General features: G+C 51.1%; 2 protein-coding genes across 2 annotated transcripts in view; one reads left to right on the top strand and one right to left on the bottom strand.

The window, feature by feature from the left end:
- Nucleotides 1-46,438: 46,438 nt before the first annotated feature.
- LOC132383701 (maestro heat-like repeat-containing protein family member 1) lies at nucleotides 46,439-51,379 on the top strand. Its single transcript, XM_059954892.1, has one exon. It carries the CDS (start codon nucleotides 46,439-46,441, stop codon nucleotides 51,377-51,379), a length of 4,941 nt encoding a protein of 1,646 aa, XP_059810875.1.
- Nucleotides 51,380-60,317: 8,938 nt separating this feature from the next.
- Nucleotides 60,318-72,089, bottom strand: part of LOC132383700 (glycogen phosphorylase, muscle form-like) — a 111,054-nt gene continuing 99,282 nt past the window's right edge. Inside the window, exons 16-20 of the mRNA XM_059954890.1 lie at nucleotides 68,878-69,019; nucleotides 66,508-66,715; nucleotides 63,440-63,574; nucleotides 60,989-61,055; nucleotides 60,318-60,611 (exon numbers count right to left, since the gene is read on the bottom strand). Coding sequence (XP_059810873.1) covers nucleotides 60,459-60,611; nucleotides 60,989-61,055; nucleotides 63,440-63,574; nucleotides 66,508-66,715; nucleotides 68,878-69,019 — 705 coding nt within the window. The 3' untranslated portion in view covers nucleotides 60,318-60,458. The remainder of the gene's footprint in view (nucleotides 60,612-60,988; nucleotides 61,056-63,439; nucleotides 63,575-66,507; nucleotides 66,716-68,877; nucleotides 69,020-72,089) is intronic.

Raw genomic sequence — 72,089 nt, 5'->3', positions numbered from 1 at the left:
AGTATATTGACAGTGATGTTGAATGTCAGGGGTGATAATCGACTCCCCCTGTATATTGACAGTGATGGTGAATGTCAGGGGTGCTAATTGACTCCCCCAGTGTATTGACAGTGACGGTGAATGTCAGGGGTGATAAACCTATCCCCAGTATATTGTCAGTGACAGTGAATGTCAGTTGTGATAATCCCCCGCCCCCCCCCAGTTTCTTGACGGTGATGGTGAATGTCTGGGGTGATAATCCCCCCCCAGTATATTGACACTGATGGTGAATGTCAGGGGTGCTAATACCCCCCCCCCAGTATATTGACAGTGACTGTGAATATCAGGGGTGATAATCCCCCCCCACAGTATATTGACACTGATGGTGAATGTCAGGGGTGATATTCCCCCCCCCCAGTATATTGACACTGATGGTGAATGTCAGGGGTGCTAATCCCCCCCCCCCCAGTATATTGACATTGACGGTGAATGTCAGCGGTGATAATCCCCCCCAGTATACTGTCAGTGACGGTGAATGTCATTGGTGATAAACCTCACCCCCAGTATATTGTCAGTGACAGTGAATGTCAGGGGTGATAATTCCCCCCCTCAGTAAATTGACGGTGATGGTGAATGTCTGGGGTGATAATTCACTCCCCCAGTATATTGACAGTGACGGTGAATGACCGGGGTGATAATTGACTCCCCCTGTATATTGACAGTGACGGTGAATGTCAGGGGTGATAATTGACTCCCCCAGTATATGGACAGTGACGGTGAATGTCAGGGGTGATAATTGACTCCCCCTGTATATTGACAGTGATGGTGAATGTCAGGGGTGATAATTGACTCCCCCAGTATATGGACAGTGACGGTGAATGTCAGTGGTGATTATCCCTCCCCCAGTATATTGACAGTGACGGTGAATGTCAGGGGTGATAATTGACTCCCCCTGTATATTGACAGTGAAGCTGAATGTCAGGTGTGATAATTCAGTCCCGCAGTATATTGACAGTGACAGTCAATGTCAAGGGTGATAATTGACTCCCCCAGTATTTTGATAGTGACGGTGAATGTCAGGGGTGATAATCCCCCCCCACAGTACATTGACAGTGACTGTGAATGTCAGGGGTGATAATTGACTCCCCCTGTAAATTGACAGTGAAGCTGAATGTCAGGGGTGATAATCTCCCCCTCAGTATATTGACAGTGATGTTGAATGTCAGGGGTGATAATTGACTCCCCCAGTATATTGACAGTGATGGTGAATGTCAGGGGTGATACCCCTCCCCCCAGTATATTGACAGTGATGGTGAATGTTAGGGGTGATAATCCCCCCCCCACAGTATATTGACAGTGACGGTGAATGTCAGGGGTGATAATCCCCCCCCCCCGATTATATTGACACTGTCCGTGAATGTCAGTGTTGATAACCCCCCCCCTCCCACAGTGTATTGACAGTAACAGTGAATGTCAGGTGTGATAATTGACTGCCCCAGTACATTGACAGTGACGGTGAATGTCAGGGGTGATAGTCCCCCTAGTATATTGACAGTGACGGTGAATGTCAGGTGTGATAATCCCCCCAGTATATTGACAGTGACGGTGAATCTCAGGGGTGATAATTCCACCCACCCCCACAGTACATTGACAGTGACGGTGAATGTCAGGGGTGATAATTGACTCCCCCAGTATATTGACAGTGATGGTGAATGTCAGGGGTAACAATTGACTCACCCAGTATATTGACAGTGATGGTGAATGTCAGGGGTGCTAATTGACTCCCCCTGTATATTGACAGTGACGGTGAATGTCAGGGGTGATAAACCTATCCCCAGTATATTGTCAGTGACAGTGAATGTCAGTTGTGATAATCCCCCGCCCCCCCCCCAGTTTCTTGACGGTGATGGTGAATGTCTGGGGTGACAATCCTCCCCCCAGTATATTGACAGTGACGGTGAATGTCATGGGAGATAATCCCTCCCCCCAGTATATTGACACATGGTGAATGTCAGGGGTGATAACCCCGCCCCAGTATATTGACAGTGATGGTGAATGTTGGGGTGATAATCCCACCCCCAGTATATTGACAGTGACGGTGAATGTCATGGGTGATAATTCCGCCCCCCCCAGTATACTGATAGTGACGGTGAATGTCACGGTTGATAATCCCACCCCCAGTATATTGACAGTGATGGTGAATGTTGGGGTGATAATCCCACCCCCAGTATATTGACAGTGAAGGTGAATGTCAGGTGTGAGAATCCCCCCCAGTATACTGACAGTGACGTTGAATGTCATCGGTGATAAACCTCCCCCCCAGTATATTGTCAGTGACAGTGAATGTCAGTTGTGATAAATCCCCCTCAGTATATTGACGGTGATGGTGAATGTCTGGGGTGATAATCCCCCCCCAGTATACTGACAGTGACTGTGAATGTCATTGGTGATAAACCTCACCCCCAGTATATTGTCAGTGACAGTGAATGTCAGGGGTGATAATTCCCCCCCTCAGTAAATTGACGGTGATGGTGAATGTCTGGGGTGATAATTCACTCCCCCAGTATATTGACAGTGACGGTGAATGACCGGGGTGATAATTGACTCCCCCTGTATATTGACAGTGACGGTGAATGTCAGGGGTGATAAACCTATCCCCAGTATATTGTCAGTGACAGTGAATGTCAGTTGTGATAATCCCCCGCCCCCCCCAGTTTCTTGACGGTGATGGTGAATGTCTGGGGTGATAATCCCCCCCCAGTATATTGACACTGATGGTGAATGTCAGGGGTGCTAATACCCCCCCCCCCCCAGTATATTGACATTGACGGTGAATGTCAGCGGTGATAATCCCCCCCAGTATACTGTCAGTGACGGTGAATGTCATTGGTGATAAACCTCACCCCCAGTATATTGTCAGTGACAGTGAATGTCAGGGGTGATAATTCCCCCCCTCAGTAAATTGACGGTGATGGTGAATGTCTGGGGTGATAATTCACTCCCCCAGTATATTGACAGTGACGGTGAATGACCGGGGTGATAATTGACTCCCCCTGTATATTGACAGTGACGGTGAATGTCAGGGGTGATAATTGACTCCCCCAGTATATGGACAGTGACGGTGAATGTCAGGGGTGATAATTGACTCCCCCTGTATATTGACAGTGATGGTGAATGTCAGGGGTGATAATTGACTCCCCCAGTATATGGACAGTGACGGTGAATGTCAGTGGTGATTATCCCTCCCCCAGTATATTGACAGTGACGGTGAATGTCAGGGGTGATAATTGACTCCCCCTGTATATTGACAGTGAAGCTGAATGTCAGGTGTGATAATTCAGTCCCGCAGTATATTGACAGTGACGGTCAATGTCAAGGGTGATAATTGACTCCCCCAGTATTTTGATAGTGACGGTGAATGTCAGGGGTGATAATCCCCCCCCACAGTACATTGACAGTGACTGTGAATGTCAGGGGTGATAATTGACTCCCCCTGTAAATTGACAGTGAAGCTGAATGTCAGGGGTGATAATCTCCCCCTCAGTATATTGACAGTGATGTTGAATGTCAGGGGTGATAATTGACTCCCCCAGTATATTGACAGTGATGGTGAATGTCAGGGGTGATACCCCTCCCCCCAGTATATTGACAGTGATGGTGAATGTTAGGGGTGATAATCCCCCCCCACAGTATATTGACAGTAATGTTGAATGTCAGGGGTGATAATTGACTCCCCCAGTATATTGACAGTGACGGTGAATGTCAGGTGTGATAATCCCCCCCCCAGTATATTGACAGTGACGGTGAATGTCAGGGGTGATAATCCCCCCCCCCACAGTATATTGACAGTGACGGTGAATGTCAGGGGTGATAATCCCCCCCCCCCCGATTATATTGACACTGTCCGTGAATGTCAGTGGTGATAACCCCCCCCCCCCACAGTGTATTGACAGTAACAGTGAATGTCAGGTGTGATAATTGACTGCCCCAGTACATTGACAGTGACGGTGAATGTCAGGGGTGATAGTCCCCCTAGTATATTGACAGTGATGGTGAATGTCAGGTGTGATAATCCCCCCAGTATATTGACAGTGAGGGTGAATCTCAGGGGTGATAATTCCCCCCACCCCCACAGTACATTGACAATGACGGGGAATGTCAGTGGTGATAATTGACTCCGCCAGTAGATTGACAGTGATGGTGAATGTCAGGGGTAGCAATTGAATCACCCAGTATATTGACAGTGATGGTGAATGTCAGGGGTGATACCCCCCCCCCCCAGTATATTGACAGTGATGTTGAATGTCAGGGGTGATAATCCCCCCCCCACAGTATATTGACAGTGATGGTGAATGTCAGGGGTGATAATCCCCCCACCACAGTATATTGACAGTGACGGTGAATGTCAGGGGTGATAATCCCCCCCCCCCGATTATATTGACACTGTCCGTGAATGTCAGTGGTGATAACCCCCCCCCCTCCCACAGTGTATTGACAGTAACAGTGAATGTCAGGTGTGATAATTGACTGCCCCAGTACATTGACAGTGACGGTGAATGTCAGGGGTGATAGTCCCCCTAGTATATTGACAGTGACGGTGAATGTCAGGTGTGATAATCCCCCCAGTATATTGACAGTGACGGTGAATCTCAGGGGTGATAATTCCCCCCACCCCCACAGTACATTGACAGTGACGGTGAATGTCAGGGGTGATAATTGACTCCCCCAGTATATTGACAGTGATGGTGAATGTCAGGGGTAACAATTGACTCACCCAGTATATTGACAGTGATGGTGAATGTCAGGGGTGCTAATTGACTCCCCGTGTATATTGACAGTGACGGTGAATGTCAGGGGTGATAAACCTATCCCCAGTATATTGTCAGTGACAGTGAATGTCAGTTGTGTTAATCCCCCGCCCCCCCCCCAGTTTCTTGACGGTGATGGTGAATGTCTGGGGTGACAATCCTCCCCCCAGTATATTGACAGTGACGGTGAATGTTATGGGTGATAATCCCTCCCCCCAGTATATTGACAGTGATGGTGAATGTTGGGGTGATAATCCCACCCCCAGTATATTGACAGTGAAGGTGAATGTCAGGTGTGAGAATCCCCCCCAGTATACTGACAGTGACGGTGAATGTCATCGGTGATAAACCTCCCCCCCCAGTATATTGTCAGTGACAGTGAATGTCAGTTGTGATAAATCCCCCTCAGTATATTGATGGTGATGGTGAATGTCTGGGGTGATAATCCCCCCCCAGTATACTGACAGTGACTGTGAATGTCATCGGTGATAATCTCCCCCCGAGTATATTGTCAGTGACGATGAATGTCAGGGGTTGTAATCCCCCTGCAGTATATTTACAATGATGGTGAATGTCATGGGTGATAATCCCCCCCCCCACAGTATATTGACAGTAATGTTGAATGTCAGGGGTGATAATTGACTCCCTCAGTATATTGACAGTGATGGTGAATGTCGGGGGTGATACCCCTCCCCCCAGTATATTGACAGTGACGGTGAATGTCAGGGGTGATAAACCTATCCCCAGTATATTGTCAGTGACAGTGAATGTCAGTTGTGATAATCCCCCGCCCCCCCCAGTTTCTTGACGGTGATGGTGAATGTCTGGGGTGATAATCCCCCCCCAGTATATTGACAGTGACTGTGAATATCAGGGGTGATAATCCCCCCCCACAGTATATTGACACTGATGGTGAATGTCAGGGGTGATATTCCCCCCCCCCAGTATATTGACACTGATGGTGAATGTCAGGGGTGCTAATCCCCCCCCCAGTATATTGACATTGACGGTGAATGTCGGGGGTGATAATCCCCCCCAGTACACTGTCAGTGACGGTGAATGTCATTGGTGATAAACCTCACCCCCAGTATATTGTCAGTGACAGTGAATGTCAGGGGTGATAATTCCCCCCCTCAGTAAATTGACGGTGATGGTGAATGTCTGGGGTGATAATTCACTCCCCCAGTATATTGACAGTGACGGTGAATGTCAGGGGTGATAATTGACTCCCCCAGTATATGGACAGTGACGGTGAATGTCAGGGGTGATAATTGACTCCCCCAGTATATGGACAGTGACGGTGAATGTCAGGGGTGATAATTGACTCCCCCTGTATATTGACAGTGACGGTGAATGACCGGGGTGATAATTGACTCCCCCTGTATATTGACAGTGACGGTGAATGTCAGGGGTGATAATTGACTCCCCCAGTATATGGACAGTGACGGTGAATGTCAGGGGTGATAATTGACTCCCCCTGTATATTGACAGTGATGGTGAATGTCAGGGGTGATAATTGACTCCCCCAGTATATGGACAGTGACGGTGAATGTCAGTGGTGATTATCCCTCCCCCAGTATATTGACAGTGACGGTGAATGTCAGGGGTGATAATTGACTCCCCCTGTATATTGACAGTGAAGCTGAATGTCAGGTGTGATAATTCAGTCCCGCAGTATATTGACAGTGACGGTCAATGTCAAGGGTGATAATCCCCCCACCACAGTATATTGACACTGATGGTGAATGTCAGTGGTGCTAATACCCCCCCCCCAGTATATTGACAGTGACTGTGAATATCAGGGGTGATAATCCCCGCCCAGTATATTTACAATGATGGTGAATGTCATGGGTGATAATCCCCGCCCCAGTATATTGACAGTGATGGTGAATGTCATGGGTGATATTCCCCCCCCCCCAAGTATATTGACAGTAATGGTGAATGTCAGAGGTGATAATCCCCACCCAGTATATTGACGGTGGCGATGAATGTCGGGGGTGATAATCCCCCCCAGTATATTGTCAGTGACAGTGAACGTCAGTTGTGATAATCCCCCCCTCAGTAAATTGACGGTGATGGTGAATGTCTGGGGTGATAATCCCCCCCCCCCAGTATATTGACAGTGACGGTGAATGTCAGGGGTGATAATTGACTCCCCCAGTATATTGACAGTGACGGTGAATGTCAGGGGTGATAATTCACTCCCCCAGTATATTGACAGTGACGGTGAATGACCGGGGTGATAATTGACTCCCCCAGTATATTGACAGTGACGGTGAATGTCAGGGGTGATAATACCCTAATATATTGGCAATGACGGTGAATCTCAGGGGTGATAATTCCCCCCACCCCCCCAGTATATTGACAGTGGCGGTGAATGTTAGGGGTGATAATACTCTAATATATTGGCAATGACGGGGAATGTCAGGGGTGATAATTGACTCCCCCAGTATATTGACAGTGATGGTGAATGTCAGGGGTAGCAATTGAATCACCCAGTATATTGACAGTGATGGTGATTGTCAGGGGTGATAATCTCCCCCTCAGTATATTGACAGTGATGTTGAATGTCAGGGGTGATAATTGACTCCCCCAGTATATTGACAGTGACGGTGAATGTCAGGGGTGATAATTGACTCCCCCAGTATATTGACAGTGACGGTGAATGTCAGGGGTGATAATTGACTCCCCCTGTATATTGACAGTGACGGTGAATGTCAGGGGTGATAAACCTATCCCCAGTATATTGTCAGTGACAGTGAATGTCAGTTGTGATAATCCCCCGCCCCCCCCAGTTTCTTGACGGTGATGGTGAATGTCTGGGGTGATAATCCCCCCCCACAGTATATTGACACTGATGGTGAATGTCAGGGGTGATATTCCCCCCCCCAGTATATTGACACTGATGGTGAATGTCAGGGGTGCTAATCCCCCCCCCAGTATATTGACATTGACGGTGAATGTCAGCGGTGATAATCCCCCCCAGTATACTGTCAGTGACGGTGAATGTCATTGGTGATAAACCTCACCCCCAGTATATTGTCAGTGACAGTGAATGTCAGGGGTGATAATTCCCCCCCTCAGTAAATTGACGGTGATGGTGAATGTCTGGGGTGATAATTCACTCCCCCAGTATATTGACAGTGACGGTGAATGACCGGGGTGATAATTGACTCCCCCTGTATATTGACAGTGACGGTGAATGTCAGGGATGATAATTGACTCCCCCAGTAAATGGACAGTGACGGTGAATGTCAGGGGTGATAATTGACTCCCCCTGTATATTGACAGTGATGGTGAATGTCAGGGGTGATAATTGACTCCGCCAGTATATGGACAGTGACGGTGAATGTCAGTGGTGATTATCCCTCCCCCAGTATATTGACAGTGACGGTGAATGTCAGGGGTGATAATTGACTCCCCCTGTATATTGACAGTGAAGCTGAATGTCAGGTGTGATAATTCAGTCCCGCAGTATATTGATAGTGACGGTCAATGTCAAGGGTGATAATTGACTCCCCCAGTATTTTGATAGTGACGGTGAATGTCAGGGGTGATAATCCCCCCCCACAGTATATTGACAGTAATGTTGAATGTCAGGGGTGATAATTGACTCCCCCAGTATATTGACAGTGACGGTGAATGTCAGGTGTGATAATCCCCCCCCCAGTATATTGACAGTGACGGTGAATGTCAGGGGTGATAATCCCCCCCCCCCACAGTATATTGACAGTGACGGTGAATGTCAGGGGTGATAATCCCCCCCCCCCCGATTATATTGACACTGTCCGTGAATGTCAGTGGTGATAACCCCCCCCCCTCCCACAGTGTATTGACAGTAACAGTGAATGTCAGGTGTGATAATTGACTGCCCCAGTACATTGACAGTGACGGTGAATGTCAGGGGTGATAGTCCCCCTAGTATATTGACAGTGATGGTGAATGTCAGGTGTGATAATCCCCCCAGTATATTGACAGTGAGGGTGAATCTCAGGGGTGATAATTCCCCCCACCCCCACAGTACATTGACAATGACGGGGAATGTGAGTGGTGATAATTGACTCCGCCAGTAGATTGACAGTGATGGTGAATGTCAGGGGTAGCAATTGAATCACCCAGTATATTGACAGTGATGGTGAATGTCAGGGGTGATACCCCCCCCCCAGTATATTGACAGTGATGTTGAATGTCAGGGGTGATAATCCCCCCCCCACAGTATATTGACAGTGATGGTGAATGTCAGGGGTGATAATCCCCCCACCACAGTATATTGACAGTGACGGTGAATGTCAGGGGTGATAATCCCCCCCCCCCCCCGATTATATTGACACTGTCCGTGAATGTCAGTGGTGATAACCCCCCCCCCCTCCCACAGTGTATTGACAGTAACAGTGAATGTCAGGTGTGATAATTGACTGCCCCAGTACATTGACAGTGACGGTGAATGTCAGGGGTGATAGTCCCCCTAGTATATTGACAGTGACGGTGAATGTCAGGTGTGATAATCCCCCCAGTATATTGACAGTGACGGTGAATCTCAGGGGTGATAATTCCCCCCACCCCCACAGTACATTGACAGTGACGGTGAATGTCAGGGGTGATAATTGACTCCCCCAGTATATTGACAGTGATGGTGAATGTCAGGGGTAACAATTGACTCACCCAGTATATTGACAGTGATGGTGAATGTCAGGGGTGCTAATTGACTCCCCGTGTATATTGACAGTGACGGTGAATGTCAGGGGTGATAAACCTATCCCCAGTATATTGTCAGTGACAGTGAATGTCAGTTGTGTTAATTCCCCGCCCCCCCCCCAGTTTCTTGACGGTGATGGTGAATGTCTGGGGTGACAATCCTCCCCCCAGTATATTGACAGTGACGGTGAATGTTATGGGTGATAATCCCTCCCCCCAGTATATTGACAGTGATGGTGAATGTTGGGGTGATAATCCCACCCCCAGTATATTGACAGTGAAGGTGAATGTCAGGTGTGAGAATCCCCCCCAGTATACTGACAGTGACGGTGAATGTCATCGGTGATAATCTCCCCCCGAGTATATTGTCAGTGACGATGAATGTCAGGGGTTGTAATCCCCCTGCAGTATATTTACAATGATGGTGAATGTCATGGGTGATAATCCCCCCCCCCACAGTATATTGACAGTAATGTTGAATGTCAGGGGTGATAATTGACTCCCTCAGTATATTGACAGTGATGGTGAATGTCGGGGGTGATACCCCTCCCCCCAGTATATTGACAGTGACGGTGAATGTCAGGGGTGATAAACCTATCCCCAGTATATTGTCAGTGACAGTGAATGTCAGTTGTGATAATCCCCCGCCCCCCCCAGTTTCTTGACGGTGATGGTGAATGTCTGGGGTGATAATCCCCCCCCAGTATATTGACAGTGACTGTGAATATCAGGGGTGATAATCCCCCCCCACAGTATATTGACACTGATGGTGAATGTCAGGGGTGATATTCCCCCCCCCCAGTATATTGACACTGATGGTGAATGTCAGGGGTGCTAATCCCCCCCCCAGTATATTGACATTGACGGTGAATGTCGGGGGTGATAATCCCCCCCAGTACACTGTCAGTGACGGTGAATGTCATTGGTGATAAACCTCACCCCCAGTATATTGTCAGTGACAGTGAATGTCAGGGGTGATAATTCCCCCCCTCAGTAAATTGACGGTGATGGTGAATGTCTGGGGTGATAATTCACTCCCCCAGTATATTGACAGTGACGGTGAATGTCAGGGGTGATAATTGACTCCCCCAGTATATGGACAGTGACGGTGAATGTCAGGGGTGATAATTGACTCCCCCAGTATATGGACAGTGACGGTGAATGTCAGGGGTGATAATTGACTCCCCCTGTATATTGACAGTGACGGTGAATGACCGGGGTGATAATTGACTCCCCCTGTATATTGACAGTGACGGTGAATGTCAGGGGTGATAATTGACTCCCCCAGTATATGGACAGTGACGGTGAATGTCAGGGGTGATAATTGACTCCCCCTGTATATTGACAGTGATGGTGAATGTCAGGGGTGATAATTGACTCCCCCAGTATATGGACAGTGACGGTGAATGTCAGTGGTGATTATCCCTCCCCCAGTATATTGACAGTGACGGTGAATGTCAGGGGTGATAATTGACTCCCCCTGTATATTGACAGTGAAGCTGAATGTCAGGTGTGATAATTCAGTCCCGCAGTATATTGACAGTGACGGTCAATGTCAAGGGTGATAATCCCCCCACCACAGTATATTGACACTGATGGTGAATGTCAGTGGTGCTAATACCCCCCCCCCAGTATATTGACAGTGACTGTGAATATCAGGGGTGATAATCCCCGCCCAGTATATTTACAATGATGGTGAATGTCATGGGTGATAATCCCCGCCCCAGTATATTGACAGTGATGGTGAATGTCATGGGTGATATTCCCCCCCCCCCAAGTATATTGACAGTAATGGTGAATGTCAGAGGTGATAATCCCCACCCAGTATATTGACGGTGGCGATGAATGTCGGGGGTGATAATCCCCCCCAGTATATTGTCAGTGACAGTGAACGTCAGTTGTGATAATCCCCCCCTCAGTAAATTGACGGTGATGGTGAATGTCTGGGGTGATAATCCCCCCCCCCCAGTATATTGACAGTGACGGTGAATGTCAGGGGTGATAATTGACTCCCCCAGTATATTGACAGTGACGGTGAATGTCAGGGGTGATAATTCACTCCCCCAGTATATTGACAGTGACGGTGAATGACCGGGGTGATAATTGACTCCCCCAGTATATTGACAGTGACGGTGAATGTCAGGGGTGATAATACCCTAATATATTGGCAATGACGGTGAATCTCAGGGGTGATAATTCCCCCCACCCCCCCAGTATATTGACAGTGGCGGTGAATGTTAGGGGTGATAATACTCTAATATATTGGCAATGACGGGGAATGTCAGGGGTGATAATTGACTCCCCCAGTATATTGACAGTGATGGTGAATGTCAGGGGTAGCAATTGAATCACCCAGTATATTGACAGTGATGGTGATTGTCAGGGGTGATAATCTCCCCCTCAGTATATTGACAGTGATGTTGAATGTCAGGGGTGATAATTGACTCCCCCAGTATATTGACAGTGACGGTGAATGTCAGGGGTGATAATTGACTCCCCCAGTATATTGACAGTGACGGTGAATGTCAGGGGTGATAATTGACTCCCCCTGTATATTGACAGTGACGGTGAATGTCAGGGGTGATAAACCTATCCCCAGTATATTGTCAGTGACAGTGAATGTCAGTTGTGATAATCCCCCGCCCCCCCCAGTTTCTTGACGGTGATGGTGAATGTCTGGGGTGATAATCCCCCCCCACAGTATATTGACACTGATGGTGAATGTCAGGGGTGATATTCCCCCCCCCAGTATATTGACACTGATGGTGAATGTCAGGGGTGCTAATCCCCCCCCCAGTATATTGACATTGACGGTGAATGTCAGCGGTGATAATCCCCCCCAGTATACTGTCAGTGACGGTGAATGTCATTGGTGATAAACCTCACCCCCAGTATATTGTCAGTGACAGTGAATGTCAGGGGTGATAATTCCCCCCCTCAGTAAATTGACGGTGATGGTGAATGTCTGGGGTGATAATTCACTCCCCCAGTATATTGACAGTGACGGTGAATGACCGGGGTGATAATTGACTCCCCCTGTATATTGACAGTGACGGTGAATGTCAGGGATGATAATTGACTCCCCCAGTAAATGGACAGTGACGGTGAATGTCAGGGGTGATAATTGACTCCCCCTGTATATTGACAGTGATGGTGAATGTCAGGGGTGATAATTGACTCCGCCAGTATATGGACAGTGACGGTGAATGTCAGTGGTGATTATCCCTCCCCCAGTATATTGACAGTGACGGTGAATGTCAGGGGTGATAATTGACTCCCCCTGTATATTGACAGTGAAGCTGAATGTCAGGTGTGATAATTCAGTCCCGCAGTATATTGATAGTGACGGTCAATGTCAAGGGTGATAATTGACTCCCCCAGTATTTTGATAGTGACGGTGAATGTCAGGGGTGATAATCCCCCCCCACAGTATATTGACAGTAATGTTGAATGTCAGGGGTGATAATTGACTCCCCCAGTATATTGACAGTGACGGTGAATGTCAGGTGTGATAATCCCCCCCCCAGTATATTGACAGTGACGGTGAATGTCAGGGGTGATAATCCCCCCCCCCCACAGTATATTGACAGTGACGGTGAATGTCAGGGGTGATAATCCCCCCCCCCCCGATTATATTGACACTGTCCGTGAATGTCAGTGGTGATAACCCCCCCCCCTCCCACAGTGTATTGACAGTAACAGTGAATGTCAGGTGTGATAATTGACTGCCCCAGTACATTGACAGTGACGGTGAATGTCAGGGGTGATAGTCCCCCTAGTATATTGACAGTGATGGTGAATGTCAGGTGTGATAATCCCCCCAGTATATTGACAGTGAGGGTGAATCTCAGGGGTGATAATTCCCCCCACCCCCACAGTACATTGACAATGACGGGGAATGTCAGTGGTGATAATTGACTCCGCCAGTAGATTGACAGTGATGGTGAATGTCAGGGGTAGCAATTGAATCACCCAGTATATTGACAGTGATGGTGAATGTCAGGGGTGATACCCCCCCCCCAGTATATTGACAGTGATGTTGAATGTCAGGGGTGATAATCCCCCCCCCACAGTATATTGACAGTGATGGTGAATGTCAGGGGTGATAATCCCCCCACCACAGTATATTGACAGTGACGGTGAATGTCAGGGGTGATAATCCCCCCCCCCCCCCGATTATATTGACACTGTCCGTGAATGTCAGTGGTGATAACCCCCCCCCCCTCCCACAGTGTATTGACAGTAACAGTGAATGTCAGGTGTGATAATTGACTGCCCCAGTACATTGACAGTGACGGTGAATGTCAGGGGTGATAGTCCCCCTAGTATATTGACAGTGACGGTGAATGTCAGGTGTGATAATCCCCCCAGTATATTGACAGTGACGGTGAATCTCAGGGGTGATAATTCCCCCCACCCCCACAGTACATTGACAGTGACGGTGAATGTCAGGGGTGATAATTGACTCCCCCAGTATATTGACAGTGATGGTGAATGTCAGGGGTAACAATTGACTCACCCAGTATATTGACAGTGATGGTGAATGTCAGGGGTGCTAATTGACTCCCCGTGTATATTGACAGTGACGGTGAATGTCAGGGGTGATAAACCTATCCCCAGTATATTGTCAGTGACAGTGAATGTCAGTTGTGTTAATTCCCCGCCCCCCCCCCAGTTTCTTGACGGTGATGGTGAATGTCTGGGGTGACAATCCTCCCCCCAGTATATTGACAGTGACGGTGAATGTTATGGGTGATAATCCCTCCCCCCAGTATATTGACAGTGATGGTGAATGTTGGGGTGATAATCCCACCCCCAGTATATTGACAGTGAAGGTGAATGTCAGGTGTGAGAATCCCCCCCAGTATACTGACAGTGACGGTGAATGTCATCGGTGATAAACCTCCCCCCCAGTATATTGTCAGTGACAGTGAATGTCAGTTGTGATAAATCCCCCTCAGTATATTGATGGTGATGGTGAATGTCTGGGGTGATAATCCCCCCCCAGTATACTGACAGTGACTGTGAATGTCATCGGTGATAATCTCCCCCCGAGTATATTGTCAGTGACGATGAATGTCAGGGGTTGTAATCCCCCTGCAGTATATTTACAATGATGGTGAATGTCATGGGTGATAATCCCCCCCCCCACAGTATATTGACAGTAATGTTGAATGTCAGGGGTGATAATTGACTCCCTCAGTATATTGACAGTGATGGTGAATGTCGGGGGTGATACCCCTCCCCCCAGTATATTGACAGTGACGGTGAATGTCAGGGGTGATAAACCTATCCCCAGTATATTGTCAGTGACAGTGAATGTCAGTTGTGATAATCCCCCGCCCCCCCCAGTTTCTTGACGGTGATGGTGAATGTCTGGGGTGATAATCCCCCCCCAGTATATTGACATTGACGGTGAATGTCGGGGGTGATAATCCCCCCCAGTACACTGTCAGTGACGGTGAATGTCATTGGTGATAAACCTCACCCCCAGTATATTGTCAGTGACAGTGAATGTCAGGGGTGATAATTCCCCCCCTCAGTAAATTGACGGTGATGGTGAATGTCTGGGGTGATAATTCACTCCCCCAGTATATTGACAGTGACGGTGAATGTCAGGGGTGATAATTGACTCCCCCAGTATATGGACAGTGACGGTGAATGTCAGGGGTGATAATTGACTCCCCCAGTATATGGACAGTGACGGTGAATGTCAGGGGTGATAATTGACTCCCCCTGTATATTGACAGTGACGGTGAATGACCGGGGTGATAATTGACTCCCCCTGTATATTGACAGTGACGGTGAATGTCAGGGGTGATAATTGACTCCCCCAGTATATGGACAGTGACGGTGAATGTCAGGGGTGATAATTGACTCCCCCTGTATATTGACAGTGATGGTGAATGTCAGGGGTGATAATTGACTCCCCCAGTATATGGACAGTGACGGTGAATGTCAGTGGTGATTATCCCTCCCCCAGTATATTGACAGTGACGGTGAATGTCAGGGGTGATAATTGACTCCCCCTGTATATTGACAGTGAAGCTGAATGTCAGGTGTGATAATTCAGTCCCGCAGTATATTGACAGTGACGGTCAATGTCAAGGGTGATAATCCCCCCACCACAGTATATTGACACTGATGGTGAATGTCAGTGGTGCTAATACCCCCCCCCCAGTATATTGACAGTGACTGTGAATATCAGGGGTGATAATCCCCGCCCAGTATATTTACAATGATGGTGAATGTCATGGGTGATAATCCCCGCCCCAGTATATTGACAGTGATGGTGAATGTCATGGGTGATATTCCCCCCCCCCCAAGTATATTGACAGTAATGGTGAATGTCAGAGGTGATAATCCCCACCCAGTATATTGACGGTGGCGATGAATGTCGGGGGTGATAATCCCCCCCAGTATATTGTCAGTGACAGTGAACGTCAGTTGTGATAATCCCCCCCTCAGTAAATTGACGGTGATGGTGAATGTCTGGGGTGATAATCCCCCCCCCCAGTATATTGACAGTGACGGTGAATGTCAGGGGTGATAATTGACTCCCCCAGTATATTGACAGTGACGGTGAATGTCAGGGGTGATAATTCACTCCCCCAGTATATTGACAGTGACGGTGAATGACCGGGGTGATAATTGACTCCCCCAGTATATTGACAGTGACGGTGAATGTCAGGGGTGATAATCCCCCCCCCCACAGTATATTGACAGTGATGGTGAATGTCAGGGGTGATAATCCCCCCCCCACAGTATATTGACAGTGACGGTGAATGTCAGGGGTGATAATTGACTGCCCCCGTACATCGACAGTGACGGTGAATGTCAGGGGTGATAATCCCCCCAGTATATTGACAGTGACGGTGAATGTCAGGGGTGATAATACCCTAATATATTGGCAATGACGGTGAATCTCAGGGGTGATAATTCCCCCCACCCCCCCAGTATATTGACAGTGGCGGTGAATGTCAGGGGTGATAATACTCTGATATATTGGCAATGACGGGGAATGTCAGGGGTGATAATTGACTCCCCCAGTATATTGACAGTGATGGTGAATGTCAGGGGTAGCAATTGAATCACCCAGTATATTGACAGTGATGGTGATTGTCAGGGGTGATACCCCTCCCCCCAGTATATTGACAGTGACGGTGAATGTCAGGGGTAACAATTGACTCACCCAGTATATTGACAGTGATGGTGAATGTCAGGGGTGATAATCCCCCCCCCCACAGTATATTGACAGTGACGGTGAATGTCAGGGGTGATAATCCCCCCACCACAGTATATTGACACTGATGGTGAATGTCAGTGGTGCTAATACCCCCCCCCCAGTATATTGACAGTGACTGTGAATATCAGGGGTGATAATCCCCGCCCAGTATATTTACAATGATGGTGAATGTCATGGGTGATAATCCCCGCCCCAGTATATTGACAGTGATGGTGAATGTCATGGGTGATATTCCCCCCCCCCCAAGTATATTGACAGTAATGGTGAATGTCAGAGGTGATAATCCCCACCCAGTATATTGACGGTGGCGATGAATGTCGGGGGTGATAATCCCCCCCAGTATATTGTCAGTGACAGTGAACGTCAGTTGTGATAATCCCCCCCTCAGTAAATTGACGGTGATGGTGAATGTCTGGGGTGATAATCCCCCCCCCCAGTATATTGACAGTGACGGTGAATGTCAGGGGTGATAATTGACTCCCCCAGTATATTGACAGTGACGGTGAATGTCAGGGGTGATAATTCACTCCCCCAGTATATTGACAGTGACGGTGAATGACCGGGGTGATAATTGACTCCCCCAGTATATTGACAGTGACGGTGAATGTCAGGGGTGATAATCCCCCCCCCACAGTATATTGACAGTGATGGTGAATGTCAGGGGGATAATCCCCCCCCCACAGTATATTGACAGTGACGGTGAATGTCAGGGGTGATAATTGACTGCCCCCGTACATCGACAGTGACGGTGAATGTCAGGGGTGATAATCCCCCCAGTATATTGACAGTGAGGGTGAATCACAGGGGTGATAATTCCCCCCACCCCCACAGTACATTGACAGTGACGGTGAATGTCAGGGGTGATAATACCCTAATATATTGGCAATGACGGTGAATGTCAGTGGTGATAATTGACTCCGCCAGTATATTGACAGTGATGGTGAATGTCAGGGGCAGCAATTGAATCACCCAGTATATTGACAGTGATGGTGAATGTCATGGATGATATTCCCCCCCCCCACAGTATATTGACAGTGACGGTGAATGTCAGGGGTGATAATCCCCCCCCCCACAGTATATTGACAGTGATGGTGAATGTCAGGGGTGATAATCCCCCCCCACAGTATATTGACAGTGACGGTGAATGTCAGGGGTGATAATCCCCCCAGTATATTGACAGTGAGGGTGAATCTCAGGGGTGATAATTCCCCCCACCCCCACAGTACATTGACAATGACGGGGAATGTCAGTGGTGATAATTGACTCCGCCAGTAGATTGACAGTGATGGTGAATGTCAGGGGTAGCAATTGAATCACCCAGTATATTGACAGTGATGGTGAATGTCAGGGGTGATACCCCCCCCCCCCCAGTATATTGACAGTGATGTTGAATGTCAGGGATGATAATCCCCCCCCCACAGTATATTGACAGTGATGGTGAATGTCAGGGGTGATAATCCCCCCACCACAGTATATTGACAGTGACGGTGAATGTCAGGGGTGATAATCCCCCCCCCCCGATTATATTGACACTGTCCGTGAATGTCAGTGGTGATAACCCCCCCCCTCCCACAGTGTATTGACAGTAACAGTGAATGTCAGGTGTGATAATTGACTGCCCCAGTACATTGACAGTGACGGTGAATGTCAGGGGTGATAGTCCCCCTAGTATATTGACAGTGATGGTGAATGTCAGGTGTGATAATCCCCCCAGTATATTGACAGTGACGGTGAATCTCAGGGGTGATAATTCCCCCCACCCCCACAGTACATTGACAGTGACGGTGAATGTCAGGGGTGATAATTGACTCCCCCAGTATATTGACAGTGATGGTGAATGTCAGGGGTAACAATTGACTCACCCAGTATATTGACAGTGATGGTGAATGTCAGGGGTGATAATTGACTCCCCCAGAATATTGACAGTGATGGTGAATGTCAGGGGTAACAATTGACTCACCCAGTATCTTGACAGTGACGGTGAATGTCAGGGGTGATAAACCTATCCCCAGTATATTGTCAGTGACAGTGAATGTCAGTTGTGTTAATCCCCCGCCCCCCCCCCAGTTTCTTGACGGTGATGGTGAATGTCTGGGGTGACAATCCTCCCCCCAGTATATTGACAGTGACGGTGAATGTTATGGGTGATAATCCCTCCCCCCAGTATATTGACACATGGTGAATGTCAGGGGTGATAACCCCGCCCCAGTATATTGACAGTGATGGTGAATGTTGGGGTGATAATCCCACCCCCAGTATATTGACAGTGACGGTGAATGTCATGGGTGATAATTCCCCCCCCCCAGTATATTGACAGTGATGGTGAATGTTGGGGTGATAATCCCACCCCCAGTATATTGACAGTGAAGGTGAATGTCAGGTGTGAGAATCCCCCCCAGTATACTGACAGTGACGGTGAATGTCATCGGTGATAAACCTCCCCCCCAGTATATTGTCAGTGACAGTGAATGTCAGTTGTGATAAATCCCCCTCAGTATATTGATGGTGATGGTGAATGTCTGGGGTGATAATCCCCACCCAGTATACTGACAGTGATTGTGAATGTCATGGGTGATAATTCCCCCCCCCCAGTATACTGATAGTGACGGTGAATGTCAGGGTTGATAATCCCACCCCCAGTATATTGACAGTGACGGTGAATGTCAGGGGTGATAATCCCCCCCCCCACAGTATATTGACAGTGATGGTGAATGTCAGGGGTGATAATCCCCCCCCCACAGTATATTGACAGTGACGGTGAATGTCAGGGGTGATAATTGACTGCCCCCGTACATCGACAGTGACGGTGAATGTCAGGGGTGATAATCCCCCCAGTATATTGACAGTGAGGGTGAATCTCAGGGGTGATAATTCCCCCCACCCCCACAGTACATTGACAGTGACGGTGAATGTCAGGGGTGATAATACCCTAATATATTGGCAATGACGGTGAATGTCAGTGGTGATAATTGACTCCGCCAGTATATTGACAGTGATGGTGAATGTCAGGGGCAGCAATTGAATCACCCAGTATATTGACAGTGATGGTGAATGTCATGGATGATAATCCCCCCCCCACAGTATATTGTCAGTGACAGTGAATGTCAGTTGTGATAAATCCCCCTCAGTATATTGACGGTGATGGTGAATGTCTGGGGTGATAATCCCCCCCCAGTATACTGACAGTGACTGTGAATGTCATCGGTGATAATCTCCCCCCGAGTATATTGTCAGTGACGATGAATGTCAGGGGTTGTAATCCCCCTGCAGTATATTTACAATGATGGTGAATGTCATGGGTGATAATCCCCCCCCCACAGTATATTGACAGTAATGTTGAATGTCAGGGGTGATAATTGACTCCCCCAGTATATTGACAGTGACGGTGAATGTCAGGTGTGATAATCCCCCCCCCAGTATATTGACAGTGACGGTGAATGTCAGGGGTGATAATCCCCCCCCCACAGTATATTGACAGTGACGGTGAATGTCAGGGGTGATAATCCCCCCCCCCACAGTATATTGACAGTGACGGTGAATGTCAGGGGTGATAATTGACTCCCCACAGTATATTGACAGTGGCGGTGAATGTCAGGGATGATAATACCCCCCACCCCCACAGTATATTGACAGTGACGGTGAATGTCAGGGGTGATAATACCCTAATATATTGGCAATGACGGTGAATCTCAGGGGTGATAATTCCCCCCACCCCCCCAGTATATTGACAGTGGCGGTGAATGTCAGGGGTGATAATACTCTAATATATTGGCAATGACGGGGAATGTCAGGGGTGATAATTGACTCCCCCAGTATATTGACAGTGATGGTGAATGTCAGGGGTAGCAATTGAATCACCCAGTATATTGACAGTGATGGTGAATGTCAGGGGTGATACCCCTCCCCCCAGTATATTGACAGTGACGGTGAATGTCAGGGGTGATAAACCTATCCCCAGTATATTGTCAGTGACAGTGAATGTCAGTTGTGATAATCCCCCGCCCCCCCCAGTTTCTTGACGGTGATGGTGAATGTCTGGGGTGATAATCCCCCCCCAGTATATTGACACTGATGGTGAATGACAGGGGTGCTAATATCCCCCCCCAGTATATTGACAGTGACTGTGAATATCAGGGGTGATAATCCCCCCCCACAGTATATTGACACTGATGGTGAATGTCAGGGGTGATATTCCCCCCCCCAGTATATTGACACTGATGGTGAATGTCAGGGGTGCTAATCCCCCCCCCCAGTATATTGACATTGACGGTGAATGTCAGCGGTGATAATCCCCCCCAGTACACTGTCAGTGACGGTGAATGTCATTGGTGATAAACCTCACCCCCAGTATATTGTCAGTGACAGTGAATGTCAGGGGTGATAATTCCCCCCCTCAGTAAATTGACGGTGATGGTGAATGTCTGGGGTGATAATTCACTCCCCCAGTATATTGACAGTGACGGTGAATGACCGGGGTGATAATTGACTCCCCCTGTATATTGACAGTGACGGTGAATGTCAGGGGTGATAATTCCCCCCCTCAGTAAATTGACGGTGATGGTGAATTTCTGGGGTGATAATTCACTCCCCCAGTATATTGACAGTGACGGTGAATGACCGGGGTGATAATTGACTCCCCCTGTATATTGACAGTGACGGTGAATGTCAGGGGTGATAATTGACTCCCCCAGTATATGGACAGTGACGGTGAATGTCAGGGGTGATAATTGACTCCCCCTGTATATTGACAGTGATGGTGAATGTCAGGGGTGATAATTGACTCCCCCAGTATATGGACAGTGACGGTGAATGTCAGTGGTGATTATCCCTCCCCCAGTATATTGACAGTGACGGTGAATGTCAGGGGTGATAATTGACTCCCCCTGTATATTGACAGTGAAGCTGAATGTCAGGTGTGATAATTCAGTCCCGCAGTATATTGACAGTGACGGTCAATGTCAAGGGTGATAATTGACTCCCCCAGTATTTTGATAGTGACGGTGAATGTCAGGGGTGATAATCCCCCCCCACAGTACATTGACAGTGACTGTGAATGTCAGGGGTGATAATTGACTGCCCCAGTACATTGACAGTGACGGTGAATGTCAGGGGTGATAGTCCCCCTAGTATATTGACAGTGACGGTGAATGTCAGGTGTGATAATCCCCCCAGTATATTGACAGTGACGGTGAATCTCAGGGGTGATAATTCCCCCCACCCCCACAGTACATTGACAGTGACGGTGAATGTCACGGGTGATAATTGACTCCCCCAGTATATTGACAGTGATGGTGAATGTCAGGGGTAACAATTGACTCACCCAGTATATTGACAGTGATGGTGAATGTCAGGGGTGCTAATTGACTCCCCCTGTATATTGACAGTGACGGTGAATGTCAGGGGTGATAAACCTATCCCCAGTATATTGTCAGTGACAGTGAATGTCAGTTGTGATAATCCCCCGCCCCCCCCCAGTTTCTTGACGGTGATGGTGAATGTCTGGGGTGACAATCCTCCCCCCAGTATATTGACAGTGACGGTGAATGTCATGGGTGATAATCCCTCCACCCAGTATATTGACACATGGTGAATGTCAGGGGTGATAACCCCGCCCCAGTATATTGACAGTGATGGTGAATGTTGGGGTGATAATCCCACCCCCAGTATATTGACAGTGACGGTGAATGTCAGGGGTGATAATTGACTCCCCCCGTATACTGACAGTGACGGTGAATGTCATTGGTGATAAACCTCACCCCCAGTATATTGTCAGTGACGGTGAATGTCAGTTGTGATAAATCCCCCTCAGTATATTGACGGTGATGGTGAATGTCTGGGGTGATAATCCCCCCCCAGTATACTGACAGTGACTGTGAATGTCATCGGTGATAATCTCCCCCCGATTATATTGTCAGTGACGATGAATGTCAGGGGTTGTAATCCCCCTGCAGTATATTTACAATGATGGTGAATGTCATGGGTGATAATCCCCCCCCCACAGTATATTGACAGTAATGTTGAATGTCAGGGGTGATAATTGACTCCCCCAGTATATTGACAGTGACGGTGAATGTCAGGTGTGATAATCCCCCCCCCAGTATATTGACAGTGACGGTGAATGTCAGGGGTGATAATCCCCCCCCCCACAGTATATTGACAGTGACGGTGAATGTCAGGGGTGATAATTGACTCCCCACAGTATATTCACAGTGGCGGTGAATGTCAGGGATGATAATACCCCCCACCCCCACAGTATATTGACAGTGACGGTGAATGTCAGGGGTGATAATACCCTAATATATTGGCAATGACGGTGAATCTCAGGGGTGATAATTCCCCCCACCCCCCCTGTATATTGACAGTGGCGGTGAATGTCAGGGGTGATAATACTCTGATATATTGGCAATGACGGGGAATGTCAGGGGTGATAATTGACTCCCCCAGTATATTGACAGTGATGGTGAATGTCAGGGGTAGCAATTGAATCACCCAGTATATTGACAGTGATGGTGATTGTCAGGGGTGATACCCCTCCCCCCAGTATATTGACAGTGACGGTGAATGTCAGGGGTAATAATTGACTCACCCAGTATATTGACAGTGATGGTGAATGTCAGGGGTGATAATCCCCCCCCCCACAGTATATTGACAGTGACGGTGAATGTCAGGGGTGATAATCCCCCCACCACAGTATATTGACACTGATGGTGAATGTCAGTGGTGCTAATACCCCCCCCCCCAGTATATTGACAGTGACTGTGAATATCAGGGGTGATAATCCCCGCCCAGTATATTTACAATGATGGTGAATGTCATGGGTGATAATCCCCGCCCCAGTATATTGACAGTGATGGTGAATGTCATGGGTGATATTCCCCCCCCCCCAAGTATATTGACAGTAATGGTGAATGTCAGAGGTGATAATCCCCACCCAGTATATTGACGGTGGCGATGAATGTCGGGGGTGATAATCCCCCCCAGTATATTGTCAGTGACAGTGAACGTCAGTTGTGATAATCCCCCCCTCAGTAAATTGACGGTGATGGTGAATGTCTGGGGTGATAATCCCCCCAGTATATTGACAGTGACGGTGAATGACCGGGGTGATAATTGACTCCCCCTGTATATTGACAGTGACGGTGAATGTCAGGGGTGATAATCCCCCCCCCCACAGTATATTGACAGTGATGGTGAATGTCAGGGGTGATAATCCCCCCCCCACAGTATATTGACAGTGACGGTGAATGTCAGGGGTGATAATTGACTGCCCCCGTACATCGACAGTGACGGTGAATGTCAGGGGTGATAATCCCCCCAGTATATTGACAGTGAGGGTGAATCTCAGGGGTGATAATTCCCCCCACCCCCACAGTACATTGACAGTGACGGTGAATGTCAGGGGTGATAATACCCTAATATATTGGCAATGACGGTGAATGTCAGTGGTGATAATTGACTCCGCCAGTATATTGACAATGATGGTGAATGTCAGGGGCAGCAATTGAATCACCCAGTATATTGACAGTGATGGTGAATGTCATGGATGATAATCCCCCCCCCCACAGTATATTGACAGTGACGGTGAATGTCAGGGGTGATAATCCCCCCCCCACAGTATATTGACAGTGATGGTGAATGTCAGGGGTGATAATCCCCCCCCCCCACAGTATATTGACAGTGATGGTGAATGTCAGGGGTGATAATCCCCCCCCCCACAGTATATTGACAGTGACGGTGAATGTCAGGGGTGATAATCCCCCCAGTATATTGACAGTGAGGGTGAATCTCAGGGGTGATAATTCCCCCCACCCCCACAGTACATTGACAATGACGGGGAATGTCAGTGGTGATAATTGACTCCGCCAGTATATTGACAGTGATGGTGAATGTCAGGGGTGATACCCCCCCCCCCCAGTATATTGACAGTGATGTTGAATGTCAGGGGTGATACCCCCCCCCCCAGTATATTGACAGTGATGTTGAATGTCAGGGGTGATAATCCCCCCCCCACAGTATATTGACAGTGACGGTGAATGTCAGGGGTGATAATCCCCCCCCCACAGTATATTGACAGTGACGGTGAATGTCAGGGGTGATAATCCCCCCCCCACAGTATATTGACAGTGATGGTGAATGTCAGGTGTGATAATCCCACCCCCCACAGTATATTGACAGTGACGGTGAATGTCAGGGGTGATAATCCCCCCCCCACAGTATATTGACAGTGATGGTGAATGTCAGGTGTGATAATCCCACCCCCCACAGTATATTGACAGTGACGGTGAATGTCAGGGGTGATAATCCCCCCCCCACAGTATATTGACAGTGACGGTGAATGTCAGGGGTGATAATCCCCCCCCCACAGTATATTGACAGTGACGGTGAATGTCAGGGGTGTTAATCCCCCCTCCACAGTATATTGGCAGTGACGGTGAATGTCAGGGGTGATAATCCCCCCCCCCCCACAGTATATTGACAGTGATGGTGAATGTCAGGGGTGATAATCCCCCCCCCACAGTATATTGACAGTGACGGTGAATGTCAGGGGTGATAATCCCCCCCCCCAGTATATTGACAGTGAGGGTGAATGTCAGGGGTGATAATCCCCCCCCCCAGTATATTGACAGTGAGGGTGAATCTCAGGGGTGATAATTCCCCCCACCCCCACAGTATATTGACAGTGATGGTGAATGTCAGGGGTGATAATTGACTCCGCCAGTATATTGACAGTGATGGTGAATGTCAGGGGTAACAATTGACTCACCCAGTATATTGACAGTGATGGTGAATGTCAGGGGTGATAATCCCCCCCCCACAGTATATTGACAGTGACGGTGAATGTCAGGGGTGATAATCCCCCCCCCACAGTATATTGACAGTGACGGTGAATGTCAGGGGTGATAATCCCCCCACCACAGTATATTGACAGTGACGGTGAATGTCAGGGGTGATAATTGACTCCCCACAGTATATTGACAGTGGCGGTGAATGTCAGGGATGATAATACCCCCCACCCCCACAGTATATTGACAGTGACGGTGAATGTCAGGGGTGATAATACCCTAATATATTGGCAATGACGGTGAATCTCAGGGGTGATAATTCCCCCCACCCCCCCAGTATATTGACAGTGGCGGTGAATGTCAGGGGTGATAATACTCTAATATATTGGCAATGACGGGGAATGTCAGGGGTGATAATTGACTCCCCCAGTATATTGACAGTGATGGTGAATGTCAGGGGTAGCAATTGAATCACCCAGTATATTGACAGTGATGGTGATTGTCAGGGGTGATACCCCTCCCCCCAGTATATTGACAGTGACGGTGAATGTCAGGGGTGATAATTGACTCCCCCAGTATATTGACAGTGACGGTGAATGTCAGGGGTTATAAACCTACCCACAGTATATTGTCAGTGACAGTGAATGTCAGTTGTGATAATCCCCCCCCCCCCAGTATATTGACACTGATGGTGAATGTCAGTGGTGCTAATACCCCTCCCAAGTATATTGACAGTGACTGTGAATATCAGGGGTGATAATCCCCCCCCACAGTATATTGACACTGATGGTGAATGTCAGGGGTGCTAATCCCCCCCCCCAGTATATTGACACTGATGCTGAATGTCAGGGGTGCTAATCCCCCCCCCCCAGAATATTGACATTGACGGTGAATGTCAGGGGTGATAATCCCCGCCCAGTATATTGACAGTGATGGTGAATGTCAGAGGTGATAATCCCCACCCAGTATATTGACGGTGGCGATGAATGTCGGGGGTGATAATCCCCCCCAGTATATTGTCAGTGACAGTGAACGTCAGTTGTGGTAATACCCCCCTCAGTAAATTGACGGTGATGGTGAATGTCTGGGGTGATAATTCACTCCCCCAGTATATTGACAGTGACGGTGAATGACCGGGGTGATAATTGACTCCCCCTGTATATTGACAGTGACGGTGAATGTCAGGGGTGATAATTGACTCCCCCAGTATATGGACAGTGACGGTGAATGTCAGGGGTGATTATCCCTCCCCCAGAATATTGACAGTGACGGTGAATGTCAGGGGTGATAATTGACTCCCCCAGTATATGGACAGTGACGGTGAATGTCAGGGGTGATTATCCCTCCCCCAGAATATTGACAGTGACGGTAAATGTCAGGGGTGATATTTGACTCCCCCAGTACATTGACAGTGACGGTGAATGTCAGGGGTGATAATTCAGTCCCCCAGTATATTGACAGTGATGGTCAATGTCAAGGGTGATATTTGACTCCCCAAGTACATTGACAGTGACGGGGAATGTCAGGGGTGATAATCCCCCCCCCCACAGTATATTGACAGTGACTGTGAATGTCAAGGGTGATAATCCCCCTACCACAGTATATTGACAGTGACGGTGAATGTCAGGGGTGATAATCCCCCCCCCCGATTATATTGACACTGTCCGTGAATGTCAGTGGTGATAACCCCCACCCCTCCCACAGTGTATTGACAGTAACAGTGAATGTCAGGTGTGATAATTGACTGCCCCAGTACATCGACAGTGACGGTGAATGTCAGGGGTGATAATCCCCCCAGTATATTGACAGTGACGGTGAATGTCAGGGGTGATAATCCCCCCAGTATATTGACAGTGAGGGTGAATCTCAGGGGTGATAATTCCCCCCACCCCCACAGTACATTGACACTGACGGTGAATGTCAGGGGTGATAATACCCTAATATATTGGCAATGACGGTGAATGTCAGTGGTGATAATTGACTCCGCCAGTATATTGACAGTGATGGTGAATGTCAGGGGTGATAATCCCCCCCCCACAGTATATTGACAGTGATGGTGAATGTCAGGGGTGATAATCCCTCCCCCACAGTATATTGACAGTGACGGTGAATGTCAGGGGTGATAATCCCCCCCCCACAGTATATTGACAGTGATGGTGAATGTCAGGGGTGATAATCCCCCCCCCACAGTATATTGACAGTGACGGTGAATGTCAGGGGTGATAATCCCCCCCCCCCACAGTATATTGACAGTGATGGTGAATGTCAGGGGTGATAATCCCCCCCCCACAGTATATTGACAGTGATGGTGAATGTCAGGGGTGATAATCCCCCCCCCACAGTATATTGACAGTGACGGTGAATGTCAGGGGTGATAATCCCCCCCCCAGTATATTGACAGTGAGGGTGAATGTCAGGGGTGATAATTCCCCCCACCCCCACAGTATATTGTCAGTGATGGTGAATGTCAGGGGTAACAATTGACTCACCCAGTATATTGACAGTGATGGTGAATGTCAGGGGTGATAATCCCCCCCCCCACAGTATATTGACAGTGACGGTGAATGTCAGTGGTGCTAATACCCCCCCCCCCCAGTATATTGACAGTGACTGTGAATATCAGGGGTGATAATCCCCGCCCAGTATATTGTCAGTGATGGTGAATGTCATGGGTGATATTCCCCCCCCCCCCAAGTATATTGACAGTGATGGTGAATGTCAGAGGTGATAATCCCCACCCAGTATATTGACGGTGGCGATGAATGTCGGGGGTGATAATCCCCCCCAGTATATTGTCAGTGACAGTGAACGTCAGTTGTGATAATCCCCCCCTCAGTAAATTGACGGTGATGGTGAATGTCTGGGGTGATAATTCACTCCCCCAGTATATTGACAGTGACGGTGAATGACCGGGGTGATAATTGACTCCCCCTGTATATTGAAAGTGACGGTGAATGTCAGGGGTGATAATCCCCCCCCCCCACAGTTTATTGACAGTGATGGTGAATGTCAGGGGTGATAATCCCCCCCCCCACAGTATATTGACAGTGACGGTGAATGTCAGGGGTGATAATTGACTGCCCCCGTACATCGACAGTGACGGTGAATGTCAGGGGTGATAATACCCTAATATATTGGCAATGAAGGTGAATGTCAGTGGTGATAATTGACTCCGCCAGTATATTGACAGTGATGGTGAATGTCAGGGGCAGCAATTGAATCACCCAGTATATTGACAGCGATGGTGAATGTCATGGATGATAATCCCCCCCCCACAGTATATTGACAGTGACGGTGAATGTCAGGGGTGATAATCCCCCCCCCCACAGTATATTGACAGTGATGGTGAATGTCAGGGGTGATAATCCCCCCCCCCCACAGTATATTGACAGTGACGGTGAATGTCAGGGGTGATAATTGACTGCCCCCGTACATCGACAGTGACGGTGAATGTCAGGGGTGATAATCCCCCCAGTATATTGACAGTGAGGGTGAATCTCAGGGGTGATAATTCCCCCCACCCCCACAGTACATTGACAGTGACGGTGAATGTCAGGGGTGATAATACCCTAATATATTGGCAATGACGGTGAATGTCAGTGGTGATAATTGACTCCGCCAGTATATTGACAGTGATGGTGAATGTCAGGGGCAGCAATTGAATCACCCAGTATATTGACAGTGATGGTGAATGTCATGGATGATAATCCCCCCCCCACAGTATATTGACAGTGACGGTGAATGTCAGGGGTGATAATCCCCACCCCCACAGTATATTGACAGTGATGGTGAATGTCAGGGGTGATAATCCCCCCCCCACAGTATATTGACAGTGATGGTGAATGTCAGGGGTGATAATCCCCCCCCCACAGTATATTGACAGTGACGGTGAATGTCAGGGGTGATAATCCCCCCAGTATATTGACAGTGAGGGTGAATCTCAGGGGTGATAATTCCCCCCACCCCCACAGTACATTGACAATGACGGGGAATGTCAGTGGTGATAATTGACTCCGCCAGTAGATTGACAGTGATGGTGAATGTCAGGGGTAGCAATTGAATCACCCAGTATATTGACAGTGATGGTGAATGTCAGGGGTGATACCCCCCCCCCAGTATATTGACAGTGATGTTGAATGTCAGGGGTGATAATCCCCCCCCCACAGTATATTGACAGTGACGGTGAATGTCAGGGGTAATAATCCCCCCCCCCCACAGTATATTGACAGTGATGGTGAATGTCAGGGGTGATAATCCCCCCCCCGACAGTATATTGACAGTGACGGTGAATGTCAGGGGTGATAATCCCCTCCCCCACAGTATATTGACAGTGACGGTGAATGTCAGGGGTGATAATCCCCCCCCCCACAGTATATTGACAGTGATGGTGAATGTCAGGTGTGATAATCCCCCCCCCACAGTATATTGACAGTGACGGTGAATGTCAGGGGTGATAATCCCCCCACCACAGTACATTGACAGTGACGGTGAATGTCAGGGGTGTTAATCCCCCCCCCCACAGTATATTGGCAGTGACGGTGAATGTCAGGGGTGATAATCCCCCCCCCACAGTACATTGACAGTGACTGTGAATGTCAGGGGTGTTAATCCCCCCCCCCCACAGTATATTGGCAGTGACGGTGAATGTCAGGGGTGATAATCCCCCCCCCCACAGTATATTGACAGTGACGGTGAATGTCAGGGGTGATAATCACCCCCCCCAGTATATTGACAGTGATGGTGAATGTCAGGCGTGATAATTGACTCCGCTAGTATATTGACAGTGATGGTGAATGTCAGGGGTAACAATTGACTCACCCAGTATATTGACAGTGATGGTGAATGTCAGGGGTGATAATCCCCCCCCCCCCACAGTATATTGACAGTGACGGTGAATGTCAGGGGTGATAATCCCCCCACCACAGTATATTGACAGTGACGGTGAATGTCAGGGGTGATAATCCCCCCCCGATTATATTGACACTGTCCGTGAATGTCAGTGGTGATAACCCCCCCCCCCCACAGTACATTGACAGTGACGGTGAATGTCAGGGGTGATAATCCCCCCCCACAGTATATTGACAGTGACGGTGAATGTCAGGGTTGATAATCCCCCCCCCCCAGTATATTGACAGTGACTGTGAATGTCAGGGGTGATAATCCCCCCACCACAGTATATTGACAGTGACGGTGAATGTCAGGGGTGATAATCCCCCCCCGATTATATTGACACTGTCCGTGAATGTCAGTGGTGATAACCCCCCCCCCCCCCACAGTACATTGACAGTGATGGTGAATGTCAGGGGTGATAATTGACTCCCCCAGTATATTGACAGTGTTGGTGAATGTCAGGGGTGATACCCCTCCCCCCAGTATATTGACAGTGATGGTGAATGTCAGGGGTGATACCCCTCCCCCCAGTATATTGACAGTGATGGTGAATGTCAGGGGTAACAATTGACTCACCCAGTATATTGACAGTGATGGTGAATGTCAGGGGTGATACCCCCCCCCCCCAGTATATTGACAGTGATGGTGAATGTCAGGGGTGCTAATTGACTCCCCCAGTGTATTGACAGTGACGGTGAATGTCAGGGGTGATAATTGACTCCCCCTGTATATTGACAGTGACGGTGAATGTCAGGGGTGATAAACCTACCCCCAGTATATTGTCAGTGACAGTGAATGTCAGTTGTGATAATCCCCTGCCACCCCCCCCCCCCAGTTTCTTGACGGTGATGGTGAATGTCTGGGGTGACAATCCTCCCCCCAGTATATTGACAGTGACGGTGAATGTCAGGGGTGATAATCCCCCCCCCACAGTATATTGACAGTGACGGTGAATGTCAGGGGTGATAATCCCCCCCCCCACAGTATATTGACACATGGTGAATGTCAGGGGTGATAACCCCGCCCCAGTATATTGACAGTGATGGTGAATGTTGGGGTGATAATCCCACCCCCAGTATATTGACAGTGAAGGTGAATGTCATCGGTGATAATCCCCCCCAGTATATTGTCAGTGACAGTGAATGTCAGTTGTGATAAACCTCCCCCCCAGTATATTGTCAGTGACAGTGAATGTCAGTTGTGATAAACCCCCCTCAGTATATTGACGGTGATGGTGAATGTCTAGGGTGATAATCCCCCCCCCCAGTATATTGACAGTGACTGTGAATATCATCGGTGATAATCTCCCCCCGAGTATATTGTCAGTGACGATGAATGTCAGGGGTTGTAATCCCCCTGCAGTATATTTACAATGATGGTGAATGTCAGGGTTGATAATTGAGTCCCCCAGTATATTGACAGTGACGGTGAATGTCAGGTGTGATAATCCCCCCCCCCAGTATATTGACAGTGACGGTGAATGTCAGGGGTGATAATCCCCCCCCCACAGTATATTGACAGTAACAGTGAATGTCAGGTGTGATAATTGACTGCCCCAGTACATTGACAGTGACGATGAATGTCAGGGGTGATAATCCCCCTAGTATATTGACAGTGACGGTGAATGTCAGGGGTGATAATCCCCCCAGTATATTGACAGTGACGGTGAATGTCAGGGGTGATAATTCCCCCCACCCCCCACAGTATATTGACAGTGACGTTGAATGTCAGGGGTGATAATTGTCTCCCCCAGTATATTGACAGTGACGGTGAATGTCATGGGTGATAATCCCTCCCCCCAGTATATTGACAGTGACGGTGAATATCAGGGGTGATAATACCCTAATATATTGGCAATGACGGTGAATGTCAGGGGTGATAGTCCCCCCAGTATATTGACCGTGATGGTGAATGTCAGGGGTGATAATTGACTCCGCCAGTATATTGACAGTGATGGTGAATGTCAGGGGTAACAATTGACTCACCCAGTATATTGTCAGTGATGGTGAATGTCAGGGGTGATACCCCCCCCCAGTATATTGACAGTGACGGTGAATGTCAGGGGTGATAATTGACTCCGCCAGTATATTGACAGTGATGGTGAATGTCAGGGGTAACAATTGACTCACCCAGTATATTGACAGTGACGGTGAATGTCAGGGGTGATAATCCCACCCCCAGTATTTTGACAGTGAAGGTGAATGTCAGGTGTGAGAATCCCCCCCAGTATACTGACAGTGACGGTGAATGTCATCGTTGATAAACCTCCCCCCCAGTATATTGTCAGTGACAGTGAACGTCAGTTGTGATAATCCCCCCCCAGTATACTGACAGTGACTGTGAATGTCATCGGTGATAATCTCCCTCCGAGTATATTGACAGTGATGTTGAATGTCAGGGGTGATAATTGACTCCCCCAGTATATTGACAGTGACGGTGAATATCAGGGGTGATAATCCCCCCCCCCATTATATTGACAGTGATGTTGAATGTCAGGGGTGATAATTGTCTCCCCCTGTATATTGACAGTGACAGTGAATATCAGGGAGGATAATCCCCCCAGTATATTGACAGTGACGGTGAATGTCAGGGGTGATAATTGACTGCCCCCGTACATCGACAGTGACGGTGAATGTCAGGGGTGATAATCCCCCCAGTATATTGACAGTGAGGGTGAATCTCAGGGGTGATAATTCCCCACACCCCCACAGTACATTGACAGTGACGGTGAATGTCAGGGGTGATAATACCCTAATATATTGGCAATGACGGTGAATGTCAGTGGTGATAATTGACTCCGCCAGTATATTGACAGTGATGGTGAATGTCAGGGGCAGCAATTGAATCACCCAGTATATTGACAGTGATGGTGAATGTCATGGATGATAATTCCCCCCCCCCACAGTATATTGACAGTGACGGTGAATGTCAGGGGTGATAATCCCCCCCCCCCCACAGTATATTGACAGTGATGGTGAATGTCAGGGGTGATAATCCCCCCCCCACAGTATATTGACAGTGATGGTGAATGTCAGGGGTGATAATCCCCCCCCCACAGTATATTGACAGTGACGGTGAATGTCAGGGGTGATAATCCCCCCAGTATATTGACAGTGAGGGTGAATCTCAGGGGTGATAATTCCCCCCACCCCCACAGTACATTGACAATGACGGGGAATGTCAGGGGTGATAATTGACTCCGCCAGTAGATTGACAGTGATGGTGAATGTCAGGGGTAGCAATTGAATCACCCAGTATATTGACAGTGATGGTGAATGTCAGGGGTGATACCCCCCCCCCAGTATATTGACAGTGATGTTGAATGTCAGGGGTGATAATCCCCCGCCACAGTATATTGACAGTGACGGTGAATGTCAGGGGTAATAATCCCCCCCCCCACAGTATATTGACAGTGATGGTGAATGTCAGGGGTGATAATCCCCCCCCCCCCGACAGTATATTGACAGTGACGGTGAATGTCAGGGGTGATAATCCCCCCCCCCACAGTATATTGACAGTGACGGTGAATGTCAGGGGTGATAATCCCCCCCCCCACAGTATATTGACAGTGATGGTGAATGTCAGGTGTGATAATCCCCCCCCCCACAGTATATTGACAGTGACGGTGAATGTCAGGGGTGATAATCCCCCCCCCCACAGTACATTGACAGTGACTGTGAATGTCAGGGGTGTTAATTCCCCCCCCCACAGTATATTGGCAGTGATGGTGAATGTCAGGGGTGATAATCCCCCCCCCCACAGTATATTGACAGTGACGGTGAATGTCAGGGGTGATAATCCCACCCACCCAGTATATTGACAGTGAGGGTGAATGTCAGGGGTGATAATTCCCCCCACCCCCACAGTATATTGACAGTGATGGTGAATGTCAGGGGTGATAATTGACTCCGCCAGTATATTGACAGTGATGGTGAATGTCAGGGGTAACAATTGACTCACCCAGTATATTGACAGTGATGGTGAATGTCAGGGGTGATAATCCCCCCCCCCCACAGTATATTGACAGTGACGGTGAATGTCAGGGGTGATAATCCCCCCCCCACAGTATATTGACAGTGACGGTGAATGTCAGGGGTGATAATCCCCCCACCACAGTATATTGACAGTGACGGTGAATGTCAGGGGTGATAATCCCCCCCCGATTATATTGACACTGTCCGTGAATGTCAGTGGTGATAACCCCCCGCCCCACAGTACATTGACAGTGACGGTGAATGTCAGGGGTGATAATCCCCCCCCACAGTATATTGACAGTGACGGTGAATGTCAGGGGTGATAATCCCCCCCCCCACAGTATATTGACAGTGACGGTGAATGTCAGGGGTGATAACCCCCCCCCCCACAGTATATTGACAGTGACGGTGAATGTCAGGGTTGATAATCCCCCCCCCCCCAGTATATTGACAGTGACTGTGAATGTCAGGGGTGATAATCCCCCCACCACAGTATATTGACAGTGACGGTGAATGTCAGGGGTGATAATCCCCCCCGGATTATATTGACACTGTCCGTGAATGTCAGTGGTGATAACCCCCCCACCCTCCCACAGTACATTGACAGTGATGGTGAATGTCAGGGGTGATAATTGACTCCCCCAGTATATTGACAGTGATGGTGATTGTCAGGGGTGCTAATTGACTCCCCCAGTGTATTGACAGTGTTGGTGAATGTCAGGGGTGATACCCCTCCCCCCAGTATATTGACAGTGATGGTGAATGTCAGGGGTGATACCCCTCCCCCCAGTATATTGACAGTGATGGTGAATGTCAGGGGTAACAATTGACTCACCCAGTATATTGACAGTGATGGTGAATGTCAGGGGTGATACCCCTCCCCCCAGTGTATTGACAGTGATGGTGAATGTCAGGGGTGCTAATTGACTCCCCCAGTGTATTGACAGTGACGGTGAATGTCAGGGGTGATAATTGACTCCCCCTGTATATTGACAGTGACGGTGAATGTCAGGGGTGATAAACCTACCCCCTGTATATTGTCAGTGACAGTGAATGTCAGTTGTGATAATCCCCTGCCACCCCCCCCCCAGTTTCTTGACGGTGATGGTGAATGTCTGGGGTGACAATCCTCCCCCCAGTATATTGACAGTGACGGTGAATGTCATGGGTGATAATCCCTCCCCCCAGTATATTGACACTGATGGTGAATGTCAGGGGTGATAACCCTGCCCCAGTATATTGACAGTGATGGTGAATGTCAGAGGTGATAATCCCCACCCAGTATATTGACAGTAACAGTGAATGTCAGGTGTGATAATTGACTGCCCCAGTACATTGACAGTGACGATGAATGTCAGGGGTGATAATCCCCCTAGTATATTGACAGTGACGGTGAATGTCAGGGGTGATAATCCCCCCAGTATATTGACAGTGACGGTGAATGTCAGGGGTGATAATTCCCCCCACCCCCCACAGTATATTGACAGTGACGTTGAATGTCAGGGGTGATAATTGTCTCCCCCAGTATATTGACAGTGACGGTGAATGTCATGGGTGATAATCCCTCCCCCCAGTATATTGACAGTGACGGTGAATATCAGGGGTGATAATACCCTAATATATTGGCAATGACGGTGAATGTCAGGGGTGATAGTCCCCCCAGTATATTGACCGTGATGGTGAATGTCAGGGGTGATAATTGACTCCGCCAGTATATTGACAGTGATGGTGAATGTCAGGGGTAACAATTGACTCACCCAGTATATTGTCAGTGATGGTGAATGTCAGGGGTGATACCCCCCCCCAGTATATTGACAGTGACGGTGAATGTCAGGGGTGATAATTGACTCCGCCAGTATATTGACAGTGATGGTGAATGTCAGGGGTAACAATTGACTCACCCAGTATATTGACAGTGACGGTGAATGTCAGGGGTGATAATCCCACCCCCAGTATTTTGACAGTGAAGGTGAATGTCAGGTGTGAGAATCCCCCCCAGTATACTGACAGTGATGGTGAATGTCATCGTTGATAAACCTCCCCCCCAGTATATTGTCAGTGACAGTGAACGTCAGTTGTGATAATCCCCCCCCAGTATACTGACAGTGACTGTGAATGTCATCGGTGATAATCTCCCTCCGAGTATATTGACAGTGATGTTGAATGTCAGGGGTGATAATTGACTCCCCCAGTATATTGACAGTGACGGTGAATATCAGGGGTGATAATCCCCCCCCCCATTATATTGACAGTGATGTTGAATGTCAGGGGTGATAATTGTCTCCCCCAGTATATTGACAGTGACAGTGAATATCAGGGAGGATAATCCCCCCAGTATATTGATAGTGATGGTGAATGTCAGGGATGATAATTCACTCCCCCAGTATATTGACAGTGACGGTGAATGACCGGGGTGATAATTGACTCCCCCTGTATATTGACAGTGACGGTGAATGTCAGGGGTGATAATTCACTCCCCCAGTATATTGTCAGTGACAGTGAATGTCAGTTGTGATAATCCCCCCAGTATATTGTCAGTGACAGTGAATGTCAGTTGTGATAATCTCCTGCCCCCCCCCAGTTTCTTGATGGTGACGGTGAATGTCAGGGGTGATAATTGACTCCCCCTGTATATTGACTGTGACGGTGAATGTCAGGGGTGATAAACCTACCCCCAGTATATTGTCAGTGATGGTGAATGTCAGAGGTGATAATCCCCACCCAGTATATTGACAGTGATGGTGAATGTCATGGGTGATATTTCCCCCCCCCCCAGTATATTGACAGTGATGGTGAATGTCAGAGGTGATAATCCCCACCCAGTATATTGACAGTGTCGGTGAATGTCAGGGGTGATAATCCCACCCCCCCCAGTATACTGATAGTGACGGTGAATGTCAGGGTTGATAATCCCACCCCCATTATATTGACAGTGACGGTGAATGTCAGTTGTGATAAACCCCCCTCAGTATATTGACGGTGATGGTGAATATCTGGGGTGATAATCCCCCCCCAGAAAACTGTCAGTGACTGTGAATACATTCGGTGATAATCTCCCCAGTATATTGACAGTGACGGTGAATGTCAGTTGTGATAATCTCCTGCCCCCCCCAGTTTCTTGATGGTGACGGTGAATGTCAGGGGTGATAATTGACTCCCCCTGTATTTTGACTGTGACGGTGAATGTCAGGGGTGATAAACCTACCCCCAGTATATTGTCAGTGATGGTGAATGTCAGAGGTGATAATCCCCACCCAGTATATTGACAGTGATGGTGAATGTCATGGGTGATATTTCCCCCCCCCCCCCAGTATATTGACAGTGATGGTGAATGTCAGAGGTGATAATCCCCACCCAGTATATTGACAGTGTCGGTGAATGTCAGGGGTGATAATCCCACCCCCCCCAGTATACTGATAGTGACGGTGAATGTCAGGGTTGATAATCCCACCCCCATTATATTGACAGTGACGGTGAATGTCAGTTGTGATAAACCCCCCTCAGTATATTGACGGTGATGGTGAATATCTGGGGTGATAATCCCCCCCCAGAAAACTGTCAGTGACTGTGAATGCATTCGGTGATAATCTCCCCAGTATATTGACAGTGACGGTGAATGTCAGGGGTTATAATTCCCCCCACCCTCCACAGTATATTGACAGTGACGTTGAATGTCAGTGGTGATAATTGACTCCGCCAGTATATTGACAGTGACGTTGAATGTCAGGGGTGCTAATCCCCCCCACCCAGTATATTGACACTGATGGTGAATGTCAGGGGTGCTAATCCCTCCCCCCAGTATATTGACAGAGATGTTGAATGTCAGGGATGATAATCCCCCACCCCCAGTATATTGACAGTGATGGTGAGTGTCATGGGTGATAATTCCCCCCCACAGTATACTGGTAGTGACGGTGAATGTCAGGGGTGATAATTGACACCCCCAGTATATTGACAGAGATGTTGAATGTCAGGGGTGATAATCCACCTCCCAGCATATTGACACTGATGGTGAATATCAGGGGTGATAATCCCCCCTCCCCAGTATATTGACAGTGACGCTGAATGTCAGGGATGATAATCCCCCACCAGTATATTGACAGTGATGGTGAATGTCAGAGGTGATAATCCCTCCCCCCAGTATATTGACACTGATGGTGAATGTCAGGGGTGATAATCCCCGCCCCAGTATATTGACAGTGGCGGTGAATGTCAGGGGTGATATTCCCCCCCCCCCAGTATATTGACAGTGATGGTGAATGTCATGGGTGATAATCCCCCCCCCCAGTATGTTGACAGTGACGGTGAATGTCAGGGGTGATAATGCCCTCCCCCCCACCCCAGTATACTGATAGTGACGGTGAATGACAGGGGTGATAATCCCACCCCCAGTATATTGTCAGTGACGATGAATGTCAGGGGTGGTAATCCCCCCGCAGTATATGGACAGTGACTGTGAATGTCAGGGGTGATAATCCCCCCCCCCATTATATTGACAGTGACGGTGAATGTCAGGGGTGATAATTGACTCCCCCTGTATATTGACAGTGAAGCTGAATGTCAGGTGTGATAATTCACTCCCCCAGTATATTGACAGTGACGGTGAATGTCAGGGGTGATAATCCCCCCCCCACAGTATATTGACAGTGACGGTGAATGTCAGGGGTGATAATCCCCCCCCACCACAGTATATTGACAGTGACGGTGAATGTAAGGGGTGATAATCCCCCCCCCCATTATATTGGCAGTGACGGTGAATGTCAGGTGTGATAATTCACTCCCCCAGCATGTTGACAGTGACGGTCAATGTCAGGGGTAACAATTGACTGCCCCAGTATATTGACAGTGACGGTGAATGTCAGGGGTGATAATTGACACCCCCAGTATATTGGCAATGACGGTCAATGTCAGGGGTGATAATTGACTGCCCCAGTATATTGACAGTGATGGTGAATGTCAGGGGTGATACTTCCCCCCCCCCCCAGTATATTGACAGTGACGGTGAATGTCAGGGGTGATAATTGACACCCCCAGTATATTGACAGTGACGGTGAATGTCAGGGGTGATAATTGACACCCCCAGTATATTGGCAATGACGGTGAATGTCAGTGGTGATAATTAACTCCCCCAGTATATTGACAGTGACGGTGAATGTCAGGGGTGATAATTGACACCCCCAGTATATTGACAGTGATGTTGAATGTCAGGGGTGATAATTGACTCACCCAGTATATTGTCAGTGATGGTGAATGTCAGGGGTGATACCCCCCCCCAGTATATTGACAGTGACGGTGAATGTCAGGGGTGATAATTGACTCCGCCAGTATATTGACAGTGATGGTGAATGTCAGGGGTAACAATTGACTCACCCAGTATATTGACAGTGACGGTGAATGTCAGGGGTGATAATCCCACCCCCAGTATTTTGACAGTGAAGGTGAATGTCAGGTGTGAGAATCCCCCCCAGTATACTGACAGTGACGGTGAATGTCATCGTTGATAAACCTCCCCCCCAGTATATTGTCAGTGACAGTGAACGTCAGTTGTGATAATCCCCCCCCAGTATACTGACAGTGACTGTGAATGTCATCGGTGATAATCTCCCTCCGAGTATATTGACAGTGATGTTGAATGTCAGGGGTGATAATTGACTCCCCCAGTATATTGACAGTGACGGTGAATATCAGGGGTGATAATCCCCCCCCCACTATATTGACAGTGATGTTGAATGTCAGGGGTGATAATTGTCTCCCCCAGTATATTGACAGTGACAGTGAATATCAGGGAGGATAATCCCCCCAGTATATTGATAGTGATGGTGAATGTCAGGGATGATAATTCACTCCCCCAGTATATTGACAGTGACGGTGAATGACCGGGGTGATAATTGACTCCCCCTGTATATTGACAGTGACGGTGAATGTCAGGGGTGATAATTCACTCCCCCAGTATATTGACAGTGACGGTGAATGTCAGTTGTGATAATCTCCTGCCCCCCCCCAGTTTCTTGATGGTGACGGTGAATGTCAGGGGTGATAATTGACTCCCCCTGTATATTGACTGTGACGGTGAATGTCAGGGGTGATAAACCTACCCCCAGTATATTGTCAGTGATGGTGAATGTCAGAGGTGATAATCCCCACCCAGTATATTGACAGTGATGGTGAATGTCATGGGTGATATTTCCCCCCCCCCCCAGTATATTGTCAGTGATGGTGAATGTCAGAGGTGATAATCCCCACCCAGTATATTGACAGTGTCGGTGAATGTCAGGGGTGATAATCCCACCCCCCCCAGTATACTGATAGTGACGGTGAATGTCAGGGTTGATAATCCCACCCCCATTATATTGACAGTGACGGTGAATGTCAGTTGTGATAAACCCCCCTCAGTATATTGACGGTGATGGTGAATATCTGGGGTGATAATCCCCCCCCAGAAAACTGTCAGTGACTGTGAATGCATTCGGTGATAATCTCCCCAGTATATTGACAGTGACGGTGAATGTCAGGGGTTATAATTCCCCCCACCCTCCACAGTATATTGACAGTGACGTTGAATGTCAGTGGTGATAATTGACTCCGCCAGTATATTGACAGTGATGGTGAATGTCACGGGTGATACCCCCCCCCCCCCAGTATATTGACAGTGACGTTGAATGTCAGGGGTGCTAATCCCCCCCACCCAGTATATTGACACTGATGGTGAATGTCAGGGGTGTTAATCCCTCCCCCCAGTATATTGACAGAGATGTTGAATGTCAGGGGTGATAATCCACCCCAGTATATTGACAGTGATGTTGAATGTCAGGGGTGATATTTCCCCCCCCCCCAGTATATTGACAGTGACGGGGAATGTCAGGGGTGATAATCCCCCCCACAGTATACTGATAGTGACGGTGAATGTCAGGGGTGATAATTGACACCCCCAGTATATTGACAGTGATGTTGAATGTCAGGGGTGATAATCCACCTCCCAGTATATTGACAGTGACGGTGAATGTCAGGGGTGATAATCCCACCCCCCCCAGTATACTGATAGTGACGGTGAATGTCAGGGTTGATAATCCCACCCCCATTATATTGACAGTGACGGTGAATGTCAGTTGTGATAAACCCCCCACAGTATATTGACAGTGATGCTGAATGTCAGGGATGATAATCCCCCACCAGTATATTGACAGTGATGGTGAATGTCAGAGGTGATAATCCCTCCCCCCAGTATATTGACACTGATGGTGAATGTCAGGGGTGATAATCCCCTCCCCCCAGTATATTGACACTGATGGTGAATGTCAGGGGTGATAATCCCCGCCCCAGTATATTGACAGTGGCGGTGAATGTCAGGGGTGATATTCCCCCCCCCCAGTATATTGACACTGATGGTGAATGTCAGGGGTGATAATCCCCGCCCCAGTATATTGACAGTGATGGTGAATGTCATGGGTGATAATCCCCCCCCCAGTATGTTGACAGTGACGGTGAATGTCAGGGGTGATAATCCCACCCCCAGTATATTGTCAGTGACGATGAATGTCAGGGGTGGTAATCCCCCCGCAGTATATTGACAGTGACTGTGAATGTCAGGGGTGATAATCCCCCCCCCATTATATTGACAGTGACGGTGAATGTCAGGGGTGATAATTGACTCCCCCTGTATATTGACAGTGAAGCTGAATGTCAGGTGTGATAATTCACTCCCCCAGTATATTGACAGTGACGGTGAATGTCAGGGGTGATAATCCCCCCCCCACAGTATATTGACAGTGACGGTGAATGTCAGGGGTGATAATCCCCCCCCACCACAGTATATTGACAGTGATGGTGAATGTCAGGGGTGATAATCCCCCCCCACCACAGTATATTGACAGTGACGGTGAATGTAAGGGGTGATAATCCCCCCCCCCCATTATATTGGCAGTGACGGTGAATGTCAGGTGTGATAATTCACTCCCCCAGCATGTTGACAGTGACGGTCAATGTCAAGGGTGATAATTGACTGCCCCAGTATATTGACAGTGATGGTGAATGTCAGGGGTGATACTTCCCCCCCCCAGTATATTGATAGTGACGGTGAATGTCAGTGGTGATAACCCCTCCCCCCACAGTATATTGACAGTAACAGTGAATGTCAGGTGTGATAATCCCCCCAGTATATTGACAGTGATGGTCAATGTCAGGGGTGATAATTGACTCCCAAAGTATATTGACAGTGACGGTGAATGTCAGGGGTGATAATTGACTCCCCCAGTATATTGACAGTAACAGTGAATGTCAGGTGTGATAATCCCCCCAGTATATTGACAGTGATGGTCAATGTCAGGGGTGATAATTGACTCCCAAAGTATATTGACAGTGACGGTGAATGTCAGGGGTGATAATTGACACCCCCAGTATATTGACAGTGACGGTGAATGTCAGGGGTGATAATTGACACCCCCAGTATATTGGCAATGACGGTGAATGTCAGTGGTGATAATTAACTCCCCCAGTATATTGACAGTGACGGTGAATGTCAGGGGTGATAATTGACTCCCCCTGTATATTGAAAGTGACGGTGAATGTCAGGGGTGATAATTGACACCCCCAGTATATTGACAGTGATGTTGAATGTCAGGGGTGATAATCCCCCCCCCAGCATATTGACATTGACGGTGAATGTTAGGTGTAATAATCGCCCCCCGCAGTATATAGACAATGACGGTGAATGTCAGAGGTGATAATCCCTCCCCCCAGTATATTGACACTGATGGTGAATGTAATGGGTGATAATCCCCCCCCCCAGTATATTGATAGTGACGGTGAATGTCAGGGGTGATAATCCCCCCAGTATATTGACAGTGATGGTGAATGTCCGGGGTGATAATTGACTCCCCCAGTATATTGACAGTGACGGTGAATATCAGGGGTGATAACCCCCCAGTATATTGATAGTGATGTTGAATGTCCGGGGTGATAATTTGCTCCCCCAGTATATTGACTCTGATGTTGAATGTCCGGGGTGATAATTGACACCCCCAGTATATTGACAGTGATGGTCAATGTCAGGGGTGATAATCCCCCCAGTATATTGACAGTGATGGTGAATATCAGGGGTGATAATCCCCCCAGTATATTGACAGTGATGTTGAATGTCAGGGGTGATAATTCACTCCCCCTGTATATTGACAGTGACGTTGAATGTCCGGGGTGATAATTGACTCCCCCAGTATATTGACAGTGACAGTGAATATCATGGGTGATAATCCCCCCAGTATATTGACAGTGATGGTGAATGTCAGGGGTGATAATTGACTCCCCCAGTATATTGACTGTGACGGTGAATGTCAGGGGTGATAATCCCCCCCCTCCCACAGGATATTGACACTGACTGTGAATGTCAGGGCTGATAATTGACTCCCCCAGAATATTGACAGTGACGGTAAATATCAGGGGTGATAATCCCCCCAGTATATTGATAGTGATGGTGAATGTCCGGGGTGATAATTGACTCCCCCAGTATATTGACAGTGACGGTGAATATCAGGGGTGATAATCCCCCCAGTATATTGACTCTGATGTTGAATGTCCGGGGTGATAATTGACTCCCCCAGTATATTGCCAGTCACCGTGAATATCAGGAGTGTTAATTGACTCCCCCAGTATATTGACAGTGACGGTGAATGTCAGAGGTGATAATTGGTGATAATTGTCAGGGGTGATATTTCCCCCCCCCAGTATATTGACAGTGACGGTTAATATCAGGGGTGATAATCCCCCCAGTATATTGACAGTGACGGTGAATGTCAGGGGTGATAATTCACTCCTCCAGTACATTGACAGTGATGGTCAATGTCAGGGGTGATAATCCCCCCAGTATATTGACAGTGATGTTGAATGTCAGGGGTGATAGTCCCCCCAGTATATTGATAGTGATGGTGAATGTCAGGGGTGATAATCCCCCCAGTATATTGACAGTGATGTTGAATGTCAGGGGTGATAATCCCCCCAGTATATTGACAGTGATGTTGAATGTCAGGGGTGATAATCCCCCCAGTATATTGACACTGATGGTGAATGTCAGGGGTGATAATCCCCCCAGTATATTGACAGTGATGTTGAATGTCAGGGGTGATAATCCCCCCAGTATATTGACAGTGATGTTGAATGTCAGGGGTGATAATCCCCCCAGTATATTGACAGTGATGTTGAATGTCAGGGGTGATAATCCCCCCAGTATATTGACAGTGACGGTGAATGTCAGGGGTGATAATTCACTCCTCCAGTACATTGACAGTGATGGTCAATGTCAGGGGTGATAATCCCCCCAGTATATTGACAGTGACGGTGAATATCAGGGGTGATAATCCCCCCAGTATATTGACAGTGATGTTGAATGTCAGGGGTGATAGTCCCCCCAGTATATTGATAGTGATGGTGAATGTCTGGGGTGATAATTCACTCCCCCAGTATATTGACAGTGACATTGAAGGTCTGGGGTGATAATTGACTCCCCCAGTATATTGACAGTGACAGTGAATATCATGGGTGATAATCCCCCCAGTATATTGACAGTGATGGTGAATGTCAGGGGTGATAATTGACTCCCCCAGTATATTGACTGTGACGGTGAATGTCAGGGGTGATAATCCCCCCAGTATATTGACAGTGATGTTGAATGTCAGGGGTGATAGTCCCCCCAGTATATTGATAGTGATGGTGAATGTCAGGGGTGATAATTCACTCCCCCAGTATATTGACAGTGACGGTGAATGTCAGGGGTGGTAATGTCAGAGGCTGTCCCCTCTGGTCACCGTAGGAAACGTCCTCTCCACATCCACTCTGTCGAGGCCTTTCAACGTTCGATCGGTTTCAATGAGGTCACCCCTCACTCAGTGGGTTCCGATTCAGAGCCCTCATGTGAGAACCCCAATCATTTCATTGAACCTGCGTTGAACCCTCTCCAATGTCAGCCCATTCTTTCCTAGGTAAGGGACCAGAAACGGCTCTCAGAGAGGCCTCACCAGTGCTGTATAAAGCCTCAATCATCCTGACATCATATCCTAGCTCCCCTCGAAATGAATGCTAACATTGCATTTGCCTTCAACACCGACTCAACCTGCAGATTAACCTTTAGGGAATCCTGCACGAGGCCCTTCGCACCTCAGACTTTTGAACTTTCTCTCCATTTAGGGGAAAAAAAAGTCTAAGCTTTTATTTGTTGTACCAATCTGCATGTATTTAGTAGCAGAAAAAGACAGCTGCAGATAATAATATTAAAAAAATAACAGCAATGTAGCCCAAATGGCTGAGTGTAGATGAATGGTACGCAGATATTGTCCTGGGGCCATGTTTCTGCAAGAACAGACTCTGCGAATGAAGACAGGCACCTTTAATGATCCCTGGACCTCCTGTTGGTTCTTTGGTCCCACCTGAAGAGGGAAGTGAAGTCACAATGGGGTGGTGAGTCACGGTCCCAAGGCTGAGAAACCGCCCCCCACCCCGATGATCTCACAATAGTGTTGTGGGTCATACAGCTGGGGGGAGGGGAGGTGGGAGTCCAGTTGACACTGATGCTGGCTGCGGGATCTCAGACGACCATGCACTGGCACCCGAAAATTGTGCTGAGCTCCAGGGAGAGGCAGGGCGAGGAGGAGTGGGACCCATCCACTTAGGACGAGGGATCCGCTCTGAATCGGCAGCGGCGAGGAGGTGTGGGGGGGTGGATGGGCGGGGTGGATCTAACAGCCAGTGGGAGGTCCTGGGGGGGAGAAGGTGTTACGTTCAGAGCGTCGAGGGAGGACGGGGGGGGTGGTAGAAGTTACCGGCCCGAGCAAACGACGTCCTCTTTCTGACTGCTGGCAGATCTCACTGGGGTCGGTGGCACGTGTGCGGACTGTGCCTGGGGCGACGTTCTTGACAGGCCCCCGGGAGCTCGGTGGTGTTGGGGCGACGAGGAGGAGGAGATTTAGCTGCTGCCATCGCCCATAATCATCGCCAAAGCTGTCGGGTGCTTCGCCCTTCCCTCCCCCTCCGCCCAACACTCCCTGTCCTGGCCTCCGGCCCACCCAAGCGTGCAGCAGAATGGAGTCGTGCAGGGCGGAGGCCTCTCTCGAGGCCCTGACGGACGCCGCCTTCGACAAGGACGACGGCGTGCGCAGGCAGGTCGCCCAGTCCCTGCACAGCCTGGGCTGCCAGAACCCCGAGCAGGTGCTGGGCTCCTGCCTGGAGTTCCTGCAGAAGCACGGTCAGCTGGAGCAGGGGCATCGGACGGCCATCCTGCAGTGCATGGAACGCATCGTGCTCGACACCATCGGCCTCATCGGCCAGCCGCTGGCCAAGAGGATGATCGCCCTGGCCTCCGAGGAGATGATCAAGTCCGGAGAGGCGGAGGTCGGCTGGAAGGAGGCGGCCAGCAACCTGCTGGTGGCCCTGGGCTCCCGGTTCAGTGATGAGATCCTGGAGGAGGTCATGCAGAAGCTGCAGCCCGGCACCCTGCCCCAGTTCTTTGTGGTGCAGACCCTGGCCAACCTCTCGGTGGCCAACGTGCAGGGCATGGTGCCCTACCTGCCCACCACCCTGCAGACCATGCTGCCGATGCTGTCCATGGTCAAGCAGGACAACATGAAGTGGGTTTTCACGTCTGCCTTGGGCCTCTTCAGCAAGAGTATCCTGGAGTACCTCTCAAGCGTGGACAGGACGACCAAGCCCGTCCTCTGCAAGGACGTCTTCTCCCAGGAGATCTACGCCGCCTACAAGATCCTCTTCGGGAACTGGCTGCGGAACAAGGACAGCAAGCTGAGGACGGCCATCGTGGTGGCCCTCGGCTACATGGTCCACCTACTTCCCAGCGACCGGATAGGGGACGAGCTGCCCCGCTTCGTGGCCGGCGTCCTGGCCCTCTACAAGAAGCGCTGCGAGCCCTTCTATGTCACCCAGTGCCTGCGCAACGTGCTGGAGACAAGCGTGGAGATGGGCAGCCACGTGCCCGAGGCCCAGCTGGACGCCCTCCTGCCCCCGCTCCACCACCAGATGTGCACGCCGGTGGACCCGGCCAGCGAGCTGGGCCGCAAGAACCACGCTGAGGTGCTGCAGTGCTTCGCCATCCTCCTGCACGTCTCCGTCGACGGGCTGGTCAAGTTCCTGCTGCAGAAGCTGTCCAACAGCAACGAGCGGGTGCGGTTCGGCACGCTGACTGCCCTCGACCACGTCATCGGCACAGGCTTCAAGCCCCTGGAGACAAAGAAGGCCCTGATCGTGTGCGGCGTGAGGCAGGCGCTCCAGGACAATGACAACCGGGTGAAGCTGCTGCTGGCGCAGGTGATCGGGCGGATGGGAGAGCACGGCTACCTCCAGCTGGAGGGTGGGTATACCCTGGTGGAGTTCCTGGTGCAGCAGTGCAGCCTGACGCCCGCTGAGAATCCCTCCTGGCTCCAGCTCCAGGAGGAGGAGGACGTCAGCGACGAGGAGCTGCGCCGCTTCTGCGAGGGCGTCCTGGGCTCCCTCGTCACCCTGGATGCCATGGACGACGTACTGTGGCCCTTCCTGCTGGAGTTTGTCACGCCCATCCAGTACACCAACGCCCTGGCCACCGTCTGCCGCTGCCTGGAGCGGGTGGGGGCTAAGAGGAGACGGGAGAAGCAACAGAGAACGGCCCTGAACTACAGCGAGAGGCTGGGCATGCCCAAGCCCCACACCCTGCTGGCCCGCCTACTGGCGGTCTCCGCTACGCCCTACGCGGGCCAGGGGAGGGGTCTGGCGGCCCTCCGGCTGCTCCGGTCGCTGAGCACCAACGTCCACCCGGAGGTGGTGAAGCTGTGGGACGAGGAGCTGCCTCAGCTCGTCCAGTACCTGGCCGAGAGCCAGGAGGACTCCCTCCCCCAGAAGCTGTGGGAGGATAAGCTCTTCTTCTTTCTCTCGCGCACCCTGGAGACCATCACGGACGAGAAGTGGACCTGGCAGCTGAGCGAGGAGATGACGCACCACCTCCACGGCTACCACGGCTTCCCCCGCGAGAAGGCGTTCCTCTACAAGTGCGTGGGCATCGTGCTGGGCCAGACCAATAACCGGGACGTGATCGACAACGAACTGCAGGAGATGCTGCTCAGCGTCCAGCACGCCGAGCCGCTGGAGCGGGAGGGGCTGGCCACCGGCATCGGCTTCTGCGCCATGTCGCACCTGGACGAGACGCTGGCCAAGCTGGACGAGTTCGTCAAGATGGACATCGTGAAGAAGACGGCCAGCTTTTTCAACATCCTGAAGGAAAGGCTGGACGGCGACATGGAGCGGGTGAAGAGCACCCTCATCCTGTGCTACGGCTACGTGGCGCTCTATGCCCCCGAGGGACTCATCCTCCAGCACATCGAGCTCAACATCCTGGACCACATCCTCAGCCTGTCCAACACCAAGGTCCTGGGTATCAAGGTGGAGACCAAGGACCTGATGATAAAGCTAACCCTGATCAAGGCGGTGACCCTCATCGCCAAGGCCATCCACACCAACAAGAGCAGGCACAACTTCAAGTTCAGCCGCAGGGAGGAGTTGCTGTCCTACATGCAGGACCTCATCGCTGGGGAGCCCAGGGCCCAGCTCAAGACCCGCGTGCGACAAACGGCCATCAACGCCTGCACCCACCTCGTCAGGCTGGAGCCTCGGCTCAACGAGATGGAGTCGTCCGAGCTCATCCGCAACTGCCTGGAGGCCGTCTTCTCCTTCCTGCCGCTGGACGCTGACAAGCGGAAGGACACTCGGAAGCTGAAGGAGCGAGAGGTCCTGCACGGCGAGACCATCGTCGCCCTGCACGAACTGCTGAAGGAGTTCCTCACACAAAGCCTCAACTCCAAGGGCCTGGAGTTCATCTTCAAGCACGTCCAGGAGTGGATGGTGTCCATCAAGGACCACGAGCGGGAGCGGGCGATGGGCGCCACGCTGGCGCTGCTCGACTTCTATCGGGAGAGGTTCAACGCCATCCACGCCGGCACCTTCCACAACCTGGGCGAGCTGGTCGGCCGGCTTGTGCCGCGCTGTGCCGACCCCGTGCTCCCCGTCCGCTATGCAGCCATCGACAGCCTGCAGGCGCTGCTGTGCATCCAGGAGCGCTACGAGATCTGCGCCACCTCCCGGGCAGACGGGGCGGCGGAGCGCCTTCACGCCGTCAAGGCTCGGCTCCAGAACCCCGACTGCCACGCGCTCTTCGAGATCTGCTGCGACGTGGCCAAGGTCATCTCCGGCCGGCTGCCCAGGGACCAGCTGCCCTCGCTGCTCTTCGCCCTCTTCGAGGGCCTCTCTGACTACCACAGCACCAGTGCCAGCGCCTGCTCGGTGGTGATGAACGCGCTGGTGCGGAGGCACGGCGAGGCTCTGCGGGACCACGTGCCCGACATCCTCGGCCGCCTGCAGGCACGCGTGCAGAGCATCAGCCTGGAGCAGGTCCGCTTCTCCGTCACCTACTTCATCTCGCTGCTCACCGCCCAGTGCATGCCCGGTGTGCTGGCCCACCTCCTCCTCCAGCCCCTGCCCTTCGACAAGTACACAGGTGGCGTCTGGCAGTCCCTGGCCCGCGAGGCCCAGCTGGCGGAGGCCACCATGGAGTCCCTGCTGGAGAAGCTCAACGGCTACCTCTCGCCCAGCAACCAGAAAGACGCCCCCGGCAAGAAGCCCCAGGCTGCTGCCTCTGAGACGGTGGCCGTCGTCTATGCCCTGAGTGCGATGGTCTCCAACCCCGAGTCGGCGGAGGCAGTGGCCAGCCTGTACCCCAGGCTCTTTGGCACCCTGGTCCTCTACCTCAGCTTCCTTGTCAGTGAGAAAATGGCCGAGAGCCAGGGCAAGAGCTCCTCCAAGAGGAAGAAGCTGGGCCTGCAGCTGCCCAGCGCCCAGCCGCTCAACGTCTGGGACTCCGCGGTGGAGACGCTCAAGCTGACGCTCGTGCGCGGCGGCACGGAGGAGGTGATCGGGTGCCTGGAGGACGAGGGGGCCTGGGAGCTGATGAAGAGTACGGAGGGGCACCAGCGAGGCGTGGCCCTCCTCGCCCAGGCCACCGGCAGGCACGCCACCCGCTATGTGGCCGGCATCGTCCGCTTCCTGGAGCCGGCCCTGCTGCACCCCCATGAGCACCAGCGGGTGACGGCGGCCGCGTTCTTCGGCGAGCTGCTGGCCCAGCCGGTGCTGCAGGAGCTGCCCGTCACCGACGTGCTGCTGAACAGCCTGCTGAAGAGCCTGGAGGACCCGTCGCCCTTCGTCCACTTGCTCTCCGTCCGGGGACTTGGCAACGTGGCCCTCGGGGCCCCCCGGACGATCCCCGGGTACGCCGACCAGCTGCTGGCCGCCATGGTGGGCGGGCTGGACCAGAGAGCCGAGCTCAACGACTTCGTCGCGCTGGAGGCCCTGACCGGCCTCTCCAAGATCCTGGGGCACCTGGCCGAGGAGGACGTGCGGCCTGCCCTCACCGATGTCATCGCTGCCATTCAGCCTTTCTTCGAGAGCGAGCGCGAGGGTCTGCGGGCTGCGGCCTTCACCGTCTTCGGGAGCCTGCTGCGCTTCGCTGACGGTGGCTCCCGCGACCTCTTCATGGAGCACGTCCATCTCAGCCTGGTCAGCCTCCTGCTGCACGTCAACGACAGCAGCCCGGAGGTGGTAGCCGCCTGCAAGGCCGTGCTCCACCTCCTCGGACCCCACCTGTGCTCGGACAAGCTCCGCGCCATCTTCCGGGCCGAGCTGCTACAGGAGGCCAACGCCCGCTACTGGGACTTCATCGACGAGCTGACCAGGCTGATCATCAGCGAGTTCCCGGACAAGTCCAGCCTCTACCTCTCCAGCAGCGTCTCCTTCTTCAAGAGCGTGCTCCCCGAGATCCGGGGCAATGCCATCGTCCTGGCTGGCTTCCTGCTGCACCACCTGCCCAGGGAGTACGTGGAGGCCAGCGCCAACGAGAACGTCTGCGTGGCCATCATCATGATGCTGCACGACGTCTCGCCCTGCGTCCGCACCAAAGCCGCCAAGGTGTTGGGGCTCCGCCGGGTTTTCTAGCCGCAGCCCGTCGGCACAGGAGGAGTGCCCAGTGATTACTGTTTCCCCTTTTTAAATATAAGAGTCCTCAAGAATTTTAGACGATTGTCTGGCTCGAAGCAGAAGTTACCCCGCGAGCACCGGAAGTGTGTGGAATGAATAAAAGCGCCAATAGCAAAGAGCCTGGTCAGTCGCTGTCCTTGTGTTCACCCCCGCCCACCCACTGAAGAGGAGGAAAGTATATTGGGAAGGGCCGGATGAGTCCGGGCCCCTCGTTGTGGGAACAGGTCGAGAGCCAAAGAGGGGAACCATCAGAGCGAGGTGTAGCCTCACCCCGTGTGAAGGGGGCAGCTCAGAGTTCCAAGGAGAGGGGCAGGTGTGTAGGAGAGGGGGTAGAGCCATAGCTGTCTTTATTCACAGCTGCTTGCAAGGCTGGTGTATACCCCCCATCCCATCTGCCTTAAGCGACTGTCTTGAACCGCTGCAGATCTCCTGGTGGAGGGGCTCCCATCGGGGAGGCAGTGGCCGGGTTTAGGCCCAGTGCTGGTAGAGGAACGGGATATGTTTTAAAGTCAGGTAGGGAGGGGCTGCAGGACAGAGGGCACGGATTTACCTCGGCTGGGGGAGCACAGGTTGCAGTAAATGGGTGAGGGTGTCAGAGATGGGAAGGAGGGAAGTTATTGCACCCACTGAGTGCTGGGAGTCTGGAACTCACTGCCTGAAGGTGGGTGGGGAGGGTTGGGGGTAGACTGAAACCCTCCCTGCACCGGGATGGGCCTCGAGGAGCCGGGACCCACTGGGGGGGGGGTGTTGAGACTGAAACCCTCTCTGCACTGAGACAGGCCCTTGAAGAGCTGGGACCATTTGCAGAAGCATTTGATAAAGAGCAGGGCTGTCCTTTCAACCCATACAATTTTCCAACACTCACGCCACTCAGAAAGATTTTCTCATTTGTCCCAACTAGCCAAAAATTTACTCTGGGACTGTGACTTCTGGTCCAAGACACCCCACCCAGATGAGATATAGAACGGAGAATAGGCTCCAGCCCATGAGGTTAACTTACTCCAAAGTCAATTTAACCCTTCCCTCCCACACTTTTCCTTCATAAACGTGCCTATCTTAGTCTCTTGAATGTCTCTAATACACCAGCCCCGAGCAGCACCTTCTGCACACTGTCTTCTGTTGTAAAAATCCTTCCTATATTTTCCACCATCCCCTTAAAAGTATGTCCCCTTGTGTTAGTCATTTCCACCTTCGGTGGGGTTGGGGTTGGGGAGGGGGTAGGAGAAAGTCTCTGGCTAGATCTTATACATGCTTATTAAGTCATCTCTCATCCTCCTTTGCTCTAAAGAGAAAATCCCTCGCTCGGTCAACCCTACCTAATCCAGGCAGTATCCTGGTAAATCTCGACACCCTCTCTAAGGCTTCCACATCCTCCCTAGAATGAGGTGACCAGAATTGAACACAGGAATCCAAGTCTGGTCTCAGCAGAATTTCACAGAGCTGCAACGTTACCTGACAGATCTTAACTCAATCCCCCAACTAAGGAAGGCCAGCACATCATGTCTTGTTAAGCTGTGGAAGAATTTGGTGGGCTTCAGTGAGGTCACCTCATTCACTAATCTCAAGGGTGTAGGCCTGCTGTGTCATTTCTCATATGATCCCTGAAACGATCTGGCAAGCCTTTGCTGAAATCCCTCCATCTTGACTTCTGTGCTGTACTTGGAGACGGATGCTAGACCTGTACTACCATTTCAAACAGTCTCTGTAACTGTAGGAGGACGTCTTTATGCCTATAGCTTTTCAGTAAAGACATTTAGCTTCTTCATGATACAATGAGCCATCACCTTATCATTCAGTGAGTCAGGTTATTTGAGGTTCGTTGAGGCTCTATAAGGCACTGGTAAGACACTTGGAATACTGTGTGCAGTTTTGGGCTCCTTATTTAAGAAAGGATGTGCTGACATTGGAGAGGGTTCAGAGAAGATTCACTAGAATGATTCCCGGAATGAGAGGGTTAACATATGAGGAACGTTTGACCGCTCTTGGACTGTACTCCTTGGAGTTTAGAAGAATGAGGGGGGACCTCAAAGAAACATTTTGAATGTTGAAAGGCATGGACAGAGTGGATGTGGCAAAGTTGTTTCCCGTGGTGGGGGAGTCTAGTACAAGAGGACATGACTTGAGGATTGCAGGGCGCCCATTCAGAATGGAGATGCGAAAAAAATTTTTTAGCTAGAGGGTGGTGAATCTATGGAATTTGTTGCCACGGGCGACAGTGGAGGCTACATCATTGGGTGTATTTAAGGCAGAGATTGATAGGTATCTGAGTAGTCAGGGCATCAAAGGTTATGGTGAGGCGGGGAAATGGGACTAAAGGGGAGATTGGATCACCTCATGATGAAATGGCGGAGCAGACTTGATGGGCCAAATGGCCGACTTCTGCTTTGTCTTATGGTTATGCAGCTCCTTCAGAATTATCAATCTCTTGCCATTAAAAGAAAGCATCTGCTTTGGAACAGAAAACCATTCGATTTCACATCAATTTGCCAAGTCTTAGTGTGTACATTCCCCCAAAGCCCCTCTGTGTCCTGCTCAGCCCAACAATGGCACCTCATGTTGGACCATCAACAGACTTGGATACATGATCTGATTCCTTCCCCAGAGCCGTTGATGCAGATTGTGAACAGTGAGGATCTCCGAGGTACCTTACTAGTCCTTTCCTGTATCACCCCCCCAAAAAAAACACCTGCTCTAATTTCCTTTAATCTCTTGTTGTCTGGTACCTACAGAAAGGGTTACAAAAGTTTAAAACTGCATCCGTTAGCCCCCATTTATCCTGTCGAAAGAACAAACTGGCTTGTCAAACGTTTCTCTTTCCTAATTCCATGTCAAGTGCTCTACTCTCTGTACGGCCGTCACACTGGCGGCTCTGTCTCATTGGAGTGACTGGTCACCAAATCTGCAGGGACCGGCTGCACCACAGCCTGGTGTGGAGCTGCCAATGCACGGGACTGGAAGAGCTGCAGAGCGTTGTGGGCGCAGCCAGCTCCATCACTGAGGCGGGTCACCTTCAAGAGGGTGGTGTTTCACCAAGGGCACTCTTCTCATTGCCACCAGCAGGGAGGAGGTACAGGGGCCAGAAGACACACTCGACGCGGAACGTAACAGCACAAGCTGATTGGTGAACTGACTGTTTATTTTGTGTTTTTGCATATCACGCATGTTTTACACCTCGGCAAGTCGGTGATAAATGTGATTGAGCGGTTGGCAATCTGCTGGTGGGAAAGTTGTTGTTGATGTTGAGGATGAAAGCCCTGAATTCTTGCGTGGCTCACTGAGTTTTTCTAGCGGATTGTATGTTGACCCGCTGCCTCCACGTTAATAGCTGATGAAATCCTTTCCCTGCTTGCTCAACAGTGAGCCAGTGCAGTAGCCTCCTCGTTGGCAGCCATGAGTGACAGGGAAGAGTTCAGAAGCTGCTCCTCTAGTTCTAGGCAGTGTGGGGAAATCTGTCCAGTTTCTCCATGAGGAGAGGTTGGGACCGCATACTGGAGACGAGCTGCCTCATCTAACTGGCTATTACCATGGGAGATACGGGTCCTCAGTAGGGTCTGGTTCAGCCACGCCCCAGCTTCCCTGAGATCGGAGATCCTGTACTGATCAGATTAATGTATTTGCCATGTACAGCAGGGTGAAATGAAATTCCTTGCATAAAACTCACGGATTAAACAGTATTGTCCAGTGCCCTGGGCTGGTCTTACCACAAGACATAGGAACAGAATTAGGACAGCTGGCCCATTGAGTCCACTCTGCCACTCCAGCATGGTCGGTTTATTATCCCGCTCAACCCTGCAACCCTGACTAATCAAGAACCCATCAATCTCTGCCTTAAATGTACCCAATGGCACGGCCTCCCCATCCGCCTGTGGCAAAGAATTCACAGATTCACCCCTCTCTGGCTGAAGAAATTCTTTCTCATCAGTTCTAAAGGGGCACCGTTTTATTCAGACAGTTCCCCATGGCCCGATAGGAAGCATCCTCTCCATGTCCACTCTATCTCAGTATTCAATCGGTTTCGATGAGATGCCCCTCGTTGTTCGTAACTCCAGTGAGTACGGGCTCGGAGCCATCGTACGTTAACCTCTCCTCTGGACCCTCTCTGATGCCTACGTCAGCCGGCATGGGTGAGAATGTGTCAGAGAGAGCCTCTTGCCGACAGAACAGCAAGTTAAACAGCAGATCGCACCAGTTCAACCATCACTTTTAATGTCAGTGGTAGCAGAAATATCAACACTATATTGCACTGGAGAAACATGCAGATCACACGAGGTGCGTGATAATAAATAGGGTACCCCACGGTGGGGGAGGGAGTGCTTCAGTTAAACTCTGAGGGGAGGCGGTGGGGCGTAACAGGCAGGGCATTTTGTAATCTTTCTCTGCACCTCAGTGAAGGGAAATGGCTGCTGTAAACATGGCAAACCAACATTCCTCAAAGTGAGGTGGACGAGGAATAATTAAAGTGTTGTAAACATCGGTCAACTTGGCATCGCAACAATCCCACAGCCCAGGCCAAAGAAAGGGAAAGGAGAGGAAGAGGAGACAGGGAGGCCATGAAGAAGCTGAGCTGGAAGGACAGGGAGGGGAGAAGAGAGAGAGAGAGAGCTGGAAAGAGACAGTGAGGAGAGAGAGAGAGCTGGAAAGAGACGGAGGGGAGGAGAGAGAGCTGGAAAGAGACAGTGAGGGGAGGAGTGAGAGAGCTGGAAAGAGACAGTGAGGGGAGGAGAGAGAGAGCTGGAAAGAGAGTGAGGGGAGAGAGAGAGAGAGCTGGAAAGAGAGTGAGGGGAGGAGAGAGAGCTGGAAAGAGACAGTGAGGGGAGGAGAGAGCTGGAAAGAGAGTGAGGGAAGAGAGAGAGCTGGAAAGAGATGGAGGGGAGGAGAGAGAGCTGGAAAGAGACAGTGAGGGGAGGAGAGAGAGAGAGAGCTGGAAAGAGAGTGAGGGGAGGAGAGAGAGAGAGCTGGAAAGAGACAGTGAGGGGAGGAGAGAGAGAGAGCTGGAAAGAGAGAGTGAGGGGAGGAGAGAGAGAGCTGGAAAGAGACAGTGAGGGGAGGGGAGAGAGAGAGCTGGAAAGAGAGTGAGGGAAGAGAGAGAGCTGGAAAGAGATGGAGGGGAGGAGAGAGCTGGAAAGAGACAGTGAGGGGAGGAGAGAGCTGGAAAGAGAGGGGACAGAAAGCTGGAAAGAGACAGTGAGGGGAGGAGAGAGAGAGCTGGAAAGAGATGGAGGGGAGGAGAGAGAGCTGGAAAGAGGCAGTGAGGGGAGAGAGAGAGCTGGAAAGAGAGAGTGAGGGGAGGAGAGAGAGAGCTGGAAAGAGACAGTGAGGGGAGGGGAGAGAGAGAGCTGGAAAGAGAGAGTGAGGGGAGGAGAGAGAGAGCTGGAAAGAGACAGTGAGGGGAGGAGAGAGAGAGCTGGAAAGAGAGGGGACAGAAAGCTGGAAAGAGACAGTGAGGGGAGGAGAGAGAGAGCTGGAAAGAGATGGAGGGGAGGAGAGAGAGCTGGAAAGAGGCAGTGAGGGGAGAGAGAGAGCTGGAAAGAGAGAGTGAGGGGAGGAGAGAGAGAGCTGGAAAGAGACAGTGAGGGGAGGGGAGAGAGAGAGCTGGAAAGAGAGAGTGAGGGGAGGAGAGAGAGAGCTGGAAAGAGACAGTGAGGGGAGGAGAGAGAGAGAGCTGGAAAGAGACAGTGAGGGGAGGAGAGAGAGAGCTGGAAAGAGACAGTGAGGGGAGGAGAGAGAGAGAGCTGGAAAGAGAGGGGACAGAAAGCTGGAAAGAGACAGTGAGGGGAGGAGAGAGAGAGCTGGAAAGAGATGGAGGGGAGGAGAGAGAGCTGGAAAGAGACAGTGAGGGGAGGAGAGCTGGAAAGAGACAGTGAGGGGAGGAGAGAGAGAGAGCTGGAAAGAGAGTGAGGAGAGAGAGAGCTGGAAAGAGACAGTGAGGGGAGGAGAGAGAGAGAGCTGGAAAGAGAGTGAGGAGAGAGAGAGAGCTGGAAAGAGATGGAGGGGAGGAGAGAGAGCTGGAAAGAGACAGTGAGGGGAGGAGAGAGAGAGAGCTGGAAAGAGATGGGGAGGAGAGAGAGCTGGAAAGAGACAGTGAGGGGAGAGAGAGAGAGAGCTGGAAAGAGAGTGAGGGGAGAGAGAGAGAGAGCTGGAAAGAGAGGGGACAGAAAGCTGGAAAGAGACAGTGAGGGGAGGAGAGAGAGAGCTGGAAAGAGACAGTGAGGGGAGGAGAGAGAGCTGGAAAGAGACGGAGGGGAGGAGAGAGAGCTGGAAAGAGAGTGAGGGGAGAGAGAGAGCTGGAAAGAGATGGAGGGGAGGAGAGAGAGCTGGAAAGAGACTGAGGGGAGGAGAGAGAGAGAGCTGGAAAGAGTGAGGGGAGAGAGCTGGAAAGAGGGAGGGGAGGGGAGAGAGTGGGGAGGAGAGAGAGAGCTGGAAGGAGGGGAGAGAGCTGGAAAGAGATGGTGGGGAGGGGAGAGAGTGAGGAGAGGAGAGAGAGCTGGAAAGAGAGTGCAGAGAGAGAGAGAGAGCTGGAAAGGGAGGGGAGGGGAGAGAGAGCTGGAAAGAGACGGAGGGGAGGAGAGAGAGCTGGAAAGAGATGGAGGGGAGGAGAGAGAGCTGGAAAGAGATGGAGGGGAGGGGAGAGAGTGAGGGGAAGAGAGAGAGCTGGAAAGAGATGGAGGGGAGGAGAGAGAGAGAGAGAGAGCTGGAAAGAGACAGAGGGGAGGAGAGAGAGCTGGAAAGAGATGGAGGGGAGGAGAGAGAGCTGGAAAGAGACGGAGGGGAGGAGAGAGAGCTGGAAAGAGTGAGGGGAGGAGAGAGAGAGAGCTGGAAAGAGACAGTGAGGGGAGGAGAGAGAGCTGGAAAGAGAGAGGGGAGGGGAGAGAGAGCTGGAAAGAGACTGAGGAGAGAGAGAGAGAGCTGGAAAGAGACGGAGGGGAGGGGAGAGAGAGAGAGCTGGAAAGTGAGGAGAGAGAGAGCTGGAAAGAGGGAGGAGAGAGAGAGAGCTGGAAAGAGAGAGGGGAGGGGAGAGAGAGCTGGAAAGAGTGAGGAGAGAGAGAGAGCTGGAAAGAGACGGAGGGGAGGGGAGGGAGAGAGAGCTGGAAAGAGTGAGGAGAGAGAGAGAGCTGAAAAGAGACAGAGGGGAGGGGAGAGAGAGAGAGAGCTGGAAAGAGACTGAGGAGAGAGAGAGAGAGCTAAAAAGAGACGGAGGGGAGAGAGAGAGTGCTGGAAAGAGACAGAGGGGAGGGGAGAGAGAGAGAGCTGGAAAGAGACTGAGGAGAGAGAGAGAGAGAGCTGAAAAGAGACGGAGGGGAGGGGAGAGAGAGAGTGCTGGAAAGAGACGGAGGGGAGGGGAGAGAGAGAGAGCTGGAAAGAGGGAGGGGAGGGGAGAGAGAGCTGGAAAGAGACTGAGGAGAGAGAGAGAGAGAGAGAGCTGGAAAGAGACGGAGGGGAGGGGAGAGAGAGAGCTGGAAAGAGAGTGAGGGGAGGGGAGAGAGAGAGCTGGAAAGAGACGGAGGGGAGGGGAGAGAGAGAGAGCTGGAAAGAGACTGAGGAGAGAGAGAGAGAGAGCTGGAAAGAGACAGAGGGGAGGAGAGAGAGAGCTGGAAAGAGACGGAGGGGAGGGGAGAGAGAGAGAGAGCTGGAAAGAGACGGAGGGGAGGGGAGAGAGAGAGAGCTGGAAAGAGACGGAGGGGAGGGGAGAGAGAGAGCTGGAAAGAGACGGAGGGGAGGGGAGAGAGAGAGCTGGAAAGAGACGGAGGGGAGGGGAGAGAGAGAGCTGGAAAGAGACAGGGGAGGAGAGAGAGAGAGCTGGAAAGAGACGGAGGGGAGGGGAGAGAGAGAGAGAGCTGGAAAGAGACGGAGGGGAGGGGGAGAGAGAGAGAGCTGGAAAGAGACTGAGGAGAGAGAGAGAGAGAGAGAGCTGGAAAGAGACAGAGGGGAGGAGAGAGAGAGAGCTGGAAAGAGACGGAGGGGAGGGGAGAGAGAGAGCTGGAAAGAGACGGAGGGGAGGGGAGAGAGAGCTGGAAAGAGACGGAGGGGAGGGGAGAGAGAGAGAGCTGGAAAGAGACGGAGGGGAGGGGAGAGAGAGAGAGCTGGAAAGAGAGAGGGAGGTGGAAAAGGCGAGGGGCTGTGGGGTTATCTGGCAAAGAGCAGAAACCCTGGGCTGAGGTAAGGACTGTGAACAACAGCTGTTTCCTTGGGCCCACACGTGGAGCTTGCGTCTGAACACAGCACAGTGCGAACGAACAGTGTCCGATTAACCTGAATCAGAGCCTGGATTTGCCCACTGCTGAAGTGTGAGAGACGAGACAGAAACTGAGGATGGACCCCACCCCCCCAGCTGAGAAAGGCAGGAGGGTCAGAGTGTGGCTCACCTCCTCTCTGGCTGGGTGAGGTTACAAGGAAACCTCTGCTTCTAATTGGCCACAAGTGGCCTCCCAGGCCAACATTCAGCAGTTGAATTTAATACCCGTTTAACATAAATATTTACACTTCAAACAAGTTCCTCACATATTAAATGCATGAGGGAAGACTTAACTTTCCTGTCCCAGATCTATAGGTTAGAGTTGTGGAGTGGGAGATAGCAGCCTGTGTGTTCACCGTGTGTCTGAAGGCGGGAGTACTGGGCATTCCCAGGCGGCAGCCTTTGCCTCCAGTCCAGTGCAGACTGCAGGGAGGGGAGATTATTGGGCAGAAGGGAAAGCTGAAGGATCCGTTGTGGGGAAGAGCAGTGGCCCTGGGTTAAACTCGCTCGGACCGCTAACTCATCTCACCAGTTTGCCGCATCGCTCTTTGGCTTGATTTGGGGAAACGGTCCAGAGAGCGCGAAGCAAACAGAGGCAGAGAGACAGCCATGATAGAGACACAGGACGAGGGGTGGGGAAGCTGAAGGGAGTTTTTAACTCAGCATGAAATGGGAGCTTTCTCCCTGGCTGAAGGATCTCGAGTCAAAGCGGGCGGGTGTTGTACAGCCAAACGTAACAGAGCCGGGGGTTGCCTCAGACAGACGGCTGGGGTCAGGGAGGGAGGGGTACGTGCGGAGGGAGCCTCACTCCCGGGGCTCGCTGGGGGGCGGGATCTTGTGCTTGCTGGGCTCCACTCCCCATATCTGCCGGGCATACTCCGCGATGGTCCTGTCGCTAGAGAACTTTCCCGAAGCAGCAATGTTTCTGATGACCATCTTGGTCCACTCCTTGGGATTCTGTGGGAAAGCCAGCGACACGGGTTAGCTCATACCTGTAACAGCCCCTCCCGCACTGACCAACCCTGCCTCCCCCCAGAAATACTGCACAGGCACACTGACCCCGATCCCATTTTATTCCCATCCCCTCCAGATTCCACCCGTCACCCCCACACACTCGGCACAAGCCACTGACCCCCGCCATGTGGGTGGACCCAGGGAGAAAGGGAAAACTCGATACAGGGTGCCAGTGCTCAGGGTTGACCCTGGGTCGCTGAAGCTGACAGGCAGCTGCCTCACTGCGACACAGGCACAGAGTCCGCGTCTCTCTGGGACTCCCCACCCCACGCGGTAAGAAATACACAGACCTCCCACTACGCACGCCCACGCACACTAACCATGTACAAGGCGCTAACGCGGTCCTGGCATTTGATGTAGTCCTCATAGTCGGCAAACACTTTGAACCTGCGGGGGGGGAGAAGGGCATTGTTTAGAGGCAGGGTCTCCTTCGGCAGCCTGGCCACCTCCCTCGAGATGGCGACACGCCCGACCTCCCTGTAACACCGTCCCAGCACACGCCGTGCCATTCAATACCCATGAATACAGCATGGCATTCCACCCAGAAACATGAAACACAGCAAGCACATACAAAATATCAGGAAAACACAGTCACAACACAAACAAAATTTAGTCCAAGTGAATGTTGAATTGATGAGACTTTATTATGAAAAAATCATTACATATGTCTCCATCTAAATGTGCAATTTATAGTAATTTCCAATAAATAGTATGTACAACAGGACAGTCAATATAACATAGAAATACAGTTGTGTCAGTGTGAGTTAATCAGTCTGATGGCCTGGTGGGAGAAGCTGTCCCGGAGCCTGTCGGTCCTGGCTTTTATGCTGTGGTACTGTTTCCCGGATGGGAGCAGCTGGAACAGTTTGGGATTGGGGTGACTCGGGTCCGCAATGATCCTTCGGGCCCTTTTTACACACCTGTCTCTGTAAATGCCCTGAATGGTGGGAAGTTCACATCTACAGATGCGCTGGGCTGTCCACACCACTCTCTGCAGAGTCCTGCGATTGAGGGAGGTACAGTTCCCGTACCGGGCAGTGATACAGCCAGTCAGGATGCCCTCAATCATGCCCCTGTGATTGAGGGAGGTACAGTTCCCGTACCGGGCAGTGATACAGTCAGTCGGGATGCCCTCAATCATGCCCCTGTGATTGAGGGAGGTACAATTCCCGTACCGGGCAGTGATGCAGCCAGTCAGGATGCCCTCAATCGTGCCCCTGTAGAAAGTCCTGGGGATTTGGGGGCCCCCACACCAAACTTCCTCAACCGTCTGAGGTGAGAGAGGAGCTGTTGTGTACACAGCCGGTGTGTACAGACCACGTGAGATCCTCGGTGATGTTTATGTCGAGGAACTTAAAGCTGTTCACCCTCTCAACCCCAGATCCATTGACATCAATCGGGGGTTAGCCCGTCTCCATTCCTCCTGTAATCCACAACCAGCTCCTTTGTTTCTGCGACATTGAGGGAGCGGTGTCAGGGCGATGGCTTCTCCTCTGTCGGCTGCCCCATTATTGTTTGAGATTGGAGCTGTGGGTTGCAACGCAGAGCTGTCGCAGATAAACACAACATGGCTCGTCTTCTGCTAAGTGAACTCCAGACTGGACACTGCACCATACCACCGGCTCCGACTCTTCTGTCCTGGGTGGCTGTAATCAGGCGACACCGCGGCTCGGGGCCTAGTCCTTGCTACGACCGCGGGCATGCAGCCCCGCCTTTCCCCCCCACCCCGCTGTCTACTAATAGCTCAGTGAGTCAGATTTGCGGCAGTCCACATAAACTACGTCCAACAGGGTCTTGCGATCACAAGGAGATAGACTGAGATGATCACTCCCCCGACGGTCCAGTTCCTTCACAGTTTCTCTGCCAATGGGAAACTCGCTGACGAGGTAGATCTGCTGCACTTTAACCACCCCCGGCTAAAGAAATTCCTCCTCTGGGGACGTCCTCCTCTTCCGAGGCTGTGGCACTCTCCCACTACCGGAAACATCCTCTCCACTTCCACTCTAACCAGGCCCTTTCAATGTCTCAGTGAGATTTTACCTCTCTTTCTTCTAAACCCCATCGGGTACATGCCGAGAGCCATCAAATGCTCCTTAAACATCAACCTTCTCATCTCCTGGGTTCATGCTGCATGCGTTTCTCAGTCTCCCTGTCATAACGATAAATATTGACCAGGGCATACAGGAGAACTTCATAACGATTGTGAAGATGTTGGACAACACCACACACAGACACTCACTCACACACACACACACAGTACTGGAGGAACACAGCAGGTCAGCCAGCATCTATGGAGAGGAATAAACAGTTGACATTTTGAGCCGACACCCTTCATCAGGACTGAAAAGGAAGGGGGAAGAAGCCAGAATAAGGGGAGGTGAAGGGGTTGGGGGAGTGTGAACCCCGAGAGAGAGGTGATGGGCAGAAGGGGAGGTGTTGCTCCTTGAACCTGAGGAAGCAGAGGAGCCACAGACAGGCACGTCGTTGTCGGGACGGGAAGTGGAATTGAAATGTGTGGCACCGGGAGACCAGGACAGGGGAGATTCCACAGCTCTCTCAGTGCCACAGGACCTCCGCGGGTCTATAAACTCAGACTGGAGAAGGGTGGGGTATCTCACAGTGACCTGACTCCAGTCGATACACACACACACCTACCCTTGCACAGTCCTTGCCAAATCATCACTGAGCCAGCTCCCACGACAGAAGCCCCCTTGCCCCTGGGTCAGGGGCATGACCGGCGAGCAGTGTGGGTAACTCCCCCTCCGCCTCACCTGTCGTGGTGCATTAGCATGTTGACGATTTCTTTGAAGAGGTTGGGCTCTTTCGGAGAGAAGAATCCATTGTTGATCTGGTCGATGGCCTGCTTCAGTTCGGGGATCCGATCATAGTAGGACTGGGCGTTGTACCTGGGGGTGAAAGGCATGGGTGAGAGCCGAGACCCCGGCAACCCTGCAGGGAGACACTGGCCCTCGACCGATCCCTCCCACTCGTGGGAAAGCAGCTGGCATAACATCCCACCCTGGTTATTCGCTCTTCCCCCCTCCCATTGAGAGGAAATATGGCCTGAGAACACGTACCTTCAGCCTCAAGAACAGCCCCGACCCTGCTGTTACTGGACCATCTCCTCTGCAATCTGCACTCCTTCCTCCTACCCACGCAGACAATGATCTACCTGGGCAACATGCAGACCAGAAGCTTTTCACTGCTTCTCAGGACAATTCACCCTCTGGACAATCTCCCCTACCCCGGGCAAAACTGATCAGAGGACATGGCGGACTAGCCCTGTTAACCTCCTTGGCGTCAGGATGGAGGGTCCTGCGTCCAGCAGGGGGCTGCTGAGGGCTGGATTCTGGCTGACCCCCCCGAGCAGGAGCCAGTTACTTCAATCGACAGCCCAAGACCCTGGGCAGCTCAGCGGGCTCTCACAGCTCCAGAGACCCGGGGTCGCTGTTTGAGGCAGAGAGGGTGTGTGTGTGTGGAATTTCCACATTCTCCCTGTGGCGCTGTAGGTTTCCCCAGAGGCCACAATGGAGAGATTCACGGGTCTGCTCAATTCCATCGAACAAACCCTTCCCCCCTCACAGAGACCCCTCCTGTATCTCCGTCCAACAAACCCTTCCCCTGCCCAACCACACAGAGACCCTTCCTGCACCCGTCTGACAAACTCTTCCCCCTCCCACTAAACCAGACCCCTCCTTTATCTCCGTCAAACAAACCCTTCCCCCGTCCCACCTCACAGAGACCCCTCCTGTATCTCCATCCAACAAACCCTTCCCCCGTCCCACCTCACAGAGACCCCTCCTGTATCTCCATCCAACAAACCCTTCCCCTGTCCCACCTCACAGAGACCCTTCCTGTATCTCCGTCCAACAAACCCTTCCCCCATCCCACCTCACAGAGACCCTTCCTGTATCTCCGTCCAACAAACCCTTCCCCCGTCCCACCTCACAGAGACCCCTCCTGTATCTCCGTCCAACAAACCCTTCCCCTGCCCAACCACACAGAGACCCCTCCTGCACCCGTCTGACAAACTCTTCCCCCTCCCACTAAACCAGACCCCTCCTTTATCTCCGTCAAACAAACCCTTCCCCCGTCCCACCTCACAGAGACCCCTCCTGTATCTCCATCCAACAAACCCTTCCCGTCCCACCTCACAGAGACCCTTCCTGTATCTCCGTCCAACAAACCCTTCCCCCATCCCACCTCACAGAGACCCTTCCTGTATCTCCGTCCAACAAACCCTTCCCCCATCCCACCTCACAGAGACCCTTCCTGTATCTCCGTCCAACAAACCCTTCCCCTGCCCAACCACACAGAGACCCCTCCTGCACCCGTCTGACAAACTCTTCCCCCCCCACTAAACCAGACCCCTCCTTTATCTCCGCCAAACAAACCCTTCCCCCGTCCCACCTCACAGAGACCCTTCCTGTATCTCCGTCCAACAAACCCTTCCCCCATCCCACCTCACAGAGACCCTTCCTGTATCTCCGTCCAACAAACCCTTCCCCCATCCCACCTCACAGAGACCCTTCCTGTATCTCCGTCCAACAAACCCTTCCCCTGCCCAACCACACAGAGACCCCTCCTGCACCCGTCTGACAAACTCTTCCCCCTCCCACTAAACCAGACCCCTCCTTTATCTCCGTCAAACAAACCCTTCCCCCGTCCCACCTCACAGAGACCCCTCCTGTATCTCCATCCAACAAACCCTTCCCCCGTCCCACCTCACAGAGACCCCTCCTGTATCTCCATCCAACAAACCCTTCCCCTGTCCCACCTCACAGAGACCCTTCCTGTATCTCCGTCCAACAAACCCTTCCCCCATCCCACCTCACAGAGACCCTTCCTGTATCTTCGTCCAACAAACCCTTCCCCCGTCCCACCTCACAGAGACCCCTCCTGTATCTCCGTCCAACAAACCCTTCCCCTGCCCAACCACACAGAGACCCCTCCTGCACCCGTCTGACAAACTCTTCCCCCTCCCACTAAACCAGACCCCTCCTTTATCTCCGTCAAACAAACCCTTCCCCCGTCCCACCTCACAGAGACCCCTCCTGTATCTCCATCCAACAAACCCTTCCCCTGTCCCACCTCACAGAGACCCTTCCTGTATCTCCGTCCAACAAACCCTTCCCCCATCCCACCTCACAGAGACCCTTCCTGTATCTCCGTCCAACAAACCCTTCCCCCATTCCACCTCACAGAGACCCTTCCTGTATCTCCGTCCAACAAACCCTTCCCCTGCCCAACCACACAGAGACCCCTCCTGCACCCGTCTGACAAACTCTTCCCCCTCCCACTAAACCAGACCCCTCCTTTATCTCCGTCAAACAAACCCTTCCCCCGTCCCACCTCACAGAGACCCCTCCTGTATCTCTGTCCAACAAACCCTTCCCCCGTCCCACCTCACAGAGACCCCTCCTGTATCTCCGTCCAACAAACCCTTCCCCCGTTCCACCTCACAGAGACCCCTCCTGTATCTCCGTCCAACAAACCCTTCCCCCGTCCCACCTCACAGAGACCCCTCCTGTATCTCCGTCCAACAAATCCTTCCCCCGTCCCACCTCACAGAGACCCCTCCTGTATCTCCGTCCAACAAACCCTTCCCCCGTCCCACCTCACAGAGACCCCTCCTGCACCCGTCTGACAAACTCTTCCCCCTCCCACTAAACTAGACCCCTCCTGCCCAAGTTTAACAAACTCTTCCCCCGTCCCACCACACAGAGACTCGTCCCCTATCTCTGTCCAACAAACACTTCCTCTGACCCTTCCTGCCCTAAGACTCTGTGCTCTACCCTCCACTCCAACCGTCTGGACCTATTGAGTACCATTCCCTCACCCTCGCTTGTCCATGGCCTCCACTTCATCCACCAGCATGCCGAAGATGAAGAAATTGTCCATGCCGGCCTCCTCGGCCATCTCCACGTTGGCTCCATCCATGGTTCCGATGGTCAGGGCCCCGTTCAGCATGAACTTCATGTTGCCCGTGCCCGACGCCTCGGTTCCGGCCGTGGAGATCTGCTCGGACAGGTCGGAGGCTGGGATCACTGCAGAGGTAGAGAGAGGCCGAGTGGCAGAAGTCACTGGCAGCTGAGAATCACATCGTCACTGTGAGGAGGGGGAGGGGGCTGGATTGGGGGTGAGGGGGAAGAGGGTTATTGGGGAGGGTGGGAGGGGAAGGAGCAGAGGAGGGGGGAGCCCTAACAATACACACAGACACATGTTAGTATTTGCCCAGAGCAAGCAGGAATGAAGGGTAGAAGGGATTAAGTAGGTTGGGTTTCAGCACGGGCACTATCGGCTGTGCTGTTCTACGTTTTAGCTGAGGTAGATCTGCAGCTAAACGGGAGTCAGTCCCAGGTCTGATTTCGGGACAGATACTAGCGCTGGCTGATTGGCAGGAGGCAACGAGGGGGTCTAGTCTGGTTGGCTGCCTGTGACTAGTGATGTTCCTCAGGGTTCAGCGCTGGGGACCACTTCCTTTTGCACGTTATATGTCAATGATTTGGATGACAGAATTGATGATCTTGTGGCCCATTTGGCAGATGATGATACAAAGATAGGTGGAGGGAGGGGCAGGTAGTTTTGAGGAAGCAGGAGGTCTGCAGAAGGACTTCTGCAAAGAAGTATATGGTCATGCACTTTGGTAGAAGTGAAAGGGTAGACTATTTTCTAAACGTTCAGACACCTGAAGTGCAAAGGGACGAGGAAATCCTCGTGCAGGTTGAGTTGGTGGTGAGGAAGGCAAATGAGATGTTTTGAGAGGACCAGAATACAAAAGCAAGGATGCAATGTTGGGGCTTTATAAGGCATTGGTGAGCCGTCACTTTAGAGGAGCAACTGACGGCCCTGGGCCATTACTCCTTGAATCTAGAAGACTGAGGGAAGGGGAAATCTCATTGAGACCTATCAGACGTTGAAAGGATACGCAGGAGACGTTTCCCATGGTGGGAGAATCCAGCACCAGAGGACACAGCCTCAGATTAGAGGAACATCCATTTAGAACACAGATGAGGAGAGATTTCTTTTGAAGGTGGTGAACACGTGGAATTCATTGACTCAGGCGGCCGTGGAGGCCAGGGTGTACTTAATCAGGAGGTTGATAGATTCTTGATTAGTTAGGGTGTGAAAAGTTATGGGGAGGAGGAGGGAGAATGGGGTTGAGAGGAAAATGGATCAGCCATGATGAAATGGTTAACAGATTCGATGGGCCAAATGGCCTAACTCTGCTTCTATGTCTTATGTTCTGGGGGTGTAGTTGGGCTTCTTCCCCCTGTCCTTCCAGCCCGAACCAGAGCTGAGCTCCTCCAGAATTTTGTGTGTGTTGCTCTGGATTTCCAGCATCTGCAGATTCACCAGGATGTTGCCTTCAAATGGAGGGCTATCGTTCTAAAGGGAAATGGGCGAGGCTGGGGTTATTCTCACTGATTTAGAAGATCATGAGGCGTATGGATAGGCGAGATAGGTTCTCCCCAGGACAGAGGAACCTGGAACTGGAGGGCATGGGTTTAAGGTGACAGGGGTCCTGACGGGCAGCTTTTTCCATTTCTTTACTGTTTTGCTGTCCACCTTGTGCTTTCTGTGTGGTTTTCAGTCTGTCTGGGTTACCGTTGAAGATCAGGGATGATGTGGAATGTGTGCCACCCAATTAGTGGGAGGTTTCTCTGATAAGGTCGGCCTGGGGCTTTTGTTTGAGAGGAGATGAAGTGAGAAGATGCCGGGGAGAACCGGTCGTAGCAAACAATCCAGTGGGAGACCCGTCTGACCGAGATGGATCGTGAGCAACGTTCGGAAGGTGGTCTGTGCCTTCACGTTGACCGAGGGCCCGGCGCATGAGCGACACAGAAGTTCAAGATGAGCTCCAACCGGTACACGTTTGACCGCTTAATTAAGATGGGCCCTTTCCTTTTTGTTATTCATCACTGACCCTTCAGATAAGATAATAAACATAATTCCTTTATATAGGTTACTGTCTGTTATTTCGTGGCATTGATTTGGAACAGGGTAGCGAATTATGCAGCATCCAAACCGAGGTTTAGGTGGGATCGAGTTTGATTGAGCCAGAGGTTGTCTTCCATGGCCGAGAAGTCCGAGGCGTTTCAGGTTGATGGAGAGCACAAGAGAAGTTCATCAGCACTCTGCTTGGAGCGGAGGGCTGTGGGTATAAAAGACGTGTGGTTGTGAAACGCACTGGGTGGGATGAACAAACCTTTCTCGGCCAGGGTCACCCGATAGTTCTCCAGGTAGATGACCTTCAGCCGGTCCCCCACCATGGGGTCGTTGTTCACCACGTCTCCGATGGCCGTGATGAGTCTGATGATCAGCTTGGCCATGTGATACCCGGGTGCGGCCTGCGAGGCAGAGAGAGGGAATCAGAGCGGAGGGCCTACGCTGTCTGCCCAAGCACTCTACTGCCCCGCCACCAAAATCCGAATGGAAAACACAAGTCTCCTCAGCTCCCCCGCTGATCCCTCTAAACCCACGTCTTGCACAGCCAGGAAAACAGCCCGGCTCAGTCCGTGGACCATGATGCCAGCTACAGTGATCCCACTTGCTCGTGTTTGGCCCATATCCCTCAAAACCGTTCCGATCAGAGTCCTTGTCTGACTGCCTTTTAAACTCAGTAATTGTACCCGCCTTTACCACCGCTCCACTGGCATGTACAGTTGTATCAACCCGCCAACCATGTGAAAAGTCTGGGCCTCAGGCCCTCTGAACGTCATTCCCCCCTCGCCTTACGCCTACGCCCTTTAGTTCCTGACTCTGTGAAAAGTCTGGGCCTCAGGCCCTCCGAACATCATTCCCCCCTCGCCTTACGCCTAGGCCCTGTAGTTCCTGACTCTGTGAAAAGTCTGGGCCTCAGGTCCTCTGAACATCATTCCCCCCTCGCCTTACGCCTACGCCCTGTAGTTCCTGACTCTGTGAAAAGTCTGGGCCTCAGGTCCTCCGAACATCATTCCCCCCTCGCCTTACGCCTACGCCCTGTAGTTCCTGACTCTGTGAAAAGTCTGGGCCTCAGGTCCTCTGAACATCATTCCCCCCTCGCCTTACGCCTACGCCCTGTAGTTCCTGACTCTGTGAAAAGTCTGGGCCTCAGGCCCTCCGAACATCATTCCCCCCTCGCCTTATGCCTAGGCCCTGTAGTTCCTGACTCTGTGAAAAGTCTGGGCCTCAGGTCCTCTGAACATCATTCCCCCCTCGCCTTACGCCTACGCCCTGTAGTTCCTGACTCTGTGAAAAGTCTGGGCCTCAGGTCCTCCGAACATCATTCCCCCCTCGCCTTACGCCTACGCCCTGTAGTTCCTGACTCTGTGAAAAGTCTGGGCCTCAGGCCCTCCGAACATCATTCCCCCCTCGCCTTACGCCTACGCCCCGTAGTTCCGGACTCTGTGAAAAGTCTGGGCCTCAGGCCCTCCGAACATCATTCCCCCCTCGCCTTACGCCTACACCCTGTAGTTCCAAACTCTGTGAAAAGTCTGGGCCTCAGGCCCTCCGAACATCATTCCCCCCTCGCCTTACGCCTACGCCCTGTAGTTCCTGACTGTGAAAAGTCTGGGCCTCAGGTCCTCTGAACGTCATTCCCCCCTCGCCTTACGCCTACGCCCTGTAGTTCCTGACTCTGTGAAAAGTCTGGGCCTCAGGCCCTCCGAACATCATTCCCCCCTCGCCTAACGCCTACACCCTGTAGTTCCAGACTCTCCTACCTGAGGGAAAAGGCTCTCGATCTGATCGATTCTTCCCAAATCCCAACTTCCTGAATTCCAGGGAAAATTAACCCAGTAATATCCTGCTCAACCAATATACATGAGAAGTAGGAAAAGGATTCAGCCATCCAACCTGTAAAACCTGCTCCGCCATTCAACCTACCTGCCATTTCCCCCACGACCCTCAATTCCCCTACTCTGCAAAAATCTATCCAACCTTGTCTTAAATATATTTACTGAGGCAGCCTCCATTGCTTCATTGGGCAGAGAATTCCACAGATTCCCCACTCTCTGGGAAAAGCAGTTCCTCCTCATCTCCGTCCTCAATCTACTCCCCTGAATCTTGAGGCTCTGTCCCCTCGTTCTAGTCTCACCTCCCAGTGGACACAACTTTCCTGCCTCTATCTTATATCCTTTTCATAATTTTATGTTTCCATAAAACCTTCTCTCATTCTTCTGAATTCCAGTGAGTACAGTCCCAGGTGACTCAATCTCTCCTCATAGGTTAACCCCCTCATCTCTGGAATCAACCTGGTGAACCTCCTCTGCACCGCCTCCAAAACCAGTATATCCTTCCTCGAGTAAGGAGACCAGAACTGCACACAGTACTCCAGGTGCGGCCTCACCAGTACCCTGTACAGTCGCAGCATGACCTCCCTGCTCTTCAATTCAATCCCTCTAGCAATGAAGTCCATCATCCCACATCAACCCAACTCCCTCCACACCGTCCCATCACACACTCCCGGGGTCAGACACAGAGTGAATCTCCCTCCACACCGTCCCATCGCACACTCCTGGAGTCAGACACAGAGTGAATCTCCCTCCACACCGTCCCATCACACACTCCCGGGGTCAGACACAGAGTGAAGCTGTTCTGATTGCGCTGGGAGAAATCGGGGAAAAACTACTTTATGAAGGTCTTGAATTGCTTGGAAATTGGTTTCCAACGTCCCTTGAACTTCTAAGTGAGCGGCTGGTTTAGAGTGGAAGCTTCGTTTGGAGTTTTTCTGCCAGTTTGGACGGGGTTCGTTGACGGCTTCGAACTGCGTAGCACCCTGCTGTGGCGGCTGGCAGCTCGCCTTGAAGCAGTTTCGCTCTCAAAACTGGAGGCAAAAGACGTTGTTTGTCCCCACTGACATCGGGGCGACCTCCTTCCATCTCTATCGTCGGGATTCTCGTTCGGTGTTGGAGCTGAACCGGCGTTTGAGACGTCTCGACCTCTCACGGCCTGGAAATTCGGCAGGACTATTGGAGCCTTTCCTGGCGTTGGAATTTCTGGCACGGAGCCAGCAAGGTACCGTCGAGTACAAACTTTTCCCGTCAGTTACTCAACTCACTCCGAGACTTTATAACCAGCACCACCGTATCATTCTCGGTTCGGCCACATAAGTAACATGCCGGACCAGTCTGCAGGGAGTCGCAGGCCTTTGGGGAGTTCTGCAAAGGCGGCTGCCTCTCTGTCCTCGGACAACGCCCTGTTTCGGACGGTGAAAGTTGAACGCGGGGTGCAATGTATTTTGCGAACTGGAACTACGCTGGAAAAGTGCGCGGAGGCCATGGAGGACTTGTTGGGGAGAGATGGTGTTTTGGCCGCTGAGAAGGAGTTCGGGAAGGCGGTGTTTTACCTGAGGAATGATGAGTTGGTGCATCGGGCCCTCAGTAGAGGGATCACGGTGAAGAACATCTTTTTACAGATGGAGCTAGTGACAGCTCCCAC

This window comes from Hypanus sabinus, chromosome 31 (assembly GCF_030144855.1).
Source record: "Hypanus sabinus isolate sHypSab1 chromosome 31, sHypSab1.hap1, whole genome shotgun sequence".
Taxonomy (NCBI): Eukaryota; Metazoa; Chordata; class Chondrichthyes; order Myliobatiformes; family Dasyatidae; genus Hypanus; species Hypanus sabinus.
Note: the sequence above shows the minus strand (reverse complement) of the source record. Positions and strands in the feature narration are given on the sequence as shown.

Bases quoted from the DNA above. Each gene is read 5' to 3' on its own strand.
- LOC132383701 (XM_059954892.1), top strand. From the start codon at position 46,439: ATGGAGTCGTGCAGGGCGGAGGCCTCTCTCGAGGCCCTGACGGACGCC.